The 71,183-nt window shown below is 38.7% G+C and overlaps 1 protein-coding gene across 5 annotated transcripts; it reads left to right on the top strand.

Annotated features, from left to right (window-relative positions):
• The first annotated feature begins 1,919 nt into the window (after positions 1-1,919).
• Positions 1,920-59,647, top strand: LOC103474711 (neprilysin). Of its 5 annotated transcripts, none has more exons than XM_008425860.1 (23): positions 1,920-2,026; positions 12,095-12,271; positions 13,333-13,368; positions 16,251-16,412; positions 39,089-39,169; positions 39,746-39,841; positions 39,949-40,067; positions 40,608-40,676; positions 41,636-41,770; positions 47,628-47,729; positions 47,821-47,957; positions 48,150-48,243; positions 49,373-49,501; positions 52,382-52,480; positions 52,588-52,665; positions 52,892-52,995; positions 53,342-53,400; positions 53,490-53,609; positions 54,261-54,394; positions 54,760-54,825; positions 57,142-57,237; positions 58,363-58,439; positions 58,554-59,647. In XM_008425860.1, exons 1-23 carry the CDS (start codon positions 1,999-2,001, stop codon positions 58,651-58,653), a joined length of 2,298 nt encoding a protein of 765 aa, XP_008424082.1. In that variant the 5' UTR covers positions 1,920-1,998; the 3' UTR covers positions 58,654-59,647. The 5 variants fall into 5 exon arrangements, with proteins under 5 accessions (XP_008424082.1, XP_008424081.1, XP_008424084.1 ...); XM_008425859.2 differs by lacking the exon at positions 1,920-2,026 and adding an exon at positions 5,943-6,572; XM_008425862.2 differs by lacking the exon at positions 1,920-2,026 and adding an exon at positions 9,931-10,141.
• Positions 59,648-71,183: the final 11,536 nt, after the last annotated feature.

Genomic DNA, 71,183 nt, shown 5'->3' on the forward strand with positions numbered 1-71,183 from the left:
TGCGCGCGCATGTTTATTTTCACGGAAACGAGCGCCGCACGGCCTGAAAGATGATGTGAAATCTCGTTTGCGTTTTGAAGCATCTCGCATAAAGCGCCCAAAAAACCTGGAAGATGCAGATAGAAAGAGACTTGACAGATCCGTTTTTACCACTTGGTTTCGAAGCTGACAACACACTATCAGCCCTGCTGTGTGTTGCTGGCTTTAGCTGTCGCAGCGAAGGTAATGAGGAATTTTTCTCACTGTCATTCCTATCAGAAAGTATTATCCCGCCGCTGCCTGTAGGACAGTTTAATCCCCTCCCTTCCTGTAGTAGCGATATTAGTTTTTTTCTTTTTTTTTTTTTTTTTTGTTCAGCAATTTAAATGTGTTGGACCAGATCACGAAAAAAGAACACATCCTGCTTCAGGTCTGCATGTTCTTTGTGTCATTACTTGAAGTAATATTTTTAAAAAGATCAAATAGAAGATAGGTGCTCTCATTTAAAATTAAACAACACACTCTGGGAATAAAGAACATATCCAACTTTTTTTTGTTTTGTTTGTTTTTTGTTTTTGTTTAACAAAGCACCTCTAAGGATAGAGTATTTGACAGAGTGGTTCATATTTAACCTACAAATTAATAAAGAATTTATGTTTTTGTATTAGTGGTAAATAATCAAAGGCATAGTTGCTAAGATAAAAAAAAAAACTAGATATATTTTTGAAAAAATGAATCCGTTGTGCTTCTGTGTGTGTCTGTGTGTTTAGCCCAAAGTACCACAGCAGAAATACAATATTGTTGTTTCATTGCTTGATGATGGCTTTGACATTTGCGGTGTGTGTGCTGGAAATCTGCAAATAAAAAAAGACGACTGTCTCTGTGTGAATTATTGTTTTGGTAACTAACTTGTCGTTTTATATCTGTCAATGAAACAAACCTCTTAAAAACGCCACAAAACTGTTTTGCTTTTCTCGATTTTTATTCTGATTTGAGCCGTTTATGTTTCGTGAACCGTTTTCAAAATGCAATTTTAAAACACGATTGGCCACAAAGTAGCAAACTATTTTATGTTTTTGCCACAACAAAGTTTTATTTTATTTTATGGATCTTGCAGCTTTGAAATTGTGGATTTTAAACCTTGACAGCCACAAGGGCTGCAAAAATAAACCTCCCTTGCAATTTAGAAGGCTCTAAAGTAGAAAGCTATGTTCAGCAAGTCATCATCCTGCGTACTGAAAAATTCACCTTAAAAAAGAAAAAGAAAAAAGCTGAAATTTTCATCCACTTCAAACTACGGGCTGTGTCACCACCACAAACCTTCGAACCTTAAGGTCATGTAGACCTTAAGGGCTTCGTAGAAGTGAATAACACTCCCTAATGTGGAAAAATAAACAGGCTATAAAACGTTAAACCACCACTCATCCAGTGTGACATGAGCCCATTTCACAAAACTGTTCTGTCATCGAGCCAGAAAGATAAACTTCTCTGTTTGCTCATAAAACACAAACAGAGCCAACAACGCGGACGCAAACTCTTATAAATGAACGAATTGCTGAACCAAAGGAGGCAAGACGTGGAGCTTTCATGCATAAAATATTGTCTCACTGAGAGGTGTGGTGTGGAAGGGGAAAAAAGTCAGCAAACTTGGCTGTACAACAATCAAAGCTGGTTTATTAGGCCTCCAGCATCACAGCACAGTTCAAAATGGCAGCTTTCCCATCAGTCAGTCTGTCTGCTACATCCAGCAGTCCACCTAGACCAGTGGTGCCCAAAGTCGGTCCTCGAGGGCCGACATCCTGCCTGTTTTAGTTCTCTCCTTTTCAGCATGTTCTCCTTAGGCCTTCTAACGAGCCATCATTTGATCCAGGTGTGTTAAACCAGGGAGAGAACTAAAACATGCAGGATGCCGGCCCTGCCGCCTTCTCAGTTTACCCCCAGCCAATCAAACTCCAGTCGTCACTACTTCCTCCATAAAACAGCTGGGTTTGAGGTGGGTCTCCTTACCAGGGTTCCAAGATGGCCGCTGAAGCGGCACTCCCAGAAGGTAACAAACATTTCACAGACAAAGGATCATATACACACATTCTAGAATTCAAACATTACAAAAAAACCTTATTGCTTCTTGACAATATGCTTTGGACATCTCCCGTTCTTAAGCCGGAGCACATCGACTGGAGGTGATTCACAGTATAAAAAATGCATCTCTGCAATGTTTTGTACAGCAACATGCGCCGTAGGTGTTTGGCTTTTGACCACTGCTATCTTCTAAAGCAGACGTATTCTTCTCGGCGTAAATAGTCCAATGTTGTAGCAGCGGTGAGAATTAAACGACACCACGCAGTTGTTGCGGTGTGGTTTTTTTTTTTTTGGCCTTTGGCACAGAACTCCAGCTGCCATCTAGGCTCATCACTTCACCAAACTTTGGAAGCCCAAAGCAGGTTGTGTCAGGGCTTGCTTCACTAAACATTTCTCTTATTCTTGCTTCTATTATTTTAAACTTAAATGATTCAAAATTAAAAATGATACACAGTTTTAAAATTGGTAATCTGAGTAAACACTAAAGAGAGATTTTAAATGATTGAGTGGTAAGTGTGAAATCCGATGTCATTTGTTAATGAGAACAAAATGTCAAAGCCAGCGCGGTGCATGTGTCCCTAAGCAGCTCCAGTAATTTAAAAGGGGCTTGCCAAAGTGTGTGTAAACTCTTGACTCGAGCTTTGCAGCGGGTCTCGAGTTTGAGCGTCAGAGCCTGAAAAGCTTAAAACATGATATACTTTGTCTCGGTCTAGATTACGTGTCAAGAAAATGTCCAGAATGAGCTAAAATGCTACGGTTAACTAAAGTAGCATGTTGACCATCACCGTTACTCCGTCTGCAATGCAAACAGCAGCGTGTACACTAAAATTGGTTATAATTCTAAGGCCCTGTTTACAAATTGATTTTTCCCCCCCTTTTCTATTAACACATTTACATGAAGACATTCTAATTACAATCTTTGTTTACACAGTGATGGTACACATCGAAAAGGTGTAATGCCCTCGCCACGCCACTAGTTGGTGGTAGGTTTTATGAAACTAAGTGCGCATGCGTTAAAAAAGTTCTACCTGAAAACATTTGTTAAGTCGAATTGCGTTTCCCCATGAGACACTGTTCACCCTGTATCTGGGGAAACACGCACATTATGTATGTGTGTGTGTGTGTCTGATGAAAGCGCAGTTGCAAAGAAGTGGAAAAAGGGGAACAACCTTGCCGAAACATATTTTTGAGCTTTCACGGTGTCCGTAGTTATCTAAATGAGAGCGCTGAACAAGCACGTGCGGTGAGGAGCAGCGAGGAGTTACTACTAGGGGGACCGTATCTGATGGGGAAACGCCAATCGTTGCAACACCGGCATTGTCGGTAGTTTCTTCTTCTGTGGATTGTTGGAAGCAGTTATGTTTCCCGCCACACTTATGCATGAGCTTGGGATTCCTTGACAGAAAAGATGAATTTATTCTGTTGACAAGACAACCGGGCACCGGTACGTTTTTAGAACCGTTTCTCAAACGGGGTTCCAGTTGTAAGGAAAAACATTCGCTACTTTCGTGTTTATGCACATCAGAAGTTGTTGCTGTGTAAACACAGCCTAGGTTGAGCTAAAATGTAGTCAATGGCACGAGGAATATCACTAGCATGTTGACGAACATGGGCTCAACCCACATGTCCAGTCTGCAGCTTTTCCAGTTAAACTCTCCATTAGCTTCTGAGTTCACGTTAAGATTGTGGTTTTGATTTAGCTTTACACGGACAAGCACCAACTTACTGTACATAAAAATGGACTTTTGCGCACTTATGTAACCAGCAGGTCGTCAAGATCCTACAATGAGAGCCTGATGGATACAGGACTGAAGCCTGAAGGAGACGGAGCTTTAGCCACTAGAAACCCTGTCCTTGAAAAGGATATGTTGATTTGGTGATCCCTTTCAATTTCCCTCGATTTTTATTGCTTTTTACACTTTGAATTATTTACTTCAATAAGAAACACTTCGGGAAATAAACCTTAATTTACTTAGTTGCTAATAAACACAAATTAAGTTCCATGTCATTTTTTATGGAGATGACTTAGGTTCTGCTTCTGTTTCATGACTTACTATGAGACTTGGCTAAATTGCACATAACAGAGAGATCATAAATCGTCTTCTACCGTGTCTACATCCCTCTTGCGGCTGATGTACTCTGATTGTTTTTTTATAAGAGCTAAACAGCATTATAAAAAATGTTCACTGCTTCCAACACATCCACCTATATAAGCAATCTAAGCTCAATACGCATTCATGACAGACGATCATTCACTGATCATGCAGTCTCATCCAAACGCTATCGCTCCAACGGAAATTGGGTCGTTTATTCTCCGCAGTGGCATACCTAGCTTTCTTCTCAATTTGATGTCGACTTTGGCTGTTAAACCAAAAAAAAAACTCTTGTGTGTTTGCAGAGTTCGCTGTTTGCACGAACACGACCCTGTTGGAAACTTTGCTCACCGGCCGGGAGCAAAAGGTCACATGTAAAGAAATAAATTATGATGGAGTGAATTAAAATGTTCTTTCTAGAGCAATTTTTTTTGTAATTTATAAATGTATGCAAAACATGCCAAAAGGAAACGGATGGTTTCAAGCAGCTCTGATCTTTGAGAGTCAGATCTTATTGAGGCTTAATCGTATGCACACAGATGTTGCATGTGGATTTGGTGAGCTGGATCTGGATTAAAAATTCTGTCATTTCCTCTAAAGGAGTTTGAGGCACAATCACATAGCTAAGGAACACATGCTGGTATGTAATCAAACAGAATTTTTTTGATCATTTATTGCTAAAAATAATTAGACAAATAGCTAGGGGTTTTTTTTTATATCAAAGAAAAGCCTGGTTTAAAAAAAATCAAAGCGGCTGAGGTGTACGCACTTTACAACATCCGGATATTTGCAGCTGCCATCGTTTATTATCCATTGTTTCAAATATCAGGGCACAGTGACAACTGTGCTCCCCAGGCTGTTGCACAATGCAACCTCTAATAAGCCCACAATGCAATCCTTATCAAAAGCTGTCAAGTGCTGGCAGTCTGTGCGAGAGGTATCGACTGTGTTTAGTGAGAAACACTTAATTGGGTTGACTGACATTGAAACACAAATGTCTTCAAATACACCAGAGGACTTGTGATATCACCGCTTAAGCATCCATCCATCCATCCATCCATCCATCCATCCATCCATCCATCCATCCATCCATCCATCCATCCATCCATCCATCCATACATAGACCTAAACATCCCTCTATCCAGCAACATGCTTTTATGGGATTCTGTAAGATCCCAGGGTGTTTGCAGGCCAGAAGGAACATGAAACGCATATTCTGCTTTACTTGCTCATCACTCTAGAACAGTAGTTCTTAACCTTTTTTGAGGCACCGAACCCCCCAGTTGCATATGCGCATTCCCCGAACCCTTCTTATTCTATTTTTTTTTTTTGTTTTTGTTTTTTTATTTCTTTTTGCAATTTCTAGCCAATAGTGTCTGGACACAAACCTGAACTCAATTATTCTGTGCTGAACAGAGGTCGTTTGAGGTTTAAAAAGCATCTGTTCCATTATTTCATTATTTATTGACAAGAGAACCTTAATTTGATACAAGCCTGAAAGCTACATACCGGCTGAACATGAGTTGACATATTCTACACTGTTTCAAGTAGAGCTTTGGTGTTTTGTGGAGCACATTTATGCAAGAGGTAAAAAAAAAAATTCAAATAACTTCAGATTCTTGCTTTTCTTTTAAAGATAGTTAAACATCTCTCTTCCTTTCTCATTCTTGTCGAACCAATTTTGTGCACTTGCACATCAGAGACAATGCAGAGAGGCTCGCCCAGGGCAAGGACTGCCACTCTATATGGTACCGTGTTGCTTAACTCGTCTATTAGAGCTCTGTGTGAAAGTAGCTGAGAGTGGAGCACATCTTTTCATCCCGCTGCCGAGCTGAACCTGCGCCCTGAAACCATCAAGGCGCAACTCATCGCCGCGGAGCCGCTTGACAGGGTCGCTCTTTGGCATCGCACCGACACATCGAGGTTCCGACCGCGTACAGAGGGAACTTCAGAGACCTTTTACACTTCTGCGTCTAAGCTGTCCGTCAACGGGCTTTATGAATATGGGACCCCTCTTCCTCTCCACCCGTGTGTGCGTGGATCTCACACTTGAGCGGCTGCGCTGCGCCACGCTGCTGATGGATCATTCTCCTTCAGCGACCATCTCTGGGTAGATAGATGCACGGTGCGGCTCTGGTACTTGTGGAAAGGGGATCCGTGGTCGCGTCCGTCTGAACATGCACTTCTAGAACAAAGAGCTGAAGGTAGAAGAAGAAGGAGGAGGAGGAGGAGGAGGAGAAGAAGAAGAGGGAGGCGTGAACGGGCTCGTGTCTGCCTCAGATCCAGGGTTTTTAAGCTGAGGGCTCATCAGTGGCGGACTATTCAGCATTTTTTGCGCTCCCTTTGAGGATTTGATGGATATCTGATCAGTGGATGTGATGCCCATATATATCATCGACCGAAAATTTCCTGACATATCTGGTAAGTCGCCACAGGCACCCTGAGCCGGACTCGCGACGCGGTGCCATCTGCGTTGATTGGCGCGCTCATGTGTGCGAGTGCGCGCGCATAGATGCAATTTTTTTATTTATTTATTCATTTAGTTATGGGTGACACGGGGGCAGCGTGCACCAGTTGATCATGACACCCTCCCCCCGTCAAACCCCCCTCGGAGTTCACACCGTGCAACAGGAGATGAGACGCTGGCACGCATTTGGTGTGCGCGCTGCGTATGCTGGATATTTTTATCACTGGAGTTTTGACAGTTTAGTAAATTGGCTCCAGTTGGAAAGCGGTGGTCCAGCTGGGCATCCTCTCCGATTACTTTATTTGCACCAGTAGGTGCAATATCCCTTTAAAAGTTATTTTTACTCGCATTCAGGAAAGCAATTTACGAGGTGTACTTCTTATCTAGATCACATCACCTCTGGGCATCAGGTCTCTTCTCTCAGAAGTGATTTTGTTTTTGGAGCCAAAGGCCCTGAGCTGAGAACTCCTTTCTTTTCTTTTTTTTTTCTTTTTTTTATGTTATACCTTCATGCAAAGTAGGCCACGTTTCTACTGACACTCATTTAGCTGCACCATGTGTTCAGGGAGTCGCATGCAGTTTGCAGGAAAAGTGGCTTCGCCCTGCTGATTTGCAGACACGTTTGGTGTTGTCTTGCTGAATCATGGGTTTAAATTCAAAGTAGTTTGTGAGGTCTGCGGCTGTTAATGTTTCAGATGGATCACGTCGGAGAGACCGTATGGAGAGCGTGGTGGAGAACAAGAGTTTTAAGTCTTTTGCCTTTTCGGAAGCAGTCATTCAACGCTAAACCTCGTTTGAAAGAACTGCAGTTAAAAAGGAGATGCAGACGTTACCTGGACACTGAAAGTTCTGAGTTTAAAGTCATAGATACTCCTTTTGCTATCTAGTGGAGTAAAAATCCAGACATCACTGATATGCACTTATATGATAGTAAAACTCAAAGCAGGACTTGGAACAAACTTGGAATCCAGAGAAACTCCTATTGGTTTATAAATTACGGACTACTTATTCTTAAGTTTTTTTTTTCTTTTGCCCTTTCCTTTGGTTTGTTGCGTTTCCTTCTAATTCATGTAAAGCACTTTGAATTTCTGAAAATGTGCTGTATAAATACCTTAAAAGGTTGCACAACAGAAGCTTTACTTTGAGTGGGACAGTTTCTGATCACTAAAAAAGCATCAAGATACAATAGTCGACGATAAGCAGTTTTTGTGCTTAGTTTTGATTCGCCTCTTAACTGGAAAGGTTACAGGTTGCTACGCTTACTTTTCAAAAACTTTGCATTTATAATAAAGACCAAAAATCCAGTCTTAATACACATGTGGAAGCACATACAGGTCAATTCAGCTTATTTTTATGTATATGTACAGTACAAATGTCAACTCAATCCAACTTATTCCACTTTTTCAAAGTCAATTGCATACATCCCAGTTAAACCCTTTTCATCAACGGTGCTCTCAAGTTCAGATTATTTTTTCGAATGGGTAAAAGATTTTCCATTGAAGTAAATTAGATGTCATACCAGTAGAAAGAACTGACTCTAGATGGAAAACAAATTACAGGCAACATACTAGGCTATCCAAGGTGACGCAGTGTTATTTGTGAGGCTGACCACAGACTCCAGCATGGTTTCACCCAGTCTTTTCAGACTTTTTCCCTGATGAATACAGATTTGACAGACGGACGATGTCTACCATGTATATCCGTAGCAGAATGACCGCGAGAAGGTGCTGGTTATAATTTGCTGCCTCCTACTGCTGCAATTTGGGACACTTTATTTAAAGAAAAAAAAAAGTTACTTTTTACCTCGGGTCATTTCGTTCTGCCCGTGCACCAATTCTTACCTGCCTCTGGGACATTTTGTACCTTTCTTTATGACTGGTGATTTGAAGTAATTTTCTATGTGTGCTTCGCCTACTCTAAGGAAATTTGGTTAGATGGCCTCAGTAGAAATGATCCAATCAGCGAGATGTCACCTACAGAGTTGGTTTCATGAAGGCGTCACAATCTGTCATATAAAACTCAACTGGTCCAAAGAAAGGGGGGGGAAAAAAAAAAGATACTGACATGCTGTGATTTAAGTACCTCACCACAAGATGGTTGATTATCAGGTACACGATGGAAGAAAGGAATGAAATCATAATTTCTTCCCTCCTTCAGAAAATCCTGAAGGAGAACGTCTGAGCATTGGTTTAAAGGTCTTAAGCTTAAAGCACTTGAATTATGCAGCAGAATAATGACCAGAAAATCACTAGCAAGTCCACCACCTTAAAGGAAGCAAAGGGTTTGAACTGAACTAGTCAAAATCTGGACTTGGATCCTTTTAAAACGCTGCAGCATCTCATTAAGCAGAAACCATCCAGTGTGGCTATACTTTTTTTGCACCACTGCACCCAGAGCGAAGAAGTCGTAAAAGTATATTTCATCCAATGACAATTGACAATGAGGTCATGAAGCGAAAAAAAGAAAAAAACCTGTCTGTGGTATTGCTTTGCAATGTGTAGCATGAGTTTCACTGACTTGAAAAGCCAGGTCTGCCCAGTGTGTGTAACCTAGCTACTTCTCCCTTTTAATAAACCCCATTGACATTCAGTTGTTTGGCAGTGTCAGAGCTGGAGGGAGTAAAGATCACGAATAGTCTCCAGTGCTGACATGCACGCAGTTTTATTAGAGCTGTGGGATCGCTGTCACAGAAATCTGGGATTGTTTTTTTTTTCCTTTTTTTTTCCTGCCCTTTCCTGCAGACACAGAGGAGCTGACAGGAAGTCAACTTGTGTCCTCCCACTGTCTTATCACTGTGTGTGTGTTTTTTTTATCTCTCCAATATCTCCTACTTCATTTCCTTACCTTCTGTTTGTAAAGTTGCATTCAGTCGTCACTCTCCTGTACTAAATCTCGTGACCTGCGGTGATGTCATCACGGGTGCGTTCAGAGCCCGGGGGGGGCAAGAAAAAAAGTCACCGTGCGCGATAATACGGTTGGATAATGACCATAATCAGGGAAGTTTACTTTACGTCGGTGTATGGTTTTGTCATGCAGAGGAATGATGGGCAATTTGACACTCAGCAGGAAAATATTTTCCAGTAATAAATGTACGTGTGCACCTTAAATGATGGGCCTGTTCCTTTGGAGGGAGCAAAAGAGACTTTGGTCATGCGATGTTCTCATCTTGGGCTGCTCACACCGAGACCCACCCATCTGCGCAGACACCTCATGGCACTGGCTTGTAAAAAAGTGCGGCGGAGCATGGCGCTGTGGATGCGTGTTTGTGTGCATGGGTTCATGAGGCGCTGTTAAGGGATTAAGGATTAATTGCCTTCAGACCTTCACAGATAGACTTAAGTGCTTGTTACATGAACTTTAAGTTCTCTCCTGGCCCCTGAGAGGAAAACAACACTTGACTGTAAGGAGCAGTGGAAGAGTCTGGCTTTTTGTCTGCTGCTTCTTCTTCTTTTATTTTTTTTTATTTTTTTCCCCCCCTTCTCTCTCTCTGCCGTTTCTTGATCTGGAGTGCAGAGCCGCGAGGGTAAGAACTTCAGTTGTTCTCACCTCTTGGTCTATTTTCCTCTTTTTGTCCTTTTTGTGATGACTGCAGCTCGTTCTTCATCTGGGCTTTCCACATTTTTGTCTGTCAAAACAAAGGCGGGCTTTGAAAACTGTTAAATATGTTCTGTATTTGTTTCTCGTTAGGAAAGCAGTTGATCAAATCAAATGTTGATAACAGACTTGGATATTTGCAAGACACGGGCAAAAAAAACAACAACCTAGATTTAGCAGTTTGCATTAGTTATAGATTTTTTTTTTTTTTTTAATCCTATCTAAATCTCAATAATCTCCTATTTAGTTTTTCGGCTTCTGAACTAATTGGCTGACATTGACTTTGCTATAATAACAAAAACCAACCCATTCTCAGTTCACCTCATCATGATTCCTCAAGAGCCCCCAGGTGTCATGTTTTATTGGTTTGAAGAGCCTTTTTTTGTGGAGCCAGACGCTCCATTTTCAGTAGGGAGGGTCTGGATCCTGCAGTCTATGAGGAATCTTATGGTAAATTCAGGATCTCAAGCTGAAACAAAAGCATTTCTTAAAAAAATGTTATGGATAGGTTTAAAATGCATTGTTTTGGAATAGCTCCAGTGTTTCCATTGGGGGGAGACAAGCAAACAAAAAACACGTTACAAAAAAAATCTCCCAAGAAACTTAAGTTCAGCATTGGTTTAGATGGTCACTGTTGAGAACTCTTTGAAAACATTCACCAGAACTTCATTTTTATTCAGGTACCGACTGGTATAAAATTTGCATGGTATACCATTGAGTCCAATAGAACAATTTCACTACGTCGCAGTTTCTACATACTGAGACACAAATGTATATACGATGGTCTATTTGATTTTATTTTAAAACAGAGATGCAATAATTGTTCCAAATTCCTGTGAAATTAATATTCTATGCCAATTGTTGCAATTTGCATAACATTATCCAGGAAGATATTTGTTAGATGCATCACAATACATTCACAGCCGAGATATATTCTTACCCTTAATAGAGTTGGGATTCAAGTAAACTTCTAACTATACCAACATCTTTATTCTGACTGGAGGCGATGATTGGTCCAGTAGAAGTTCAGATTGTAATCTGAGAGAATTTGTGGATGGCAAGTAGACTTTCATCCTCATAGAGCCGGAGCCCATCATCTAAGATAAATTATTACAATGCCAGTAAATGAATGGTAAGCAAGTCTAAGAAATGTCTGATGCTCGTAATGCAAATAGATTCTTTAAAAATGTATTAATGAGAAGTGTCTAAAGAGTTTAGAGTAATAAAACAGATACTCCCTTCACGTAGTGTGATTATATTTTCAGACACCTGTCTCGTTTCCTGTCAGAAATAAACTCCTTGGATTGAGTGCATTTTTAAATCTGGGAATTTAACATTTTCTAGTCATCGTAGTCACACAACCAAGAATAAGTCTGCATTTCCCTTATTTTCTTGGTCAGTGATGCAAACCGCCGAGAAGTTTCTCAACGCGTTCCATTGTCTCATTTTCTCCAAGCGACCAGGAAAGTTGTAAAACTCCATTTCGTCTGTTCTGAGACTATCGATGTTGCAACTGCATTTTAAGGCTTCTGGAGAGATTACAAAATGGAGGTCAGGCCACATATCACCCAGTCTGCAAGTGGAAAATCCACCCTGAAGACCCAATTTGTGCTCGCATGTCTTTACCATCCATATTTTGTGTTACCACAGTGATGGTGACCTCGCCATTTAGTTACGGTCTCATGGTGTCTATTGGGGGCATTGAGGCCCTTCTGTTGAGCTTCTGTTGAAGTCTGTAGGCTGGTCTGGAGTTTTGGAAACTGATGGCAAGTGGTTCTAGAGAAAACTGGTGCAAACAGGACCTTTTCCAGTAAGAGTGACAGGAAGCTGTGACTGGAACAGCTTTGTTAATGAATTGACCAATGGTTTATTCCCCCATTAGGTGAGTTGTTACAGCCGGTTGGTGAAAGAGGAGACCTGAGCATGACGGAGACCAGTACCCCAAAATCGGCAAAGAAGCCCCGTTGGACCTCTCTGGAGATCGGCCTCATTACTGTCGTCTCTCTGCTGTTCATCGTCATTGTCGCCCTCGTCATCCTGTTTGCCACCCAGAAGACTGGTGAGTGTTTTAATTGAGGCTTAGCACTGATACTGATGTTTTTGTGTGCGTGTTTTTTTTCCTCGTCTTTAACAAACTCAAATGACAAGAACTGTGTAAACAAAACAAGTGAATAATCTAGCCGAAAGGATTTGTCAGGGACATTCATTAGGTTTCACTTCATGGTTAATGGTAAGCTCAGAAGAGCTGCCCTTTGCTCAGATACAAGACACTTGTTCTGTGTGCTTTTATCCACTGTGCTTCAATACAGTCTCTGGCACAGAATTAAGAAAAAGAAGAAAAATATGCATGTGTTCAAAGGTCCCCTTTAAAAGGTTTACATGACTCAAAAATGCTGTCAAATTTCTAAATGTAGGCTTGATTCTAAGAACTTCACATTTCCAAGATTTTTTTTTTTTTCAAGGAAAGGATGATGCATTAAGAAAAATGGAACATTGGCTAAAGCCTTTTATTTTTCAGTTCAATGTCAGATCTTAGATGTGTACTCCTTCTTGTTTCTGCTTTAAAATAAGCAGTTGAATGGGGTTTGAGTATCAGTTATCACAAGCAGGTGATCTATAGATTAATTATTGACAAAGTTCAGCAGGTCATGATGGCAGAATCCTGACAGAAAAGGTCATCCAATTAAGTTTGATGGAGTTCGTCTGGCTTTTGTGGGCGTGTTGAGCCATTATTAATTTTTGGAGTCTTGTGCTTTAATAATGTGTAAGCTGCTTTGTCAGGGAAATGAACACTGAGCGGCTTGGCTATGCTTGTAGCCATGTTTACACTCAACTATGTTCATTTTATGTGCGCTCACTCATATAACCCACAGAGCGCTTCGTTAAAGGTCAGATTGTAATCTGCTGGAGTGTCGGTGCATCCACGTTTCACTTGATTAACACATTTCTGACAGAAAGTGACACTTGTGAGGAGATTTGCGTTGCATATGTGCAACAAATTGATTAATAAAAAGAAATGCAGAAGAAGAGAACAGAAGAAAGAACTGATTTATATATAATCACCACTGAATGCTGAAAAACCTACTAAGTAATGGAAATGTGTTTTACGTTGTCTTACAGATGAAATCTGCACCACAGCTGACTGCACGCAGTCAGGTAAGCAGCTTGTGTTTGTTTGTTTTTTTTCTCTCTATTGTTTCATCCTGAAGGCTTTGACTTCTCCCAGAGGGAGCCGGCATGGGAGAAGTGAGGCTGCATTTTAGACGTGCTCACTGAAAACGGCCTCTTTGACTGAGACATGTTCCATTCAGTCAAAATTGCAGTAAAACGGATATAATCAGCCCTACTACATATAGAAATGTTCATTCAGCCAAGAAGTTTGTTTCTTATAGGAAACGGACGCATCTCAAAAAACTATAAATTAATGAGATTAAGTTTAGACAAAAATATTAATCTTTCTGCTATTTACGTTTAGTTAAAAACATGTCATGTTGAAAATGGTTTGTATCCTCGATAACCAAGTTGATGCAGGTCCACGTTTAAAAATGTTACGGTAAATACAAAGAAATTCAATTTAATATGTCAAAGACTAATACCTTAAATGTTGTTAGGGAGCAAAAATATCCAGCGCGTTACGTTAAAATACAGACTCATTTTGCCATTTAATAAACTTGGGAAAATACAACAAACGTAAGCCACATTCCGTTGTTGCTGCTGAAAATGCACAAAATAAATCTAGAGAAACAAATGATCAATCTGAAAAATTTACAAAATTTCTTTTTTTCCATCTGTCAAACTAGCAAGACTTTTTTTTTTTTTTCCTCTGTTTTACAACTACATTGATTTGCTGCTCCCTCGTCAAATGAATCCGATTGCTTTGCTTATTTTATTGGGGAAAAAGAAAGTGTTCATTTAGTCTTTTGTTGGTTAGCATTGTTTATTTAGCAGGTAAAATAAATTTTGAATTTAAAAGAAAACGCGCTAAAAGTTTTGTGTATTTCAACTTGACATTTTTGGCCCCCATGCCAAAACGTTTAGATTTTGTGTCCTGACACAGCAAAGGTGGAACTTGTCTGTCTTGTTCCATCATCTGTAAAAGCAGCACAACATTTTCCAAAGAAAAAGTCAACATCAATTCATCAACATGGTGGTAGTCTATCGGAACTGGATGACTTTGACAGGCAGAAAATCATTAAAGAGAATTTCCTGCTAAATGTTTGATCTGAGGGTCAGTCAGCAGAAAAACCAATGGTTCAAAAATGTCTTGGAAAGGCTTGGTAAAAGTCAGAAATGTTTAAAGATATAGATAAAATATACATAGTGTCTGGCGATGGGGAAGAGCTTATAGCTTTCATTACATAACGGAGCAGAAGGAAACCTTTGTCAAATATATATTTTTCCTCTTATCCACAGTCCAACTGGTGCAAAATGTAACTGATATGAGCCATTATCCCAGCATTTCATTTGATAAAGCGGCACCTCCTATGCTTCCTTCAATCGTATCCACGACAACAGAGTGCTTCATCACCGTGTCTCCTCCTCGGATACACATTGTGCGCGGGAGAACAATGTATTTGGTAGGGAAATGAAAACCACAGCGATAAGTAAGAGATGAACATCTTTGGTGCCAGTTTTCAGCAACAGATGCCAATTTATTTCGGCAGCATTTCTGCAGAGTCTGTGTCCCAATTCAGTCAGATTTGATAGACAGCCTTGTCACAAGGGATCTCCGAGTGAGCAGCCGTCTGTAATTTAATTGCTGCTTGGGAAAAAAAAAAAAAGCGAACATATTTTCACTGCTGGTGCCTGAACAAAACCCAATTACCGCCGCTATGCTGTTTTATCTTCGCAAATCTCTGCTAATGTTAAGATTTTACTTGTCTGGGAACGGCACCTAATGGAAAATGGGGGGAGGAAAAAAATCCATTTAAATTTTGTTCTTTGTGGTTCTGTCAATTATTTCTTGGCAGAAAATATTTTTGACAAACTTGCAAAGCTTTAAGCAGGTGCTCCACAAAAGAAAATATTTCCCAATTTCTCTAGCTAAACATGTGAACAGTTTCGTTTCCACTTACATTAGAAGAGCTACGACTCAGCTTTACTAAAGAGCTCTTGCCTTGCAACAAGCTTTGCAAAAAAAGTAGTTTGACTCACGGTGCTCACTGTGTATTTTATTTAAATCAGTGAAAATAATTTATTGAGGTTGTTTTGATTATTTGAGCAGTTTATCCCTGACTTAAATCATTCCACCTCACTTTTCAGTGAGGAATAAACACATTTAAGTTTTGTGTTAGTATCTGAAGTGAGCGGTTTGGCCCTTTAGCTCTGTAGGAGGATTAGATCACTCTAATCAGAGCTTTTTAGCTGCTTTGCTGTTTGTAGCATTCGGCTAATCAGCTGCAGCCTTCATCCTTCAACAGGTTCATAGCTAATCTTCTCTTTGAACACCTTGGTGTAAGATGATTAAACATATTTCCCAGAATGCCAGAGTATTAATTAGTGACATTGGAGCATCTTTAATCAGGTGGCCGTAGGTTGCTGTTGAAAAAGACCTAATTAGAAGTTGAACTTGTTTCGACCTGTGATGTTGGACTGATTATTTTCTTTTCCATGTGAGGCGTTTTAATTTGGAGTTTTTGATTTTCACTGTCTTAATTGAGGAGACTTCATGTTTTATTCTGAAAGGCCTTTTGTCTGGAACACCTACGTCTTGCCACACACCTGTATTAAATTAAGCATGGCTACTCTTGTCAACACTCAGGTTTCTTATCAGCTAGACCTTCATTATGTTCTTCTGTCTTTGCTGCTGCTTTGTTGCTCACTAATTTATTTCCCTGCCTTCCAGTGCTCGCTCTCTCTCTCTCTCTCTCTCTCTGTAAGTTTTATTACAGTCCTGACAGTCTCCCTAGCAGAACTAAATTGTATTTCATCTGCATAATTTGATAGGGCTTCTTCCAGCTCAACTATTTCATACTTGTTTAGGACGTTCTTTTTCCCCTCCCAATAAACCTAAAGCTTGCCTTCTCAATTTCCTGCAGCGTCTCGCCTCATTGAGAACATGGATGCTACGGTGGATCCTTGTGACAACTTCTATCAATACGCCTGTGGAGGATGGCTGAAAAAGAACATCATCCCAGAGACCAGCTCCAGACACAGCACGTTCGACATATTACGGGACGACTTGGAGGTCATCCTCAAAGGTCTGGAACCTGCATGGATCGATTGAGATAAAAACAACTTGGTGACGGTATTTGAAAAGGTTTTCACTCAGGCTTTTTTTTGTTGTTGTTGACAATTAGGAGTTAGGAAACAACCCATGTAAAACTTGGCTTCATTAAGAGGAATATGTGAAGCATCATTCTCTTCTCTGTGAGTTATTTGACCTACACAATCGTGGGGAAAGTGCTTCTGCATTAACAGTTGTTCATCAGAGACATTGATGTTTTCAACAAAGGGTTGTTTCTAAAGAAGCATGCTGCTTGTAGAGTGATGTACTCGAGCGTAATAAAGTTAGATGGAGGAAACAAACAAAAGGCGCACAAGGACGCTTGCAACGATAGCTTTAAGAAAGTGAGATCAAACTCAACAGCTGGTTTTCACATGGCCCTGGTCCACCACACCTGAATATGCTTGGCAAATAACTTTTTCGCCACAGAAAAAGTTCCTGCTAATAATTAGATTCTTGTGTTTTGAAGCAAAAAGCCGCTGTAAGATACAGAATGACGTCCCCCTGAGGACTGGAGGTTGAGACCCGTTGCTTGATTATGAGGCGGAGCCTGTTTTGGAGTTCGGGGGGATATTCACAAGGTGTGCACTGCAGCTGAGCAGAAGTCACAAATGTTTGGAGGGTGGTGGAGTCAGAATCTTTTGCGCTGTTGTCAAGAAAAAAAAAGCAGAGGCAGCAGATCCAACAATGAAAACAAGCTAAAGGCTACAATTAAAGCGAGCTGGGCTTCCATAACCTCTCACTAGAGGCACACGATGGTCACCTTTATGCCATGTTGCATTGTTGTAACTTTTGCAAAAGGAGCCTCTGACGAAGCACCAAGTGCAAATACTTTACGGTATGGACTGCAGGCTGAAATACCTGCATTTCTCAGAGAGTGCACTTTGAGCTTTAGTTGCTGCAAGCCAAAATTTGCAAAATCAACAAAACAAAAAACCTCTTGAAATATGGTATAGCACTGTGTTTACGAATCTAAATGTTAAAGCAGGGTGTTGTGTGTTTTCCAGTCACATTGTGCCATTTTACAGCACTTTATATGCAAAGGAAGACAAGTTTTCCTTTGCGTCATTACCATATCCGATGCACTGAAATTGGCCTCTGTCTCTTTAAGAACCTCTCACCCTTTCCGACACGTCATCACAACAATGCTTCTCCATGCCGCCCATTGATGCAGTTTACAGCCGTTCTGAGGAGCGTTGAACTCGGTAGATTCATGCAGTCCCACCAGGTGTTTGCTAGTCGCTGCTGCTGCTGGTCTGAAGGAGCTGAGTGTGGGGGAGAGGGGTGGTCTGAGGGGAAATAGGTGGTGCATTTTATGAGCACGCATTTAGGTCTAGGCACCCCTTAGTGGCCGCCAACAGGGATTCAAGGACATTCAAACATGAATGAATCAAAGCAACACTTGATGAGGGGGTAACATGATATGAAGCTCAAAAAGTGGATTTTTACATTTACCTTTTTTTTTCTTTTTTCTTTTGTCAGGCTAGCTTTGTGAAGGTGTTGAACAGCTTTTTTTTTTTTGTTGCTTAGAAATCAGATTTTTAAAGAGAGCTGTCCTTCAGGGACTGCAGCTTTATTGATATCTCAGATGCTACAGGAGTCTGGCTTCACTTCTACCATGTGGGACTTTGCCAGCAGAAAGCTGAGTTGGGGAATAAGTGAGCGTACATATCAACATGGAGTTTAGGCAGTTTTTTTATATATAATATAGGGGGGAGAATTTTATATAATATAGGGGGGAGAATTTTTTATTTTTTTTTGTATGAGGCTCAAATTTTTCTGTTTTCTTCTCTTACTGAGCATTAGAGCCTTGTTGGTTCTTGTGATATACAGAGGGTCACATTACTCTGCGGCTGCGTTTGTGTGCTTTGGGGATTTATGTGTGTATGCGTTTGTGTGAGGTCCGTATTTCACCCAGGACTGTCTGCGAGAAGGCCGCTCGAGTGCTCAGCTGAAGGCACTAAAGCTTTATGGAGGACAAAGCCTCCATGAACAACAGAAACTCCTCATGTGCCATGAATGTTCAAATTAACTGGCAGTACTGTTTTTTGTGTGTGCATTATGAGGACTAAGTGAAGCTTCAGGGCTAAGAAAAGCCATTTAGGGTGTTGACAATAACTGCTTAATGAAATAATTTGTGCCAGCATTGAGTGTTTTTTTTTTTTCTTTTCTTTCCTTTCATGATGGTGCATAAAAGTAAAATCAATGTAAGAGGTTTTTAAATTTGCTCGTTCTCCCGTTAACCTTCTGAGTATTTCTTGGTGCAGAAAATTGGAAGATGGTAGAAATGTGGAGCTGGGATTTAGAGTTTTGGGACTTTATCGACGAGGGCTGCAATATTTCTGGCACTGCACCAGGAATTCAACCTGAGACTCCTCCACAACAGAGTTGTTAAAGCAAGACTTTTGCTCACGGTTCAGAAAAGGATCTGCCACACCTGCAGAATCTTGCAGAAACGTAACCCCTGAACTTTTCCCACATTCTGTCATCTAACTGCGTTTTAATGGGATTTTATACGACAGACCAACATAAAGTAAAGCTTTATTGCACGGTAAAAGAAAAGGGACGCAGCTGTCAAAGTCTGACCTGCATTTTTAATCATTTTCACTTTAGTGAGTGACTTTTGTGGAACCGCCCTTCATTGTGATTACAGTTGCACGGCGTTAGTTTTGGACGTCTGGAGGATCACGTTCTTTTTCTTTGTAAAATAACAGCAGCTTGCCAAGTTTGGATGGAGAACTGCTCATATCGGTTTAACTTGGATTTTTGACTTTGACTCTGTCATTCTAACACGATTAGGCTTTGATCAGAATCGTCCCTTTGAGCTCTGGCTGTGTGTTCAGTCTCATTGTTTGGCTGGAAGGTGAATGTTTGCAAACCTTTTAATGGTTTTCTTCCAGGTTAGCTGAATCTGCCTTCTAGGGCTGTTATCAAATATTTTAGTAATCAGTACTCTACCGGTTATTGTTACGATTCATCGAGTTCTCTGGAAAGAAAATCTCTCTCTCTTTCTCTGAGCCGCAGTGCTCTTCATTCCAGGAGGACATACTCCACGCATCGCAACAATCGGTTTAAGAAAGTTTAGTTGTTCCTTCTATCCTTCCAAAAAAAAGATAAAAAATCCCCCAAAAATTTGACGTTATTCTGCTGGCCCTTTGCAGCAACTCATAGGCGGAAGTGAGAGCACTGCCCAACGCAAATAACGGTCCGTCCGGAACACTGTGCTCTAAATAATAAAGCATAACTTGACAAAGCTTCGAGGCAGATACATTTTCCTCGAGGGAATTTAAAAAATTGAGGTACTCGACTCATTGGAGGAATCGTTACAGCTCTGTCTTCTCATAAACGGCTAACAGTTTCTCAAGTTTTCTGCTAATAAATCAGCTCCGCCCACAGCACGATGTGGCCGTCACTCAATTTCCTTCGGTTGGGTGTTTGGAATGGTGTTCAGTCGCTGCGTTTTGACTTTTTTGAAAACTTTGTTGATATTCCGCTAATGTTGGGAAAAACAGTTGTGCAATTGCAGGTTTAGTCATGTATAAGAAACAGTTAAAATCCCCCTGACGTATGTTCAAGCAACAAGTCATTCAAAAACCATGCTGCATTGTCCTGTCCGTTCTTGTCATCTTCTTTGCCTTTTCCACCATTATAACAGCCGGTTCTTGGTCACATGACTCGTGTGATGTGAAAAAAAGTGTTTCCATCGCAGGTTTGTAAAAAAAAAACAAACAAAAAAACACCAATGTCAATACAGCAAAAACCACCTCATCCTATGCAAAAATTACATATATAAAAAAAACCAGGAGTTGTTGAATTTATTTTTGTAATTCCAGTTTGTGCAGGTATCTCGTCACAGCAACTGTTTTCTGCAACTTAAGTTTATTCATGAACACTAGAAGTTTTATTTTGCCCCCATTTGACCAGTGCACCTTTTCCCCACATTTTTTTGCCTCCTATGTGGCCAGTGGCAAAAAAAAAAAAAGTGAGCCAGTCTGTCGGCACAACTGTGCACATTTAACAGCTTGTCTTGTCGGCAGTTTCCCTCATGAGCTGCAGCACTGCCATCATTCCCTCGGGCCTGTCGGCACCTTTTCTGATCAATGCTCCCTTTGTCTTGGTGGATTTGCAGTTGAAGTAGCGATACGAATACTCTAGTTTGAGATATCCCAAGTTCGGCACAACCAAACCCCGTTTTAAACTTTTCCGCAGCTTTTTCTCTGAAGCTCTTGCGTTAGTATTCGTGAACTTAACTAATGTTCTGCAGCTAACCTGTGTAGAACATTCGCATTCATACTGAAATTAATTTATTTCAACTGCTTGGACTGGATTTTATGTATCAAATAAAGTGGTAGAACATATAATCACACCACCACCCTTGATGCAGTCACTTCCATTTCATGAATGAATGCCTCTTTGTGAGGATCTGTTGCATAAAATCAAAAAGTTGCACAAAAAAAATGCATCAAAGTTTGCTGACATAATGTGACAATACATTAGGTTTCCAGGAGTACAAATACTTTTATAAGCTTCTTTCATGTGACTTTGGAGCCACTGTCCTCTGCCCTCGCTCCTACTTGGCAGGCCACCCTCTCATAAAAGTCAGACGGTGAGTGGAGGGGGAATAAGAAGAATAAACATTTATTTTTAGCAGTCTGATACCATGGACATTTACATACACGACATACCTCTGTGTGAAACTCTTGTCATTTTGCACTCCTTGTATTTTCTACATTTTAGCTGCTTTTATAAAACTTTTTGACAGCAAGATGTGCTGTGAGAGGAAATAACCAGAGAGTAGAAAAACAAAACAGGAAAAAAAGCAGAACTGTGGGCAAAGTGCAAAGGTTGACGCTGTCAAATTTTTAGCTTAATTGCTCTAAATGCTGTTTACCACAGAAAGGCACAGGACTGCCAAGGGACTGTTGCTAATCATTCACCAGCGTGATCCCCTCCGACCGACGGTGTTGTGCTCATTCCTCTGGGCTGTGGAGCTCACCGACCGGAGATGGAATGTCTCACGCAGTACAGTAAACACATGTGCAGGTTTACTCTGTGTGTGTGTGTGTGTGTGTGTTTGTGCGTGTGCATGTGTGTGTGTGTGCGTGTGCCTCCATGTAAAACTCACTTTTAAAGACGAAACAAACCGCATGCCATGTACTTTTGGATAAACTTCAAGACGAGACAATGCTCCTTAAAGGCTAAACACGTCATCAGCTGGTATGGTTAAAAAAAATACTCTCTAACTATAGGGTGACGAGCACGTTAATGACCTCTACTTTTAAGGTCGACATCAAACATGCAGCCTGTGATCCCGGGGCTCGCCACAGCTGCTTGTTTGAACATCGCCCCCCGCTGATTGCTGGATGCTTTTTGCTCTCAACAGCTGCATAAGTCTGAAAACACCTGGACACTGGAGGGCTTTGCCTGGATTACAGCTGTAAAAGAAAATGTCTGCGTGCTTGTATAGTCAAGTAAGTAGGGTGGTGTGCAGTTCCTTGTAAATGCTTTGGATGGTTCTTCACTCCTGTAGAATGCCGTAAATGATTAATGATGTATATATTTTCCATCCCTGATGCCCTCAGCATTCATGCACACAAGCTTTTTCTTTTTCTTTTTTTTTAAGTTTCACTTCCTTCCTCCCTCTCAGGTGTGGCATACTGTGCAATAATTTGCCCAATTGACCATGAGCATTTTAATTACTAATTGGTTTGTTTCCCATAAGAGGAAGGCAGGAACTGTGAGAGGATAAAAGGCTTTGTTTAAAAAATTTAATAAAATCTTGAGTTGAAGTTAAGAAACCAAAGATGAATGACAGCTGGAGATGATGGGTGTTGAAATGTAGCCCACAAAAAGAGGGGCAGCCTGGGCGTGAAGTGCAGCTTGTAACCCGGGGAATCGCGGCGTAAAGGATGGGTCAAAGCACATGAAACGGCATGTGGTATTCCTCTCCTGGCTATAGCCTGTGTATCAGTGACTGCTCTTTGCAAACTGCTGACTTCCTGCTTTTTGCATGACTTCAGAACTTTTTATGTTTTTTTATTTTTTCACTCGTATATTTGAGCCTAAGCTCGTTTCTCATTGAGATTGCAAATTTCTGCACATTTAAGTAGCTTAGGTTATCAGATGTAATGCAACAACAACTTAAATGGAGATTTTTATTTTGTTTATACATCTGAGATCAGTGTGGATGTTCTTAGCCTGCAGTCGTGGTTGTCTTATCACTGTACTGTCTCTCTGTTTGATACACCAGTGCAAAGGAAATGCTAAATGTACTTGAAGAGTTCTTTATTTAGTCCAGTGGAGCACAAAGCTACAATTAGTCATTCACCGATTCACATTCACACAGTAATGGTGGTAAACCACCACCAGCAGCAGGCAAGTGAGGTGTAATGCCCAAGGACACGGCAACCAAGACTAAGCAAGGATTTGAACCGCCGACCCTCTGGAAACGGGACAGACTCCTACCATCTTTGCCACCATCATGCCCCAGAGTAGCATACGATTTTTACGTGAAAGGAAACCGATTCACCGGTTGTCCAATTTGACTGAGATCTGAAAATATTGTCCTGCATTTGTATTCGACGTCTCTGAACTTGCCGGATTACTCTTCTGTTGCAAATGGAGCTAAACGTTTTGCCATGTCCATTTCACACATCTTTCATCCAATTTTCTTTGCAGAAAAGCTCAGACTGGATGGAGAAGTGACTAAAATTTACATTTTAATTTCTTGCCATAGATTCTCATCTGAATTCAGACCTAGTCTTGGCATTGATCATCATTGCTCAATTACTTGGATTTAAACTGCTGCATTGTTGCTTTGACTGCATGTTGAGAGCTGCTCTGTGAACGTGGAAACCTCCACACTGGTCTGAAATGTTGTGAAGAAAACTGTATTGGCTCCATAACACTTCCACCGATGATACAGGTGTGTGTACATGTGTGTATATATATATATATATATATATATATATATGGTGATTACTCCCAATCAGTTAGGTGAAGTTTATGCGTGTCCTGAAGATGTGAAAACTTACTATTGATGATATTCACTTGGAAATGCTGAGCTATTGTAAAGTCTTAGCTTTGGGAAGTCTAAAACAGTGTTTCCCAACCCTGGTCCTCAAGGCACACTGCCCTGCATGTTTTAGAAATGTCCCTGTTTAATGCACCTCATTCAGCAAACGCCTCCTAATTGAAATCACCTGTGCTGAAGCAAGGAAACGCCTAAAACATGCAGGGCAGTGTGCCTCGAGGACCAGGGTTGGGAAACACTGGAAAACATTTATTTGTTTTTTTTTTGTTTGAAAATTAGAGGTCATATTACTACAGTTTCAATTTCTCTGATCATTGGCTTTGTTAATTCCGGAATATAACCTAAAATGTTCCTTTGATAATCCAGTTCCCTCAGACATGATTGTTTCATGCGTTAGCAGACTGTCCTCTGTTCTCTCAGACTATCAGCAGGGTGACTGCTGCTTCCTAGAACGTCTAAAAGTAGAATGGGAGGCAGATCTTAGTTATCAGGCTCATCTCTTCTGGATCCAGCTTCCAGTTTACTGAGTACTGTGTCTATTTTTAAGACTGAGCTTACTTTTTTTTTTTCTTTTGAGAAATCTTACAGTTGGAGGTTACCCCCATCTGTCTTTGTGGTTACAGTACTATAGACTGAGGTTGCAGCAGGACAGATTTTCCTCACTCTGCTGTTTCCTCACTGACTCCTGCTATTTGCTACCCAAAGTTATTCCACTTAATGCTTCTTTATTTTCTTTAACATATAATCTTTATTGAAGCTGCACCTGGCCTGTTTAGCTGAAACGCCTTTTGTGACCCTGTCTGTGTTGAACTAACAGCCTCAGCAGCGTATAAATATGACTTCACCCACAGAGCCAGGTTCTGTCGCAGGTTTCTTCCTGTCAAATGGCGCTTCTCTTTAACAGGAATCAATCTTGTCACCAGATGTTATGGTGTGACATGTTATGGATCACTACTGTATGCTCAGTAGCTCTGCCAGGTTATCTTGGATTGAAAGAGCTTTGCTATGTTTTATAACCTGCATCGACTCTGAATCTCTGTAAAATTTGGTTGAATTGACTTTTTCCATCCATCCCTCCATCAATTTTCTATAAAGTCTTAAAAAATGCTAACATTTTAAAAAGACTTGAATAAATTAGCAATGCTCAGCCTGGTGGGGGCACAAGTAAAGCCTGGTGACCCGCCAGGCTTATAATACACTGGAGGAAACCCTGAATAAAATGATACATTTTATTTTTAATGCCTTTTATATATCAAATTGAAATCTCAAAATTAAAAGGTTTTATTATCCAACTACTTATCTGCATCATATATTGTGTGTGTGTGTGTGTGTGTGTGTATATTTTATTTTTTTAAAGGTTGCACTGGATTTTATTTAGGAGTGTCAAAGTAGAAGCAGCTGTATACACCCCATCTTTTTTTTTTTTTTTTTGCTCATCTGTTAAAATAATTTTGAGAATGTCTTACTTCCAACCTCACCTCTCCTCGTTTGTCCCGCACTATATAGATACTTAAATTAAGAATCAACAAGGGACAATCTAATAAACAGGAGGGACATTAGCAAAATGATGAGTGGCAGAATTTAGTTTGACAGACGGGTGACTTCAAGAACAGATGCACCTCACTAAAAGGTTTCACTCATTCTTTTAATAATGTTTGCATGTAACCCCCTTGTACATAAGCGCAGATTACAGAGTTTCATTAATGGGTCACTGACCCCTCTGTCTGCACCAGGTACGTCAGAAGTGAAAATCCTTCTGCTGAACCGGAACTTGTTCTGTCATTACAATGTGAATAGGATTCTAAGCTATAGTTTAAAGTTACTAAAATATTGACTTGAATTCTAAAGCTTTCTCTTGGGCACGCTGGCTCTTCCCCGCATTCCTTGAATGTGTGTCGTGCATGTTAAGGAACCGCGGCGTGTTTTAAAGCGCCTGCATCCCGGAGATTTATTCTCGACACTCATCCTGAATTGCCTGAAACACCTCATTTGTTGTCCAGGATTGAAACGCATTTGCATAATATGAGACGGAGACTAAAAATTACGCGTTTCACAGAGATAAGAGGTTCTGTGGCGGTGCATGAGACGACGCTGTTTAACATTAACGCACACGAGAATATTCTGGTAGACGTTATAATCAGGGTTTTATGGTGTACGACTGCAGTGGCGGCAACTCCTAAATGAGCATTCAAAATATTTTCTCCTGAGAATTTGCGATGCAGCACAACAGTCTGCTCGATCATGAATGCCAGAAAGGTGATGCTTATTTAAATGACTAAAGTTTGTCTACAAACACTGGATTTTTTTTTTTTTTAATGTCTACCTTTGCTCAAAACTTCACCTCTCCTAGATTTATACATTTTAAAGATTCATTCAGTTTCTCCACCTGCTTAATCCTTTTGTATCCGGGGGGTTATGACCTATCTCAGCTCTTACTGGGCATAAATGCTAAAGGGATCAAGTCAACACACACACACACACACACACACACTTTCTCTCTCTCCCATGGGCAGTTTATTTGAAATAACCTGTATAAGTGGCTGTTTTTAGACTGCAGTAGAAAGACGAGAGTCCCCAGAGAAACGAGCACAGTGAGCACATAAAATGTACGTGCAAGAAGGCCCCTGGTAAGGATTCAAACCGAAGACCACCTTGCTGCAGTGCAATCAGGCTAACGATTGCATCACCATGCAGCTCCAGCATCCCAACAGCGGCTACACAATACCGGGTAGAACTTATAAATGAATAAAAATGGAGTTCAAAAGAGTTTCAGAGAATACGGCGGTAAATAAATCTAAAATGGGATGTGGGGGCGGAGGGTGAAGGTTTGATATCAGCTGATCCATTCATATTAATAGTGTTTTGAGAGGTCGGTTCTTTAATCTTTAAATCAGAGCGTCTGCCTCCCAAACCGGGAACGGCTTTCAAAGAGGGACCTGATTACTGGAGGTTCTGCCTGGCATTTTCCATTTGGAGACTCCAGAATCCAAAATAAGTTCCACTTACTGAGGAGGGATTGGTGTGTGTGCGTGCGTGTGTGTGTGGGGGGGGGGATGTGCGTGCATGCGTGCGTGTGTGTGTGTTTAAAGATATACAGCTCAAGGGACTTGAATATTATTGAGCCCAGTTTTGAAGATTTGACTTTTGGAACTAAAAAATTGAATTTATAGATGTGTATATTTGTGGTTATTTTTCTCTTTCAGTTTTATTTAAAATGAGACATTTACCACAGCTGTTTAACCATAGGATGGCTTCTATTGAAAATGATGAAAATAAACATCCTGCATATCAGCAACAGATTAATGTTCAACAATATAAAAAGTCAATTTTTGTATACAATGTCTGTCTCTTGCATTGTAGGTACCTCTCAGTTAAATAAGACATCAATAAAAAGTTAATCTTTTTCAGCAGTTCAGTCAATTTATTAGCCATGAAGGGTCGTTTTTAAAGAAATTAGCTCTTTAAAGTGTCATGGAAACTTAACGGAAAGGTAAATAGTTTTTCCCCTTTCAACAGTCTGGGGGAGATTCACAAAGTATGAATTGCAGCTGAAGAAGGTTTTTTGTAGCACAGCGATGCGTTGGCATGTTGCAATAACGCAGCAATCAAATTGTTCTCATGCAAGACTGTTGATTTCTAAGAAGACATACTTTTTTTTTTTTTTTTTTACTAGTTAGAGGCCATGAGCATCAACATTAATACACGTAAATAAAATATCTCAATCTGTATGACTCGATTAGTGCAATGTTAGAAAATAGCTTCTGCTTTGTTTCTAAAGCCAAGGAAGGTGTTTACCTTGCGTTTTCCAGCTGTAGCCAGATTTATGTGAAGGTTACTAAAACCTCGGGAGGGTTCAGATAAGAGCGGAAAACTCCTCCAGGTTTCGAAGGCCTTTAACGCCCCTCATGTTGGTTCCCAGACTCCCTGTGAGAAACTTTGATCGCTCTGGTCTGTTCTTACTAGACGGTCACTATACTGGAGTTATCAGACACTGGACATGTCTGTCTGCTGTTCTCATTCTCGCAAGGATGAATAAAGTGGTGTTTGAGTGAAAATGACCAATCTCTGCTTGGTAGCGAATCCTGGCGGTTCAATAGGGAAAACTTTCTTCATTTTAACTTTTTTTTCATTATCACTCAAAAGGACTTGCACTTTAACTGTATTTCTATAATTTACTTGAAAATTCAAATTTAAGACTTTACTATCAATTCAATCATAATAAAACCTTGATCTTGTTTTGGATTGTGGTTAGGAACAGCTCCTCTGTTGGATGTAATCCAGGGGAACGTAATGGTTGTGGAAACCTGAGTAAAGTTGGCGCCCCACCTCCCCCCACCTTCTTCAAATAGACAAAATCGGTGTCGATCAATTCGACCACGTTTGTGCTGGTTTGTGCAGCAACAATTTGCTGCACAAACCTGAGATTCACTTTTTTTTTCTTTGTTCTCTCTCAAGAATTTCAAAAAGTGGCGGACTTTAAACTTTATAACGGAGTACTTTGAGAGAGACATGCTGCACACTGTGTTAAAGGACCTTATGCAATGGATTTGGAACGCAAACATAAATCAGTTGAGCTGGGCTTTCTGTAAGACCAAGATAAATGCAGGAGTCCCACAGCTTATTGCAGCAGCCCCTATATTTCCCTCTCCCTGCAGCACAATTAGTCCTTCCTGTCTTGACTAATTCTGTCTGTGTACACTTCCAGCTCATCCGGGGGAAAAGATTATTATCCTGAGTGGGAACATCTTCACAGCCTTTGCCCTCCTTGTTTAGATGTGTGGCTTGAGAAAATTTTTTTTTTTTTTTTTTACTATTCAGCTATGACATTTCTAAGTAGGATCACTCAACAGTCATCGTAGAATGATGATTCTCCTAATCTGAAGTCAAAAGCCAGAAATCAAGAATTGTAGTGGGGGTTAAAATGTTGGGCAAAAGTTGTGTAAATGAAAACGCAAATGATTATGTAAAATCTTTGACTGCTACTGTGGCTGAATAGTGCTTACACCAGCAAAAGTATCTTCATATACACAAAATCTATAGTATAAAAAAAAAAAAAACTACCTAAAATTATAATTTTCAACTATAAAAACAACATAAAATTAAAGTTATACAACACTAAAGTACAACAATGAAGTAAAGCTTTAAATCTCAAATGTATTTTTGTCCTGTTTTTTTTTTTATTTTTTATTTGAACCTACTTGTTAACCAAGTGAAATTTTGGTTAACGTTCAACCTTCTTGCATTTAAACACAGAAATGTAAGGCAGTATAGGAAAAAAATGGCAAAGCCAATTTTAAATTCCTTATGCTGGACAAAATAACAAATTATGGTGGCACAATATTATCAAGTACTTTCAAACACAACCTTGTGTGTTTGTGTGATGCTTTAGTTTTAGACCTTTGCTGTGGTTAAACATGAGTGTTTTACAGTCTGTAATCCAACCACACACACACACGATCCGCGCCCTTTTGCGGAAGGCACCCTGTGAAGGGTCTCTGGGTTAGGACTTCATTACAATTAAACGAGCGCATGAATAGTGCATGCATGGTAATAAGTTGAAAAGGAGGATTAGGCAAATAACCACACGTATAATCTAAAGCGAGATGCATTCAGGCACGACGGGAAGAAAGAAAGGAAGCAGATTTAAAGGAGACAGATTATGCCCCTTTTTCAAGAAGCTGACACAATTTCCAGAGTTCTTGGGGAAATGTATGAGATGCTTCGGTCAAACTACAACAGGATTAAAGTTTCAAAGCCCTCTTATCTAGCCTGTCTTCTATAGTCTTTTGCATCTTATTCAAAACGGGGCATGGTGAGATGCTTGACTCCAATCCTCTTTTCTATGCATAGAAAAAACAAAAAGAAAAAACGAAGCCTAAAGAAAGTGGTCAGTCTGACCCATTCAAAAGCCAAAGAGAAACTAATTTATTTTCCCAAAAATGCTGACATTCACATCTTCTGCCGTTTGTTCAGAAATGGCTCCGTATCTCACTTCAGGACCAAACGACACAACTGTGTTGTTGAATATCCTTGAAGGGTTTGTTTCGGTGTCATGTTAACAGTGAAACTCAAATAGAATTACAAATAAAAAATTTGAAGCATTTAAAAAAAAAAAAAAAAAAAAAAGCTTTGAAATGAGGCTTTCAGCCAACTGGAGCCCAAAATTCAGTTTTAGATAATTAGACTATTTCTGAAATGATTATTTATAATATGTTCTGCACTATTATGGGGGTGGGAACAGTTGGATTGAGTCTTCTCCTGCAAGCAGTCATGAATATCTCCAACAAGGGTTGACCACAAAAGCTCATTAAGGAATTGGATTTCTGCAAAGTATGAGCTGATGCTTATGCAGATCTCAATCATGCCACTGTGTACATCGTTATTGGTTACTTTGTATTAATAAACATGGTTATTTTATTTGAAAGCTTATATAAACATCCATGTATTTGGATTAAATTAAAAGTTTGTTTACCGTACCCTCCTCTCTTTACCCCTCCGGCTCAGTTCATCTGGAGTCAGGTCTGGTTCAGTTTGCAGTGCCCTTATTTATGGAAAGTTAACTGAAAGAAAAATGTGACGCCTAAAAACACACCCATGGACAAAAACGTGTCGACGCACAAATTCATTCAAAAAGAGCAGCTATGCACTCTATAGTATATGGATGTAGTTTTCAGTAAGCTGGCAGTAATTTAGATTTATTCTTTTAGTCTGCAATAAAAATAATTTTCAGTTTCGTTAGCTGTAAGCCATAATCCTCAAATTAAGAGCCATTTGAAATCAATTTGCAGTGAATGTTCATTTCGGTTCACTCGTCACATTGATTCACTCAGTTTGGTTCTATATGTAGCCAAGCTAATTCTCAACAAATGTTATCTGAATCACTTAACAAGACAAATGATTTTGATTTATATGCAGATATTTGTAATCAGATCAATATAAATCAAATGGATTCCAGTTCAGGTTCATGTTGTAATACAGTACGAGTTCAGTTTAAGCTAATCGGTGGAAATGAAGATAAATGTTGAATTGTGATTTATAGAGGTGAGTCTCTATAATCACACTCTGGGAAAAGTCACTGCTGGTCCATTCAGCTGTTTATCTGAGGCTTCAGAAGCTCTTAAGTTGCTCTGAAAGACGGATCGACTTTGTCATTTTACTAATCTGCTCCGCCTTTTGTTTTTTAGGGCGGGCGTTTTAAAGGACATTGAACAAAAACGGGAACATAAGTCGCGCTTGCTTTGCTTCTTGGGTTTTATTTATCACACCGTGTTGTTGTTTGGTCCCAAACTTACGAAGTGGAAAAAAGGGTTCAGCTTCCCCATCTTTTATTTTTTGATCTCAACTCAAAGTGACGTGAGTGATGTCCTTTTCTGGACTCCAGGGAGAGTTCCTTTTTCAGCTCCCTCTGTAATTTAAGATCCATCCTCTTTCCTGTATTGATCCCGGTGCCGCTTTGAGATGAAGCGAGCGTGTGATGGTGTGTATAGGTTGATGCAACATTTGAGATGACAGAGTGACAAACAGGGCTGATGCCATGTTCAGATGGGTGAAGGCTTGTCAAAGTCAAAGGGTTGTTCTACTTACAACATAACCCATTTCAGTTGGTAAACCTCTTAAAAGGTTTCCATTTTTTCTGCTTTCACTTTAAGGCTTGTACTATATGGTGGACAAGGGGAGTCCTCTGTATATCTCCATTATTTTTGATTTAGAACAGTTCGAATGACCAAAGTATAATTTCAAAAATCTTATGTGCTATTGCTACAATAGTACTTTTTTTTTTTTTTTACACCAAAACAAATTGTAGAAATGCATATTTCATGCCTCACACTGCATATGTTAAAATATTTAACAGAGGTCTTGTTAATGCCATGCTAATGCAGAAAGTCATAAATGCTTAGAAAAGCTGTTTCTATGAAAGCAATGCTGAATGCCTGATTAGTTTCTACACACAGAGCCAAAGACCGTTAGGGTGCATTCACACCAGCCCTGTTTAGTCTGCTTTAATTGAACTGTAGTTTGTTTGCCTAGAAGCTCTGGTATGTTTGGGGAGGTGTGAATGCAAAATCCAACTCTGACATGGAGCAAATGAGCAAACTTTGGTCCGCATAAAAACCGATGTTTTGATTCAGTTGAAGTGACTGGCGCAGTTCAAATACAAATGAACATGTGGACTGGTGCAAAAGCAGGAAGTAGACCAAAGCACTGAGCAATCTGGGTAAGTACAACTAAAACAACTGCTAGTCTAATGCTAGCAGGATAAATGGCTTGTAGTCTTTTTACCAAAGAGAAATGCTGCAAGTGCTCAAATCTGACTCTATTCAATTCCTATTTTAATTTCAAGATGCATTCATGTGGTTTTCAGAGGTTTTTGCGTCATTTCCTTCAACGATGCACAATCTTCTTCAGGAGGTCTTGGTTCTGTACCAACGCAGGTGAGGGATGGAAAAGGTTTTTTTTTTTTTTTTCAAACTGGTTTGTATCGTTTGACACAATGCAGTGTAAAAGTGAACTGCACCAGCTGACAAGATCACAAATGTTAAATTTTTGGTCCGCAACCGAACAGTGTAATGGACCGTCAGGCGCTAAAGCTCCCTTAGCTTCAACTAAACTCAAAGAGCTTGATGACCACTGAATGTGGGGGGAGAAGCTTGCAGTGTGAATGGGGGTTGGAGGACAAATGGTAACCATTTGGTCTCGTCTTTATGGAGCCTTCGATTAGTTTCCACTGAGGGATTCCTAAAGTAACTACAAACGGCAATAGAAGCAGTTTATTCACTGTGACACTAAAGTTTACTCTTTTTATACGTAAACATATTTCTGACACACTCGGCGTGTACGTTAAAACAAATTGTCATATGACTGTGCGTCTTCCTAATAACATTCATTTTTAAAACGCGACACGCAAAAGGTCTTTTCTTTCTTCTGAACCGTCATAAACGATACCTGCTACAGTCGTGAGTCATTAACGTACATTTTGCATGTACTGAAAGTTTATTACAAGGCAGAAAGACTTGAAAGAGATTTACATTATGTATAATTCATGACTGTCTTCATAATGAATTCAAATGGTTAAAGATTAAAATTCACAAAAGGTCCCCACGCAGTAAAAGGTAACAGATTAAAAAAACCTAAAAGTAGAAGATGAATAAAGATTAAAAAAAATGTAATTCTCTATTTAAGGGTCGGGGATAAATTGTCAGCATTATAGATAAAAAAAGAAAGCTTCAAGTGACTTGGTGAGAATTGCATCTTCCTGACTGAGTGGGTTTTATTTTGAAAGGGCTCATTGGGGATTGAGGCGTTTCAGTTTTAACTAGGGCCTTCACTTGCTTTTTTAAATTTTACATCTGCTTCATTTAGGACAGATTAATCAAAAACGCTAAGCAATACCTTGTAATAAAATCCCAGTTAAATTAATGTGTACATGTTTTTTTAAGTAGATTTTTTTGTAATTTTTTTTAATTTAATCCACTGGAAAGAAATGTTTGCAGTTGTTGTTGCCGCCTTGGGCCAGCAGGTGGCAATAATTTAAGCAACTACTTAAAAATTCAAAGAAGTGAAGAAAAATGTCAGATATTTGTACGACGTAAAAGTGGGACTAGACGAAACTCCTTAGGAAATTATAGCTTGTTTTTTTATTATTATTCTATCACTTTAACTACTTTAGCTTATAATTGAAGGTCTTCAAAAAGTTGGACAAAACATATTTCTCTTAGTAAGGGTGTGACAACACACAAAAATTGAGTCTGCCAAGTCCTGGATCGATTTCAGTCTAGCAATAAATGTTGAAAGAGACTTTGCTCACTTAGTTCTTCTGATACAGCCTTCACTTATTTACGCAACAGTATTTGTTTTCTGTGTGCGTACCGAACTCAATAGGCTGTACTAAACACTTTCTGTGTGAATTTATGTACCTTTTTGACATAGAAACATGCTCAAAATTAGCTTCTATATAATCTTTCGTCTCCTGACAAGCACATCCACATTTCAACGCCTTCTGAAATTTTAAGTCTCCACATCTTACAAAACAGTCATTTAACATTAAGCATGTGCTGATAGTACTAGCTCAACACTTCAGTAAAGACAGTAAATGTACTCCCATGTTGTCCTTTGTCGTACACAGTTCAGCTCTAGTCTCTTTTCCCTTCAGTGCTCCATCTAGGATTTCTCCGGTTGACTTTCAACCAGGTCAAATGGCAAACAGAATTTATGGACAATGTCAATTATCTGCACGGTTTTAAAATTGTAGTCTGCAATGTTAATAGTTTGCCCAATGGCAGCGGAGAAAGTGAACAAAGTCATTGAGTCCGTGTTGGCCACTCTTCCAAATATTGAATTGGCTTTAACAACCATCTGGTTCGGCTCGGTACTTCTGTTATCGCGGTGGGAGACGGTGGTTTACTGGCGGCAGTCGCACTTCAATATGGTTATATAGGCTGCAGCGTATGCGTGTAACCAGATAAAAGAGGATAAGAGAGATGGAGGGAAACACAGAATCCACAACACTGGGCTACTGCAATGCATTTGCTTAAACGGTTTTTAACGGTGCACTAAAGTAATTCGCTACATTTGATCAGGTTTTCTCTTGCTACAGCCGCTCCTGGTTTCCTAACGGCAACTGATATTTTGGAGTTTTTAAAAACGAAACGCGATGGGCCTCAAAAATACTGAAAGGGTTGTGAAGATTTCGAACACTTCTGTAATGTCTGTCTTCACTTAGACAAAAAGCAGAACCTTCTCTTGGTTCCAATTATTCTTCATTCCCACTGACTGTCGTACGCTAGGACAGTTCTCTGAAATACTAACGCCAACGCTGCACTGTCTGGCTGTTCTTCTGTTTCAGAGATTTTGTTTTGAGAGTCTTAAAATGTCTCTACACATTTTTACAGCCTTGATTCGTCTATTCTAATTACAGCTTGCAGAGCGAATCATGTTGCACAGTAGTGGTTAATCATTAACCATGCAAAACACATTTGTGAATTTCTTGGGGTGTGATTGGCAAAATTAGACTGCAGATGAAGAGGAATCGGGAGTTTCTTGGGATTAGCAGAGTGTCCTAATTGGAGTACGAGCCGATTTGTCTTACCATTTCTATTTATTTTCAATATGCATCACAATCACGTGTCATGTGATGCATCTACTTTTGAGGGGTTTTTTTTTTAACTGACTTGAGCACTACTTATAAGCTCTGTTAAAAACTGCACCTGTTACCTGCTTCTGTTTGTGGGTCTTGCGACAAACGTTTCACATGACTCTCATTTACAGCTTTGCTCCTAAATGTCAGAGTTCATTCATGCCTCAAACTCAGTTTAATCACTGGTGGTTCTGAGGCATGTTTTTAAATAAAGAAAAGTGGCGGATCTGGTATGATTGGGCATAAGTTAAAGATTTTGTACAAATTCGTTAAGTTATGACTGTCAACCGTGTTCTAGAACGAGAAAAGCTTTAATGAAAACCACAGACTTATCTAGACGGCATAAATAAAGACCCAGACCTTTACAATTACTAGAACATTTGCCATTTTTAAAAATCTCTTGTTTTATCAACGTTTTTCTATTCATTATGTAGCGTTCTGCTTAACGAGTCGCAGCTCCTGTTGCAAATCCAACCATGCAACTCTGCACAGGCGAAGTCCTGCTGTCCTTCCCCCTGAGCTGCGCTGGTTTCCACCACAGCATCCATCATTCCTTTTGGTTGACTGCTGGAAAAACACTCGCCCGAGGCAGATGCAACTGGCATCTTTCTGCCCACAACAGGTCTTCAGGAGGCAATGAACCGAGGCAATAAAATCAACCACTGGTGTTTCCGCTTGTTTCTAAATGGCCTTTTACTGTCACATCTGTGGAGCTGTGGCTCCCCGGAGAAGGTAGCCCCGTCTTTCACTTGGCTAAAATTACAAACACTGAAACGCTGCCCTGTTAAAATGGCTTGTTTAGAAATGGTTTCATTTTTCAATAGATGGCTTTGGAACTGGAATAATGTCTTGTTTTGTTTTAATTAGTGCAGAGTACACTTTGGTGCTCCAGGCTTGTCGGGTTAATACAAGTTTTATTTAAAGGGAAATGCAAAACGATTCACACCTTCAACCCTTTGACCTCTTGCATGTTTTGTCATTTTGCATACACTGGGGTCTTTTACTGGAGTTTTATGTGACCGGCAACGTCCCCTCTAATTTTTTATGCGTCTGGACATGCACACATTGAGGACTGCTGTGGGCAACACACCAGTACTACCAGTACTACACGGTCATAAATCTGGGATCATAGCAATCATAGCAGGCATGGCTTATTAAAAGAATCAGATTACATCAGCAAATTCCATTAGTTTGCTTTTAATATAAGTAATCCCTCCCCCCCCCACTTGAAATGGAAAAAAAACAAACATTGCTGTTTTTGAGATGCGTAGTGTGTATTGTATGTAAGAGTCCTGCTTCAGCCACGGTGAGAAATGACATTACACCTTTCAGACATAACTTTTTGTTTACATTTGTTTACATTACATTCACATTTTGTGCTGCAATGTGTGCTGCAGCTTGTGATGCAGTGTAAATTCTTGTAAAATACTTAGTTTTTTTTCATGTCTCTTTTTCACTTGTCAAATGGTTGTTCGGTTTGTCCAGGTTGACGGCTCCGTCTGCTTCTTGCTTTGACTTTATGTGCATCAGCTGAGTCCAAATGTGCCACTTCAAGACGATTTCTGGATGCCGTTTCGATGCGATTCATTACACTAAATCCCCTTTCACAAGCTGAACTGGAAGTTTGAAATGTAGCGCAAATATCCACGAGCTGCGAGATCTCCTCTGTCCTCACATCTGAGAATGTGCTGATTGACCCCTGTTTAAGTTTCTGCCTCATTATGTGCTTGAATTCAGTATATTGACTGTTGATTGCCTCCCATAGAGTGTTGGTGGGGGAGAATGGCCTCATGCTTCTTTGCCAGTGTAGAAATGTCTGCTGATCCACAGTCAAAATTGCTGTCTGAGCTCAATGCTTCAATGTCAAATGCAGACCACTCCTTTAATTCATCCTCTGGAAAAAGACCATCCACGTGATCGTAGAGCTTACTAATAAAAAAAACTAATCTCACCAGTATTTCTGAGGTCCCCATTGCCTCCTTGACACGGTCACTCCACTGTACTGCTCTTCTTTTTGCTCAAACTCTGACAGCCATTCCATCTTAAAAGAAGCACATTTCTTTTCTACTTGGGCTTCGTGACTTGTTGTCCCACTGCCCCTTCGCTTCTAGATGAGGTGTGTTTAGGAAAAGTCTTTTTTGTTTTGGGAGTGAGCAATACACTGAATCAGAGAAATGCCCATTTGTCTTTAGATGTTTTATTTAGAAAATAAGAGTAAATATCAGCGTCTGAGAAAAAAGCGAGAGAAGAAGGAAGAAGAAATGAAACTTAATGCATACAATTCTCCTTTTATATCTTATCAGTCACGTACACAGTGCCTTCCACCCATATCTCTCCTGTAGGGAGTTTCTCCAAATTTCTCCCATCTCTGGTTAATTGGTACCTGTGTCCCTAAATCAAACCTGGTTCAAAGGAGTTCCAGTTGGAAAGAAAGACATCATCACTGAAATCTTCATCGTGACTTTATTCTTCCCAGTAAATAAGCAAAAGTTTTATTTTCCAAGACGGGCGTTAGCTTTTGAGTCTTTTAGTACACTGCACTATTGTTACGTGGCTAACCTGCACGGTGCCACAGCGCGTATGGCTAAGGCACGTAAACACAACAGCATGCGATGATTGGCTAAGTGAACCGTATCGTATCATTGGCTGGACACCTGTCACTCACTGAGTTGAGATCTCAAAATGGCACAAAATTTTCTTTTCATGACGGTCATATAGGTAAATAAGTTCACTTTGTCTCGAATGAGCAGACATGTTGGCTGTTTAGTCGACATGACTTGAAGCGGGCAACAAGTATGCATTTTTCCAATGTCTTTCTTCCTGAAAAGCCAGATTTGTTTGAGGGACCATCAGTTGTCTCCCATCTGAGTGGTGGATCTTTTCAACTGCTTCAGAGTCGGATTGTTGATTATTGCCCTCCATGACCGGCCAGCAGACACAGACAAACGCATCTTAGTAGTAGGCTCACAGTTGCATCACACTTTAAGATGTTTTCTAACTGAACCCTGCTTTACATTTTTCCCCAACCTTATCCCTGAATTGCCTGCTATATTTCTTGTTCTTCTGTTTGTCCATTAATCTTCTCAACAGACTCCATTAACTAATCCGAAGGTATCGCGTTCCACCTGACTTTAGTGTATTGGCATAAAAAGGGGACATAATTCAGATGCATGCCACCTGCTTCAGATTTTTATTTGTAAAAGTTTCTGGTTGCAACTTAAAATAATTGGAAAAACTTTAAAATATATTGCACTTTCGCAGGAAACTTTAGTTGGAGCTTTTTATTTTAGGTGAATAACATCCAACTCAAAGTAAAGTATATTACCTGGCCAAAAAAAAAGTACAGGTTAGGCCTCTGAAATCAAACTGAAGGCAGGATGATGATGCTGCTCTGGAAGCACTTTGGTAGCTTATTTCACCCTTCTTGGATTCAGAGATAAAGATGGATTGAGAATACTTGGAGGATTAGAAGTACCAGACAAGGTTTTTGAGGAGCGACTGGCTGATGAAAGGAAGCAAAAAAAAAAAAAAAACTGACTGTAGTTACTTGGGTGCAGTCCCAGAAGTCTGACGGGGCTTTTGAAGTGATGGGAACATCTTCAGAATTAGTGTTTTTTCTATTTTTATTTTTTATTTTTTGTCATCCCTCTCATTTCCCTAAACCACCAAAAGCACCTCATCCTTTTTAACCGTCGAGAGTGCGGCAGATGTCACGGCCAGACAGGAGGGAAGTGTGGGGGGGTTGTCCCGTCACACCATCACTTCCCAAAACGACAAAAAAATTAATTAATTAAAAAAAAAAATTGTAAAGGCGCACGCGGGTTCAGTGCGACCCCACCGGGCCATCTGGAGTAAAAATAACCACGTCACTTAAGATTACAGGAGAGTTAATGTCTTTAAATCTTTTCAAAGGCATAAAGTCGACTTGGACTCATGACAGCACTAATGTTTGTTGTTACAGGAAGGTGGAAATTAAAGCATTGTTTTTTGTGGAAACTTGTACTGCTTTATAATGCTTTTTGAATCTTCAAAGCTCCCATCTACAAACACTTGGTATTTCTTTTTAGTTCTGTTGTTGCCAAAAACATAATAAAAAAAAACAAAACACACAACCTGGATTGAGAAGTTGAACTTTGAAGTTGTTTTTCCACTTTTTTCATAAAAAGTGAACCATGTTTTTATTTCTCTTCCACTTATAAATTACATATTGCCTCCTTTGTCAACAACTGTATTCCGTTGCCAGGGTTTTTGCAATGATTGCGTTAGTTTCCAGGGCTCTTGGCGACACTGGGACAAATTGGTAACGTAAGCACCATCATTTCATTTGAACCCTCGCACGTAAAAACGGTTCTGCATCTTCCTGCAGGCGTACGCTGCTCCCACTCCCCCTCTTCTCCCTCTAAATTTCGACAGGTGCTCTGATTTCACCTTCATCTTCGTCCCTTTTTTTTTCATGTGCGCTTTTGTTTGTGCTTATATGCAGGTGTCCTTGAAAAGACCGTGGAGAGGGAGGCTGCTGCTCTCACCAAGGCAAAGACACTTTACAAGTCCTGCATAAACGAGAGTGAGTCAGCAGACATGAGATGTGAATGGACTAATCCATTTTAGATGAACTGTTATGTTTTGTATAGACATCACTCTGTGCAGCTGTTGAAGGTTGTGCGTTTGCTGAAGATAAAAATGTAATATTGGATACGTCAAACATGGTCATCTTTGTATTTTGTACATAAGCTTAACATTACATAACTTTTGTATGCATGAGCTAGGCGTTATAATGATCACCCAAAAAACTTAGAAATACTTTTTACCTAATCTGGAACTTGGAAATCTTGCCCTAGAAAATGTTTTTAAAGTTGTGGTAGTTTATGACCCTATTTGGAGAAATTGAAAACATTTCTATCCAATAGTATTTCAAAAGTGAACAGAAAGGTTCAATATATAAGTTTAAGTAAAAACCAAGAACAAAAATGTGTACATTTGTGTTTGAAATGGAGATGTAAAATTACAACATTTTCAAGGGGGTAAAAATTTGAACTTCAAAGGAATGAGCCTGAAACTGACTAGTAAATGTTGCTTTTTGCAGTTTGTGTAAAATTACTGTATGCAAGCTAATTTCTGTTTCCTCAACACTGCACTGTAGGCTTAATAGAGTTGAGAGGAGGGTCTCCTTTACTTGACATGCTGCCAGACATCTTTGAGTGGCCCATGGCTGTGGACAACTGGGAGGATGACTATGGTATTGCATTTTTTTTACCCTTCTTCCTCTTGCTGCCATCATGCTATAAATCTCTTATTGCAGTTCTTCCCTCGTACATCCTCCTTCCTCCGATCTTATTTCTTCAGGGAAAACCTGGAGGTTAGAGGATGTCATTGCCAGGTTAAATGAGAAATATGGAACTCAACTCCTGGTTAACTTTTTCGTTGGTACCGATGACAGAGACTCCACTTCATACATCATTCATGTACGTATAAAGCTTGCGGCTGTAAAACCCCTTTAGGTGCATCTTAGTGCATTTGACTTCAGTGTGTTAATTTATTTTACTAATTTTGATATGGTGAGTAAACAACGATTGAAGCATTTTTTTTTTGGTCACAAAGATTCCCAAAATTTGGAAAACAATGAAATATTTGTCATTATTCCAGACTGTGCCAATCCTTGCTTCTTGAGTACATTTTCCTGATGCACCTAATTCTTCTATTCATTTTTTTATATGCAGTTGGAAGAGGCATTTAGGAATATTTTTCTTTCGTGCATTAAATTTTTGGTTTTTGTAGTCTGAACACAAACTTCTGAGTTTTCACTAGCTAAAATCTACAGTCTTTAAAACAAATTGAAATTAACTCTTAAAAATCTAAGGGATGGATGGATGTCTTGGTATATGTTTTATCTGTCTACTGAAATACTTTTTGGCTACATTCTGTTCAGCTGTACCTCTATCTCTTTATCCAGCAACTTGAATATTGTCTTGATTTTTTTTTCTTTTTTTTTTTGTCTTTGCCAGTTTGACCAGCAAACAACCCTTGGCCTCTTGTCCAGAGATTACTATGTCTGTGAGGGTCCCTATGCAGAGGTGTGCTGAAATGTTTTAGTCATGTGTAATTAACTCTCAACCAAAGCAGTTGAAAAAGTTCATTTGTGCTTGTGTTGGTTTATTTTGTTGAAAGATTAGTTAACATGGAAAGCTGGTGTTCCATAAAACCTCTGGCTGAAAATTAAACCAATAATGTATATCATGATAGACAGGAGATCAATATCTAAATGTACTACCTACATTTAGAATATCCAATATATAAAATATTCCCTGAACTCTGATTCAGAACTGCACTGCATTCTGGGAGATGTAGGCTGTAGAAAGGCTACAACTTCTCAGCCTCTCTCAACTAGCTGAGAGGCTAACATTAGCCTGTCATTAGGTGGGTGGCATCAACTAACTCTCTCGCTCTTTGGTTACCTAGCAACAACCTGTTGAGTAACTTGCGCAGCAGCCGTTTCAGGTTTTGCACCGTGCCTGATAACTTGCATAAAAATAGTATTTTATTTAAAAATAAAAATGGTGTGGAGTGAAAACTGTGGATAAAACAGAAAAGCTCAGACTAACAGTTTGGCAATATTTCAAATAATTACAGCAAAAAAATTAGTGAATGAAAATATTGATAATTGTCTATCGACTGATATGAACTGGTTTTACAGCCATATCGCCCAGCCCATGTAAAGCATCACCGTCACAGGTTAACTTTTTTTGCACTACTTAAATGCAATAGTAAGAATGTTTGGGTTAAACTGCAGGGAAAATATAATGCCTTTCAGAGGTCTGTTGTGAATAAAAAATGGGAGGGAAAAAGTATTTAAGACGGACCAAGTGTTACTGGAACAGACATCCTCTGTTCTGGTTTTATTTCACAGCTGAATGTGAACAGTTGATTTGATAAAAAAAAAAAAGGCAGCTGTAGCAACAGTTGGTCTGTACATTGGTGTGAGGAGATACTTTTTGTTTTGGTGAAACAACTATTACTAACAAATGTTTTGCAGGCATGTCGAGCTTACGAGCAGTTCATGTTTGACCTGGCTAAGCTGATCCGTTCTGACCGGAGACTCGACATCAACGAAACCCACATGAGGGAAGAGGTGACACGAGTTGTGGATCTGGAGAGAGACATCGCCAATGTGAGCATTCGTCTACAGTTCTTTCAGTTCACTCAAGTAGTACTGTGACGCACATTTTGGTGTTTGCTCTCGTCTTTGTCTAACTAAAGGAATTTCACTGTTTGTTTTTCCACCAGTAAGGAGTGCATGTTAATCTGTTGCTCAAACCTAAAATACGTGAATTGGTTGAACCAAAGCTGAGGAATTTTACATTAAATTAAGGACGGAGAAGCAAAACAAACTCTGGGAATTATTTATTGATGTATTCATCAGATATCTTCATTATTCATCACACTAATTTTCCCTTAATGATTTGAATTAAGTAAAAAGAGAGACAAACACTTATTACTACTATAGGAAAGAAAAAATTCTCAAAATCTTATTTAAAGCCATATTGGCACAGGAAAAGCTTTGTCTCAGGACCCACTCTGTGTAATAAATAAACGAATCCCCAACATCTGCTTTTTATGTGGCACATTCACACCACTTAAGCAAAATCTCAGGCTTCGGATCAACCGAAGCCTGAGATTTACAGACCTCTCCCAGATGGACTGCACAGCAACATTAAAACGGTAAAAGTACCGTTGAGGCCATGGCCACAGCTTGGTGCTGTTACTGCCAGCTGTATGGCAGAAATTACAGACAAAAATGACTGATCCGCATCTGATTTTGCTCCTCCTCTTCAGCCGTTTGTTTTTCTATGCTGTACATTACAGGTCGATGCAGTCTTCATGGCCTGGGACTCATTCTAGACAAAGGCAAATAAAAATGCACCCAGGAAACAAAAAATACCTAATTACATATCAGATCCCGTCCGTTTCTTTCCAAATCACAAAAATGCCTCTTCACTCACATTGGATCAGTGTTATCACAGGAGCTCAGTGGAAATACAGTAGGTCATTTTTACTTTACAAATTACTGACGGGCCAATCCGCACACAGCAGGGTTGAAAACGGAGAGAATTTCTGTAATTACAACAAATATTTTTACCTAAGGACCATATGCTAATTCCATCAGAATAAGGCTTATGCTGATTTAAAGGTTCAGCTTCTATCAACAAATGAACTCTCGGGTGTTTGAGAGTTTGGTTTCCAAACTGTTTAATTCTTCAGCTTCTCTCATCAGGACAACCATGATGAAAACAAAGAGGTTGTGCCTAGTTTCAGGGTCAGATAGTTGTCCTATGTTTTAAGAAATCAAAAATGTCAAAATGTCCCTTACTTTGGATTTAAAGACGGTTACTGACACTGATGATATCCAAGGCATGGGGAAAATAACCAAAATCCTTGGCAGTATTCAATGTAAACAAAGACGTGTGTGTTTGGGGAATCAGGTGGGCTTGATCAGTCGGCGGCAAACTTCAGAAAACATGTGATGTAGGCTTTTAAGCAGTCAAACTGCTCTCAAGTTTCCCAACATGTAACTATTCTACTGAGTAAAAGGCAGGTTAGCATTGTAGCATTACACATTAATTAAACATGGATTATTTCTCAAATATTTCTGAAAGTCTAATGTAGCAAAAACTAAATTGTTCCTGTACAATTTAGTTAGCATAAGTACACATTGCATCCAGGAAAGACTCTGAGCATAATTGTCAAAGGTCCTGAAACCATTTATATTTCAAAGATTCAGACACAATGTTGGTATGATACGGTTGCTGTGACTAAATTGAACCCTACCGTGGTCTTCAGAGATCAGGTCATTTGGACCCCACAAGTTTTGTTTACTGTGTGGGGTCGCACCGACTCTGCATGTCCTTTTGAGTTTTTCTGCTTTTTTTCTGTGTGCGTTTGTCGTTTTGGGAATTGACAGTCTGATGGGATACCTACTTCCTACTAACCCTATATCTGACCGTGTCACTTGCTGCACTCCTCCTGAGCATTGTGCTAAACCTGCAGGAGTGTTAAAAGATCTGAGGACTTGGCTAAGCAGAAGCTCTCAGACTGTAAGAATGCACAAGCCGCTTTGTTTGAGAGATTCACCGTTTTCAGCACAAAAACACGGCTCACTTATCGGTAGCTTGTGTTCCTGCTGTTACTCGCTCCAGGGGAGAAGGGATTTACCATGGCTGTCATGTAATACAAGATGTGCCCGGCTCGTGCTATAGAGCAAGAAATGCAGACGTAGACGCCGTCGAACGTTCTCTTCCTTCGGAAATGTAACCACAGTTAAAGATTTAAGCGACGTAAAATAAAAAGTAACATGCTGTGCAGCAGAAAGCAGGCAAGTCACAGGAATAACTCTGCAATATACCTTGTAATATATATCCTGTGATATACAAGGCTTTTCACAAGACATGTCTTTGCTGTAAAAGAAGTTAAGAGGGTCTATGCCAGAGGTGTCCAAAGTCTGCCCTCCAGAGCCTGTATGCTGCATGTTTTAGTTCTCTCTCTGGTGGTGGTTACTGCCTCCTCAGCATGTCGGTGTTCTGCAGAGGCCTGCTAACGAGCCATCATTTGATTCAGGTGTGTTAAAGCAGAGAGAACTGAAACGTGCAGGATGCCAACTCTTGATGGCTGCTTTTGGAAACCCCTGCTTTATCTGGCGCTCGTTTTACTGCTGCCACATTGGGTGGGGCGGCTGGAGCGGGAGAAACGCTCCGTGTACCTGTTTAAATTCATGCAGGCCCTTTGAATATAAACTTTAACAAATTGCACTTGCTGCAGCTTTGTGGACCATTGACAGCTCAAATGTTTTAAACCATAAAACCGCTGGCATCCAATATTTTTTATTTTTTTTGCTTCTGCACTACACCTCTGTGATTCCTTTGGGAAATTGAGAAATGGACACTTTTTTTTTTTTTTTCTGTGGCAATGCAGAATTTAGTTTTTGGCCTTCGATGCCTCCTCTGTCGAGACTTTGTTCTGGTCCCTCTAGGCTGGACATATTCCTTATCGCCTAATTCTAACTCAAGCTTATCTCTACTCATTAGATTTACAGAAAAAAATCCCATGTATAATTAAGATCTTGTTTAAAAACGGACATTGTCCTGTAAACGGCTTTTTCAGACCATCTTCACACCCAAATGAGTTCTAAGCCATTGTGTAAGCAACTCAATCGTTGTACGACTGTCTAGATTTAAATAATATAGATTTTATTAGTTCACTACACTGAAGCTTTGAATGCAATGCATTCGACTCGTTTTTTTTTTTTTTAAATTTGGGTGTAATTCAGGATTTTGCTGTTTGTGCTTCAAGGAATGTTTGCAGGAAATATTAAGCTAAGGTGTTTCTGTTTCTATTGAGGCACAAGACAAACTACAAACAAGAGGGCACCCATTTTGTTTTCTTTTTTTGTCATTATCGTTTAGCCGTTATCTAAGAACTGCTTTTAACTCATTTTCTGCTTATTGCTACAAGTGCAACATTTCTGTAAAAATGATTCATTACTGCAATCTTCTCAATTTCTTCAGCAGACATATTTCTTGATTTTATTGCTGTGGATGTTTGCAGTTTCAAGGAGCGTAGTCAGGGGACTGAGACTGATAGATGGTGTGACTTTCACGCTTTTAACTCTTTCCATGCTGAGGCATCATGCACAAGCTTGCTATAAAAAGCATCATGTATCCATGGACTTTTCAGACTGAAACATTTATTTTTGTTCTTAAAGGTACCGACATATTATACTACAGCTCTACCTCTAATCAGTGGCATTATATTGTAGTTTCTTTATATCCATAATAAGCATTTTAAATACATGGGCAGTCTTCCTTAAAACAGCTTGTGTTATCACTAATTTATATTTGGCTTGTAGCTCTAAATATCCATATTCACAAATTCTGTCTTTTAGAATGAATTTTATGGATATTTGAAATTGTTTTTACCATTATTTCTACCACATAAAATACTGGCTGTTAGTGAAATCTACATTGGAGTTCTGTCATTTATTTTGGCTGAAACCTATTTTATGTTTTATGGTTGGTTGGTTGGTTGGTTTATGTCACTTACTTGACTTTCTTTTTATCCATATAAGGAATACTGGATATTACTTTTTTTAATAATTAGAGTTCCAAACCCGCGGGAGCGAGCCAATGTAGGGCATGGCCGTTCGCCTGATCCCAGCGGAGCAGGGAACTTTATTGTTTTACTCCATTTTTCCCATTCTTATGTTTCTCTACTGAAACTTGTACTGCAGCATATACCCCCTGAAACTTATTACAACTTTGATTTGGTATCCAGGTTCAGTGTATATGTTCCCAGGCCAACCGATGAACACAGTCCCTCCAGCATGTGTTCCTCTGGGTCTCCTCCCGGTGGGATGTGCCCAGAACACTTCACCAGGGAGGCGTCCTAACCAGATGCCTGAGCCACCTCAACTGGCTACTGAGTCCCTCCTGGATGACTAGGTCCAATTTCCATCCATCCATTTTCTTTACACCTTTGTCCCTCAGTGGGGTCAGGAGGGTTGCTGGTGCCTATCTCCAGCTGGCGTGCCGGGCGAGAGGCGGGGTTCACCCTGGACAGGTCGCCAGTCTGTCGCAGGGCAACACAGAGACACACAGGACACACAACCATGCACACACACTCACTCACACCTAGGGGCAATTTGGAGAGGCCAATTAACTTGACAGTTTTTGGACTGTGGGAGGAAACCGGAGTACCCGGAGAAAACCCACACATGCACAGGGAGAACATGCAAACTCCATGCAGAAAGACCGGGGCCGGGAATCGAACCCAGAACCTTCTTGCTGCAAGGCAACAGCTCTATCAACTGTGCCACTGTGCAGCCCCTAGGTCTAATTTTGTTTTATATTTTTCTTTTGATATTCCTGATTAATCAAAAGGTTTTCACCACATTTAAATGTTCAAATTTAGATTTTAAACACTATTAGCCATAGGATTGCAGACATTGGTCAAGATCAGAATTGTCTTTAGAGATCCACAGTATTTAGTAGAAATGGGATATGTCAAACCAATGGATAAACATGAAAGTTGAAACATTAAATAGGTTTTAAAGGTCATATCTATGATAATTTGGCCTGCCAACTGTTGCCATTAGCAGCACCAGGTAGATTCATTAGCATGAGCTAACACTAGCATTTATGTAAGCAGCAATTGTGTTGCACCCACTTAGAATGAATTTTATGGATATTTGAAAATGTTTTTACCGTTATTTCTACAACATAAAATACAGACTGTTAGTGAAAATCTACATTGGAGTTCTGTCATTTATTTTGGCTGCTATTTTATGTTTTATGGTTGGTTTATGTCACTTGACTTTCAGTGTTGTCTTCCCATGGGGAAGATAACATTAACCTTTTGTAGTTTCTATAAAATCCTACCATTTTTATTTATACATGCTGTTTTTCTTCTTTTTTTTTTACATCTGTTGTACTTGTGCATTTAATAGTGGAACAGGCAAATGTTATAACAAAGTTGTGGCCATTTAGTATTTTAAAGTCCTTGGGCATTATATTTATTAGGCGTTTATGTGACCAACATCATTTTGGGCTCTAGGCTAATCGCTATGTTTGCCCTGGAGTTAATCAGCCTTGGAAATTAAGGTGCACTTAATTCAGCATAATTGTCACAGTATATTAGCATATTCAAGATAAGTTTATGGTAAAAAATATGTCCAATATGAACGTCTTTTTTAAATTTTCCTAGAAATCAATACATTTGTAGCCCTGTTTTGTCAGTCTGCACTGGTCCTGTTGCTTACATGCTTTAATTCCTCTCCACTCTGCTGCTCACTATTACAAGGCAGTTAACCCATTCAAACTCTGACAGCTAGAGCCTGATGCCTCCTGGGCTGCACATGCTTCATGCTTCTGGAGATGTACCAAGAGTGTAAATGTGTTGGGAAAACAGGATTTTTGATGGAGTTTTTAAATTCCAGTCTTATGTTTTGTTGCATTTTATTGTTTTTTTTCTCCCAGGCCACTGACACGCCAGAAGATCGGAACAACCCAGTGTTGCTTTACAACAAGATGGAACTGGGAGAGCTGAACAGAAACTTCACTCTTGAAATTGACTCTCAGGTAATGCTAACATCTTGGCTTGTGAGCATTTCTATTATTTAAACTTGGTGTTAAATATCAAACTTTTTTTTGGTTTTATCTCAACCTGAAGATATTCAACTGGAGTTACTTCACAGCTAAGATAATGGACACAGTGAACATCAGCGTTCCTGAATCGGAGAAAATTATCAACTACTCCCCAAACTATTACAGAAGACTCAACTTTGTATTAGCCAAGTACACCAAGAGGTGTGTAAGATTATACAAATTGCATGGTTATCGTTTTCCAGAGAAACTTCTTACCTTTGCAGTAATTGTATGCGTTTCTGTCAAGGTGAGAATCGCAGGATTCGGTCAGAAAAATCTGGTCACACTCTGCAGTTAGATCACTGCAGGATCATGTCGATCTCCTTGACCTTGCTGCGTTTCCTTTTTTTCCAGAGATCTGCAGAACTACATGGTTTGGCGGTTTGCTATGAACATGGTGGTGGGGATGAGTCGAGCTTACAGAGACACCAGGAAAGCTTTCCGCAAGGTATGCAGCCTGACATTACCCTGACATGTTTACTTGGGAAAACTACTTTCATGAATGTCCTTGCAATGTCTTTATAACAATATCAAGCTGGAAAGTTATTATACAGTGGTTAAAATGTACTTGTAGTTATTAAAAACAAAAACATTGCGAGAGTTTCGTAGCTGTTGAAATTAATAAAACATAGACTGTGAAATCAAAACAAGAAAGACGTCTTTGTAATAAATTAATATGCTGGACTGTTTTTTAAAATTTCATTAATGAAGTTATGTGATATTCTCCAAGTCCTTTATTTGTCCGATGACAGTACAGGTTGAATTGAAGTATTAATGATGGTAGAATCATGTTACCTGTTAATAAAACCTGTCAACAGCTTCTCATTTTGATGCTACACAAACTTTAATGAATAAAAAAAAAAACATGTCGGATGTGTATAAAAAGCATAAACACATTCTGTGTCTCACAACTGTATTACAAAGGCTTTCATAAATTTTCTCATACTGTCACATTAAGAAAATAGATTTTATGTGACTAAAACAAAATAGTGCAGAAGTATAAAAAAAAACAACTTTACATGACTTGTACAATTTGAGTGTGCATTTTGTATTCAGCCCACTTTACTCTGATGCTCTCCCCCAAAATATCCAATACAAGTAATGACCTTCAGAAGCCACATAATAATATGAAATATTAGCCGAGGAAGCAGAAAGTCCATGGTATTTCTGGCGTAGCAGCAAAAGTCCATTGGCTCAAGTGGGAGAATCTGTTGAGACTATTGGCCTTGAGCTCTGTTGAGATGACTGAACAGGAGCTGGTTAAAATCAACTGAGGAAAGTACAGGGCATTCCTAGAATAAATCCTGCAAAAGACTTGAGCTTGAGGAGGAGGTTTACCTCCCAGCAGGACAATGACCTTAAACATCGCACCACCAATGGACTGGTTTGGATTCCAGTCTGTCATGGCCATATTCCCTTCAACTTTTATGTGTATGGCTTATGAACTTTTTCATAACCCATCATTTTCTTTTGCTCCACTTCCTAAAATGGAAATCGGTTTCATTTGAACACAAATAAGGTCATGCCATAAACTTTCTCCTTCCTTCACAAATTTTCTGTCACTACCTTCCAAACAGGCTCTATCTGGGACAACATCAGAGGTGGCTGTGTGGCGACAGTGTGCACTGTATGTCAACAACAACCTGGACAAAGCTGTGGGACGCCTGTATGTGCAGGAGGCTTTCTCTGAGAAGAGCAAAGAGCTGGTAGGTAGAGGCTGAACTGGACCAATTTTTGTCAAATTAAAAAAAGCTTTATTGAACAGCTTTCTTTGGCAATCTGAACTAATGACATAAAAATAGTGAGTGTTTTTATGTATCCATATACAGAACTAGATGGTTTAAGAGACATCTGTGATTTTGTCACCTGTCTCATGTCTGTGCCTCAGTGTTGTCATGTTTGCATCCATTGGAAGCAGCTGAATGAGGCGTCCTTGTTATGCTCACACCACCTACGCTGTAAATCTCAACTGTGTGCCTCTGTTTGTGCACACGCAGGCTTTGCCGCAATACTGTCGTGTATGAGTGACACCGTCGTAACTCTTAAGTATCACAACTTCCATAAAGATGTTTGCCTACTCGGACAAATCCCATTTCCCTGCTGTGTGTGTCTGCGCGCGTTTGTTTTTAATACCTTGTGGGGACCATTTTCCTGACACTACGTTGTGGGGACCCACTGCTCCTTGTGGGGACCGAAGCCTGATCCCCAAAAGGGGAGACACTGTTTTTGGGTCGGGAGTTAGATTTAGGATTAAGGTGTGAATTGAGTTTTGGTTAAGGTAGAAAGTCAATAAAAAGTCCCCTCAAAGATAGCCACGCAAACATGCATGTTTGTGTGTGTATTTGGTTAAGTGAGAAGTGACACATTGCTGCTCTGAACATCCAGCTATGCATCTGCTTCCCCCATTCCTCAAATACATGACCCAGCATAAAGTGTGAGTTGACAAACAGCTGCCACATATTTTAGCACAAACATGTATACTTCATGACAAAATCTCTCAGCAGGGAGTGCTGTTACATTAATAAGCAACCATAATGAACTTATTTGATTCTTGATGCAACCCTGTTTTTTACTCTTCATTTAAATAGAGTATCTGTACGGAGGAGGATTAGGGCCTCATCTGACTTTAATCTAAAAATTCTGACTTTTTTGTCTCAAAAAAAGTCTTTAAACACCAGGAAACTCTTTTGCTCTTCTATTAATGAATGGGCGTCTTTGGAGATTCCTTAGCCATGAAAAAGCTGGTTTAAATCCAACATGTTCCTCCAGAAAGTTTGTTTTCATCATCCACAACTTGCATCTTGGTGATTGAAATGGTTTCCTCCGAGGTGCCCATCTGCGTAAGTCAGAATTGAGAAAAAAATCTGAATTCTGAGATTAAAGTAATTAATCTTTTTCATATAGATGAATACATTATAATTGGAAGGAATTATTTCCAGGAGGAAATGTGTACAGCAATTAGATCATAATTTAAAAAGTATATATTGTCTTGCGGGAAGAAGTTGATCAGTCATCCAGACCATCTGCTTACACAAATACTTTGTCCAATTATTAGTGATCAAGACATTCAGTATACTAGAAAATTAATAAATAAGCACTCCAAGCCTATAAGCAGCATGTTTCTTGTTTAGCTCTAGTTTCAGCTGCTCACCATGCATATCTGATATAAATACAGCTAAGTGGAAGCTTTCACTGTAAAACTAAGATGAAATCAGTAATGGTTTATTGTGAAATTTGTACAAACTGCATATGTCCACACACAACAATCTCCGCTAAAGGCTTGTCGGAAAAATCTCTGTGTGGTCTCTGCCAGTTTGTGGCAAACCGCAACTTTTCTTAAATGGTTGTGCAATGAGTAAGCAAGGGGTCCACTAATGTGACGAGACAAGGGGTTTTTGGGTTTTCTCTTGCTGTGGTCTCAGAGTAGGTCTCAGTTCATTTAATTCTTTATGTGAAGCAATGCATTTAAAAATGTGGAAACTCTTGGGGGTGACATTATAAAAAGGGTAGACTTACAGAAAAGCCTCCAGGAAAGAAAACAGTTTTTTTTGTCAAGCACACATTGCTTGTAATGCTAGTTTTAAAACAAAGTATAATGACATTAGTGTCAATTAACATACGTTTATATTTATCTAAAGTTTTTTCCTTCTCTTGGTTGCAAGATCATACTTTTTGTTTCTAAAATCCCTCCCTATTGTATCTGGAAAAATGTTCATTCAAAGTAAAAAGGCAATTTTTTTTTCTCTCACTGAAGTTAAATTAGACCAAATATCTCTTGTGTTACATCAGTTAGAATAACCAAATTTATTTACATTCATTACATAACAGAAAACTTAGCGGAAACATTTTTTTCAGTTTTGTTTTTTTTTACTTTCTTGAAATCCCAAAGTTTTCATCTCTTTAAAGATATTGTCATTCCTAAGTCTTTCAACACTACGGGAAAGCTCAGATTATTTCCTGACTTTGGAAAACTGACAGATCAACTAACAATGACATTTGTTGTTATAACCTGAAAAAAAATGGAAAAAGTTCAACAAATATTTAAATTTGTTTTAGCCAAGTCTATGGTCAAGTCCTCGGGAATTCTGATCGAAATATTAACATTTTCAGAATAACGTATTAAATAAATTGCTGAACTTTCAGAATTAAAAAAAAATCTGTAAGACATAATGCATTTGACTAGTTTATTTACCGCTTCTCAGTTTCAATTTTATGCATTTTTTTCTAGTTTGTATGTCTATTTAAATTCACACAGTTCTACAGTGTTGGTCTTTTTTTTCTCAATTGAACTCTTTTCTGTACAGGAGGTATTTTTAAAACCATGACAAGGTTTTTGTTCATTAATTACAAATGAATGAACAGACTAATATGCAAGTCCGAATCGTTTTGATATGTGGATATGAAAGGCCTAATTTTAGGAAGTGTGTTAATAGTTTGACAGAAGTTATATTTGTCTTATTTCTGATTCAATTAGAATTGATGAACAGAAACAACCAGCAGACCAGAGAACCTTTTCATGATGCATTTTCCTATTCTACCATTGGCATCTTATGACATTTGCTCTCTTTGGTGTGTTGTGAGATTAGATGGAGGAGATGATTAAAGACATTCGGGAAGTTTTCATTAGTAACCTTAATGACCTCACCTGGATGGATGAAGAGACCAAAAAAGCAGCTGAAGAGAAGGTGTGAATTTCATTTTCAAAAATCAACTTGTTTGTATTTAGGACGACCAGTAAACCAGGTTTATTCTCATTTTGTATTTTTTTTATTTTTTTATTTTTTTTTGCCAGGCCCGAGCTATCCGTGAACGCATTGGTTATTCTGAAGACATCATGGATGACAAATATCTAAACAATGAGTACAAAGATGTGAGTTTTTGTGGGAAAAAAAACAGTTATCCATATTTCACCAAGTTCTTTATAACAGAAATTACTTTAGGAAAGTTGCATTTCTTATCCTAACTAAAACATCCCAGTGAATATTTGACTGTAATAATTTTCCCTCGTACAATACATGACCGAGTGCTGACGGCTTTCATCACTGCTAATCCTCCTGATTTATTTATTTTTTCTTCCCTGGCTGTGATGGTGTTAGCTGAGCTACAGTGCAGAGGAGTACTTTGAAAACATCCTAGAAAACCTGGAGTACGTGCAAAAGAAACGCCTGCGGAGACTTCGAGTCAAAGTCAACAAGGAGGAGTAAGGTTTCTTTTTGTGGAGATTTACCAGCTTTACTCCAGATGTGTTGTAAATGAAAAGTGCATTGTTTGGTATTTAAATCATCTGTCTTATTTATGATCCCAGCAGAGTGGCCTACTACAGTGTTTACCTCATTTATTCTTTGTGAAGTGTGTTCACTTTCTACCACACAAACTCCCACATGCATTCAGAGTTCAGCTTTAACAGCAGGGAGTCCTACATTGACCTTGGGCTTTAAAAGCTGTATGTTAATTTTCCAGGCTTTCCCTCCAGTAGGGTTCTTACTTTGCCTCGGTGCTTTTTCATAGTGTCATCATTTAATACATTTTTTATTTTTTACTTCAAGGTGGGTAACTGGAGCTGCTGTTGTCAACGCCTTCTACTCTGCCAGCAAAAACCAAATAGGTACCAAATAAGCACTGGAAATTTTGTTCAGCCATAAAACATAAAGCCTGACATATTTTGAAATTTAAAACTGCGTTCTCTGTCTGTAGTGTTTCCTGCTGGAATCCTTCAACCCCCGTTCTTTAGCAAAGGCCAACCTAAATCTCTCAACTACGGTGGAATTGGCATGGTAATCGGTCATGAGATTACACATGGCTTTGATGACAACGGTATGAATTTTCCACTTCATTGTTCTCCTTTACAGTTTTGCTGGATTACATTAGTCTGTGAACAGATGAACTTCCCCCTGTAACTGGTACCACTTAAAGAGCTTTGTTTCACCTTATGATGCCTTTGGCTTCAGTATTTTTTTTTGATAGTCTCTTGCTTTTGAATTGTACTGTAAATTATTTTCCACCTCAGGCATGTCACCTGCCTTCTTATTTACACATAACAAATTCTAATATCTAACAATAATTTTTAGCCATAGGAAGCTTACGATTTCAAAACGACAAAATTCCATCATTCAGTTTTACAGTTTAGTAATTTTAGTGTAACAGGGGAAGTGCAGAGGTTTCGTCTGGCTGTTTGGGCCATAGATGAACATGTTGCCCTTTGTTGCACATTACTTCACAGTCCCTGTCAGCTGACTGAAAGAAAACTACATTTTTAACTTGCTTACAGGAACAATGTTGTAAATAAATGGCAAAGCTTATTTAAACAAAAGCTTTTAAACATAAACTCTCAAGTTGATATAAAATGTAACTACATAATGACATTTAAATTGAAAATTGTATCTTACCTGTAGTATTCATTATTTGATTGTTTTTGCAGTTAATATTCCCATGCCTAACTCCCAGAAATCTGTTCGGTGTCTCTAGGTCGCAACTATGACAAGGACGGTGATCTGAAGGACTGGTGGACTCCTGATTCTACTCACAGATTTCTGGAACTCTCAAAGTGCATCATTGACCAGTACAGCAACTTTTCCTGGGACCTGGCTAATGGTTTACATGTATGTTTACTGCTTTTTCTTTTGGAATATTACATGCAAAATTCCAATTAACCTCACTTTCATTGATTTTACAAGATTTTCTGTTGCCTTTGCCAGCTTATCCATCTGTCATTTTTCAATCTTTCCTCCCGTTTTGCAGCTTCATCTTCTCTCTGCTTTAGGTGTCTAGTATTTTATGTTGACATATGAGTGCTTCTCCTTTTATCCTTCCTCCTCTGTACTGCTCCTTTGAACAAAGCTCCTTTTATTCCCTGGGTAATTCGTTCTTATAACCCAGAAACTGATATCTGCAACTTACTGAAAATATGGAGAGAAAACTTTCAAGTCTCTAATTCCCCTTTTGCACTTTGGACTCTTTATTTTAGTTGAATGGCAACAACACCCTCGGTGAGAACATAGCTGACAATGGAGGGATTCGACAGGCATACCAGGTGAAGAACTTAGGAGATGCTGTAAAAATATGTTTTTGTTTACATATGTGACCTGCTTCATATAACTTAAAAACATATTGAAATTTGTCAGGATGTTGATCTGTTTGCTAGGTTGTATGAAGGTGTGATTGCTGGTACTGTGACTCTGGATCAACAGAGGTTCACTAACAATCCTATAAAATGATTTAAAGGTTGTTTAAAAATTTTAAAAAAAATATGCATCTTGTTTTGCATGGAAAATGTGACGGTAGCTAGGAACCTGAGACAACTGATGAGATACAATTTTGCATAAAAATTGCTTCAAGATAATTACTCTGAACTAGAAAAATTGCTGCTCCTAGCAAAACAGCTGTGAGAATGCATTTATGTAGAAATATTGCTGCAGAATATGGAAGAAAGAGCAGAACAAAGCAAGTAGGGGAAAAAGGCAGGAGAAAGCTAGTCATACATGGTAGAAATCTTTTGCTAAATAGTGAAATTTAGCCAAAGATGCAGCATAAACGGAAGCAGAAGTTGGTATGCAACCTGAAATATTTGAAAAAGTTAAAGTAAAACGGCAAAAGAAATGGCAGAAATTAGCAAAAGCAGAATTTTGAATTCAACTTGAAATATTTGAAAAAGCACGATAGTAAAATATAGCAAAAAAATTGCATAAGTTAGCAGAAGTAGAAGTTTGTACGCAACCTGAAAGGGGTGGAAAAAGTTAAATTGTGCAACAATAATATAACAAAGTGGAAGCAGAAGTTTGTATGCAACCTGAAAGAGTTGGAAAAGTTTGATAGTAAAATATAGTAAAAGATATAGCGTAATTCAACAGAAGCAGAAGTTTGTATGCAACCTGAAATATTTTAAAAAGTTGGAAAGTCAAACATAGAAAAAGAAATGGCAGAAATTAGCAAAAGCAGAATTTTGAATTCAACTTGAAATACTTTAAAAAGCACGATAGTAAAAATATGGCAAAAGATGTAGCATAATTCAGCAGAAGCGGAACATTTTGATATGCGAATTGCTAAAATTGATCAAAGTTTGCAGAAGACATTTATAGACAGTAAAAGCAGAAGGCATATACAGAAAAGTAGACGAGCAGAATGCTGACACACACAGAAACAGAGCACAACAGAGAAATACAGTGAAGGAATAGAAGGTGTGACATGTCTGTACTCCAGAAGAGTTTGACAGAAAATGGTAAGACCTGTATGAATGATGGTAATAGTTCTTTAAAGTGTGTGGCTACATTTTGATGAATAAATTATTTCTGTATAGTTAAATATGGATGAGCAGCATAATTTTGTTAGTCAAAAAGCATGAAAAGTTAAAATGTCAGTTGCTAGAGTGCACACTCTAGCAACTGACAACAGTTAGAAAATTTCACCATAGATCAAAAATATGCATAAAACTTAAATCGGAACTCGGAAAAACCGTAAGACTTATCAAAAAGCTGAATATAGTTTGAAGTCTTGTGACCTGATTTAAAGTTGAATGGAGTTTCTAGGTTGAAAGTAGGCAGAAGTAATAGGCTGTGAAAAAGCAGAAGATTTCAGCAGAATTTTGTGGAATTTTGTAGAATTTCATTGTATTTCAATGGGGCTGAAATTTTCACAAAATAACAAATATTAAAAAAAAGTACAATTTAGCAAAAGATATAGCACAAATCTCCAGAAAAAGCGGAACGTTTTGATATATGAATTAGCACAATATGTTAAAGTTAGCAGAAGTAGTTAAAGACCAAAAAATGTAAACAAACTTAAGTGAGAATGCAGTGATGCATTCTCACTGATTAGAGATGCAAAGAGAAATTGTTTTGTCATCTTTGCCTTATAATTTTCTGCTTGATCAGCCCTGACCAGTTTGGCACATCATCAAAAATTCAATTTTCCTCCCGTTCATATAAGCACGACCAGGTTGCAATGTCAACATTGTCTGTTGGGGAGCAAATACTAAAATGTAATGTGTCTACATTAATGAACAGTCAGTTTGTGAGGGTTACCTCTTTTTGGCATTAATTAGCTATTTAACATTTTAGTGATTACGTAACAAGCTTTTTAAAATGAGAGTTGAGCTTAGACCTGTGTTTAAATTGAGACTGAAAACGGTCGAGAGAGCAAGACTACAAGCAGAAGGAAATCCAGCTGAACCAAACCCAGAAATTAGAAATTGGCCACAAAATTCTGATTAGGTTTATACTCTGAAAAAGAGTGCACATATATTTCACTGTAAAACGCAGCTCTGAATTGGCAAGATGTTCACTGCAACAGTTTGCTTTGTAATGTCGGAATTCAATATGTGTAAAATATATACAATGTTGTCTTATTATAGGCATACAGGGACTTTGTGAAGCAGCATGGAGAGGAGCCCACACTGCCTGGGATTGACCTCTCACATGATCAACTCTTCTTTCTTAATTTTGCTCAGGTAATCAGTTGAACAAAAAAAAATCAGAATTAAGGTTTAATAAAGTTTAGAAGTGTTTTTTAATCATTATTGCTGACGTAATTAATTCTGAGTAGCTCAATGGTTACTTGGAGGCTCTTTATTGTAAGTTAATTATGACATTATTTAATTTATAAAACAATTTGCCTTAATTTGAAAAAAATATTTTAATAGCAGGTGTATAATAACACACTGAGCATTTTGGTAAAAATCCAGCCTTTTTCATTTTAGTACATTTAGAGTGCAGAAAAATGCTAAACTAGGATGCTAGTTTTTTTTGTTTTTTTTACAAAATTACTTAAACAGTTTTTTTTTCTTGAGAAAAATGTCATCAGTTAAGAAAAAAAGAAAAAAAAGTAATGCTCTGTATCTAAAATGAGCTTTAACAAAACACAGAGGATAACTATTCTTCTCATAAGTGATACCAACTATAATGGCATGAACAATAATTGGATTCATTTTCAGTCTATTTCAACATTGATCAGCAATTTTAATGCCGTCATTCACAAAATGTCTTCAGTTATCACCGCAAAATCTCTAAAGAATAATTTTACAGCCAGCAGGGTTGTGATGAGTTACTGGAAATATTTCATCCCATTTGAAAATGCTTCAACAATCACCTACATAATTTTTATCTTCACATTTCAATAAAATACATATGTAAATGTTGAAATCCCTTGAAGTTGAGTAAACTATAGGTTAAGTTTAATTACTCCACAACTCTAAGTTTGTTGATATTTTCTGTCATTAAAAACCAATGAATAATTATATTTTGTCTGAAATTAGAAATTATTCTCACAAATCTTATAAATGCTTTATTTCACTACCTTTTTATCATTCGTTATGCTTTTGCACAAAAGTTTAAACAGAAGTGCAATAGATATCTAATATTAAAGGAACACAACATGCCTCTGCAATTAAAGAAAATGTAAGAATTTGTATTTTTTTGCAAAAATGATATGCAATAGTTCAGTAAGTTAGTGGGATACCCATGTATCCCACTACATAAGGTATCCCACTTGGGAAATGTATTCCCAACGTATAAGCGAATACATTTGCTGAGCTCTGTACTTGTCTGATACTTTACATCCTGTATATCTCTTTAAGATTTGGTGTGGATCACATCGACCAGAGCAAGCCGTCAATTCCATTAAAGTAGACGTGCACAGTCCAGGGATGTTCAGGTAATAACACAAAGTGCAGAAATCAGCACTTCATGACTTAAAAGTACAGTTTAAAAAGCAGGAGCCCTCTGATACACAAAGTTCACTAACACCGGTCTCCTTTGAACACTCTAGAGTACTGGGCTCCCTTCAGAACTTCCCAGAGTTTGCCAAAGCATTCAACTGCAACAAAAGCAGCAACATGGTCTCTGACAACATTTGTCGTGTTTGGTGACCTAAAGACCTATGGGATGGGCATTTTTGTTCCCCATTTCTGCCAGTATGATACCTCTCCTGTATAACTGCTGGAGCTCCATGGAGGGCTGCAATGAGATGGAAACTTCCCTTTGTTCTTAACTGGATGGACCACAGCTGGTGAACAGGCAGTGCAGCATGCACTTCATCCAAGATGGCAGCAGACAATAACCCTCATGGGCAGAAGCACTGTCTCTCAAACTTTAATACTGTTGTAATAAATCAACTCTTTCAATCTCCTGCTCACTGAATACAATCACTCCTTCTGTTTTTTTAAAGTTTTATTCTGTTTTTTGCTTTCTCATTTCCTTACCATTTGAGCCTGCCAGTGTTTGTTTTGTGGGTGAATATACGAGTGTGTTTCAGTCAAAACGCTTTACAAGTAGTAGGCAATAGAGTGGCGGACAGAAAAATGTGCTCAACCCACTCACGCATTAATACGCCGCCTACCCACTCACATACATGCAACAGGGCCGAACCACTGTATCGTATGTGGGACTCAGCTGGAACTCTCATAAACCGCGGCTGTTTTCAGCCTCTGGCTTGTTTGCAGATTTTCTCTACAGTTTTCCAATCATGGAGCGTTTGAGTCAATTATCACACAGAATTTATTTTTGTCAAATGGAAAAATATTTAATCATGATATCTGATTACAAAGTTCTGTAATACACAATAAGTTGATGACTGCTGACCAGGGTCTTTTGTTTTATAATGGAATAATTAATCAGAACTGCATTTTTTTTTTCTTTCTATATGACAACTGAGATGACAATCTAATTATTCCTGACCTTTTTTCATGAATTGTACTGAGCCTCCTCTGTTTTTGTGTGAATGTTCTATGCTTTGTACCCATGTCAATTATCACTGCCTGCTGTTGGCCAAACTAATTGGTATGCCTTATGATTGTTACCACAAGTGTGCATTTATGAAAACAAAGAATCTGAATATATATTAAAGAATAGTTTAACTTTGTACATTGCTTGTTGTCTTTTTAAGAAGTAAAAAAAAAAAAAAAAAAAAATCTGCACAATTCTCTAGCCTGGCTGTTGGTGAGATAAAAACAATTTTGGAGGCTCGTCACCAAAAGGTAAAAATAACTACCACTGAAATTCAGCTAACCTATGCTTTCTAAAATGTAAATTTTCATTGCAGTAACAAAGCTTGACGTGAACATATTGCACACAAGATGTCATGTTAGCTACACTAGGCTAGGTTAGCAAGCTACAAAAAATTACAAGACAAAATTTTGTTTTGGCAGGTGTGTTTTTGTTCAAATTTAGGAATTGGCCTCAACATCTAGTTCAGTTCATGCAGCCAACCTCCCTACCTTCAGCTGATTTGAATGGGTTACTTGCTCAAAACTGCAGCATAAACTATGGAGTCCCATGTTAGTACAATGGTCAAACATTGGTCATCTTTTCAAAGTGGATTTACAAATGAAACATTTTCCCACACTTGTGAAAATTAACATGTCAACATTTTATCTGTAGATTGTATGGTGGGTGGATTTCATCTTTCCAGTTTTTCTGGCTTGATCTCCTTGGTTCAAATGTAACTGAATGTGTAATTCTGGGTCCCTAAATGTGGAAAACTCAGCCTTTTTATATATTATGAAAAAATGATCCACCGCGATCAACCACTTCACCAGCGTGTCTGTCATGTCTACTACTCTTTACCATCTTGGTTTCCTTTGTTCAAGCTTTTGGTTTTTCTGCCGCTGTTCTTCAGCTTACCCTCATTTCTCTTTTTGTAGGATGACAGATATACCTCAGTTGCCTGTATTTAGATACTTTATTATAACAAAAATCTTATTGAGCTTTTTTTCTTTTAAAATAAATCTTTAAATAACATGTCAAATCTGTATGTAACTTGTCTTATGTGGTTATTTCTGTTTTGTTTTTTTCAAAACTTAAGAAAAAAAATCTATTGTTTTAAAATGAATCATTTAATCTACCTGTTGCAGAGGATTATCAGCTGATGAGACCGTTTCATACAACCAGCACTCTGCCAAATTAAGTTCAACGTAGCAAGAGAGTAACAAACCAAGGCATCTCTTGTGAATTGTATATAGTTCTCAAAGAGTTATTAAAGCAATTAAATTGGTTTTAAAATAAGTTTTTACCCCTAATCAGTGGTAAAAACGTTCCATATCTTTTTATATCTGCTTGCACCCCAGGCAGATATAGATTTCCAGTATCCTCATGAATACATTTTGACTTAGCTGTTTTATAAAAGATTTATTCACGGAGCCAGACATTTAACACATGGCAAGTGTGTACATGTTCAAAAAGAGATATTTGGGTGAAAGTGCAGATGAAATAAATGATCAAGAAAATTATGATTTCCTGAGGAATGGAAGGCCAGAGCTAAGGAACGATCGTGAATCTTTAAATGGGTGATGTGTATTTTCCAGTCATAGTGCCAATTTGTAGCACAATGAAGTAGCTATGTTACATTCAGCTGTTATAAAGATGCCGTTTAAATCAATTATGACTTAAAGGAAATTTGACTTCGTAATTTAGCGATAGAAAGTCTTTACAAGAAGCTCCCATTCTTTCTGATATTCCGCCCCAGCACAGCATCACTATAATGCTCCTCCCCACACACACACACACACACACGCACACACACACACACAAACACACACACACATGCACACACACCTACATGCGCACACACACACACACACACACACACACCTTAAGATGTAGTATGGGCACAAGTGGTAAAACTGGAAAAGTAACTAAATCACAAAGCTAAGTGTAGAGAATCTCAAGGCAAAAAAATGGCCAATTCAACAGCTTATTTCTCGGATACTCATGTTAAATAATTTCTAACAGCAGTAGAAACCCCGACAGATCACTTGGCAGCAATGTCCTGTGATGAAGACAACTCTCTTGAATTCAAACAAAGCATGAGAATGCAGAAATGGACTTTGAATTTGGTAAATTCACTGTCTTTGTTTTGTTTTTTAAAATTATTTGCTTGCAGCAGATCAGACAGGAAATGGGTAGAGAAGGAAGAGGACAAACGTGCAGCCTCCGTGTGTGAGGCGGCCACTCCATTTCTACACCACGCAGTTTTGTCTTCTATAAAACTGCTGATTCACTGGAATGTTCATGAAAAACTGCCTCGAGTTCATAGATAATTGTCTGAAAAAGGCGAGAAAATTCTGTTGAGCTGCTGCAGCGGAGAAAATACCCCTTTGCTATTAGAGGGGACCTGAAGGAATTCAGATCCTCTGAAACGAACGGATGTGTTGAATGTGACAACGTCTTCACGGTATAGTTAGATTAACACGGCACGTTTGAAACGTGTCGGATGGGAGACCCAAAACATTTCATTTGCAGAATCTCCTGCGTGAATCTCTGAGGAACGTTTCTGACACATCATTGAATCTAGATAAGGTACAATTAAGTCAGGTGAAGGCAAAAGGGAGTCTAATTACTTACAATTAAGGTGTGCCTAACAAGGTGAGTAAAATTTGTCAAAAAAAAAAAGAAGTAGTTAGAGGAAGAAGCTTGTTTTTTTTTTTTAAAGTAGTTTTTGAGATGCTTCACATGATCTAACCTTTAGTCCGCGCATCATGCGTCTAAACAAACGTCCCCCTTTTGCTCCTGCTGGTTGACAGCACTTTGGCAGAAAACTGAAAATTCACACCACCCACCAACCTCGTGCTTTCACCCTCCCTGTCGTTAGTAGCTACGCTAGTTACCCTCGCAGCTAACATTACAACACCTCAGCATGTTCCTGGGAGGCTCGACCGAATGTTTTGCACTTTGAATGTTGCAAACTGCTGAGGTCTCATTCCAGAGCAACGGACCAGAGAGGTCATTTAAACCTAATGGTAACAGGAAACCTGTTTTGAAATTTACTATTTAAAAAAAAAAAAAGGGGGGAGGGAAAAAAAAGTACTTAAAACCTAAAAGCCTGGTGGCAATGCTCTAAGTCCCTCATGCCAGACTTTTTTCTTGTTTTTCCTCACATAACATAGTTTTACTTTCTTTTCTTGCCCCGTAGTCATAAAAACCACTCCGCTGGGATGTCGCCCTTTGGGTGACCCTAACAGTGGGTCCAGTGGTATGTGTGTGTTTGGTTATACGAGTGTGGTGGAAGTAAAGGGTGAACGACACAGAGCCACTGGAATGTCTGTGTGTGTGTGTGTGTGTGCGTGCGTGTGTGTGGTAATACTTGGGGTGGCGTGTTGGGGCCACAGACGGTCATTGGTCGAGACTGAAGTTTGTGGAAAAGGAGCGCAGAATACTATCTGCACGTGTGTTCAGGCTCGCCACACTCCTGAAAAGAACACGCTCTCAGCCACACATGCGAAAATGTCCAACAGCACGAACGAATGATGTGCTGGGATCATGAGTCAACAGAAATTCAAATAGGCAAAAGACAGGTGGGTATTGTGCACCGGTGCAGTTGATTTGAAATGGGCTCTGACTGTGAAGTGCACTCCACTGTGCTCGCACTGATAATCAGCCATTATGATTTAAAAAGAGGCTTTTAAAGCTTTTTTTTTTCCCCCACCAAAAAAGTCTTAATTGACTACTCTTGAAATTACAAAGCCTTCTAGGAACAAGGTCAAACAAACAAACAGAAAAAAATGGATTTTGTGACAAAAGAAAATTGGGCTTTTGAGTTAATTGGTAAAGAATCAGAAAAAAAAGACTCTCTACCAGGGCACATTACTTGGGAGTAATCTAAGTACTCCAGGTGTGTAACTTGGTATTTTGGACTGTAATAACAAACAGATTGTGAAAGTGCAAAAAATAAAAATGATCTTTGAGCTTTCACAAGGTATCATATATCATCACTGTAAAACAGTGACCTCATGTGGTTGTTCAAAGTACCAGGATTTATGGGTTGATGTAATGCGAGGGGGCAGTTTTTGTTCCAATGAGTTTTCGGAAGCACCAAGTTGAATGCAAGATATTTTACCAGATTTTTATAATCACTTTCAGCAAATTAGATTATCATGCAATCTGAGTTTTGTCCAGAACTTGTGGCTAAGATTTTGCTGTGCAAACCTCAGCAAAATCCCTTAGCTCTGGTAGTTCAAGTGGTGTTTTAGTAAACCATCATAAAGGTGAATTATATATGTTTTTATATAATGCAGGCCTGATGTAGATTTGTGTGTATATGGATCAAATAGATGTAGGATTTATCATTATCCTCTGCCTTTTCAACCAAGTCAATGCTGGTATTAATTTATTATTTATCAGTTTATTGTAATTGTTGTCGGGGGGGTTTTAACCTCTGGTGTTTTACTACTTCTTTTTAAACGTTTCTAATTTATAGCTGAACCTCATGAAATCCAGTTTCAGCTAAGGTAAATATGTGCTAGAATGGGACACGTTAAGCTGATGTTTGTTTTCAGTGTTTTCTATTTCAAAAATGTTTAACTTGCATCAAAATACATCCATATCGGCCTTTCATCTCAAGGATTTGAATATGCCACGGCAAACAGAAATGCATTAGACACTCATCGTCCACAGGGGCATAGTTATTTAGCCCAAGGGTCCGCAAAGTCGGTCCTGGAGGGCCAGCATCCTGCATGTTTTAGTTCTCTCCCTGGTGGTAGTAACAACCTTTTCAGCTTGTCAATGTTCCTCGTAGGCGTATCATTTTAACGAGCTATCATTTGATCCAGGTGCATTAAACCAGGGAGAGAACTAAAACATGCAGGATGCCGGCCGTCCAGGACCAACTTTGGACACCCCTGATAGGCCTTTAGAGGCTCCACTCAAGGTACTCTTCCATTTTACACATGCAATTTGTGACAACCATTTCCTAGCCAATGGCATGACTATGAATGGTTATTTGACAGCCATTTTATCAGAATTGGCATAACTCAAAGTAATCGATATCCTGACATTGGTCCAGGGTTTAGGGTAGAACCACTCAACAAGCACAATGTCAGCCAGCGTCAGTCGTTCCAAAACCAGATTTGGAAAATTACTCCTGTTCAAACACCCAACTATGTTAAATTCATGTGAACCAAAAGTGATCATGCTGAACACAGGAACCAACAAGGACCAAGCCTATAATAACTGCAACTCCATCTAGATGGTTAAATCTGAGCATGACGTTTTTTGTTGGTTTTTTTTCAAACTGAACATTGATTTCAAACATGATTCAAAACTGGAGTAGAAATGGATTTAAGTCGACTAACGTTCCGCTCCCCTTACCTAAACTCGATTTAAAATTTTCAGTCCTTGCTTTGAATTAAGGTGTTAGAATTATACAGCGACCTTATTGGTGGTTTCAAAAGATGTGTAGTTTTCTGAAACATGCTAAGAATTTACTTAAGTGTGAGTCAAGGTACGAGTACTATAACCTGTGTATCTATTTTTTACCCCTCGATGTACTTTTCATAGCACTGATAATTCTATATCAGTGCTATGAACTTGCTGGTTGCTCCTCATGTAAGAGTAAGAACTAAGAAGCGTAGAGTCTTTCAGTCTTTGGCTCCAAAGCTGTTAAATCTTTTGCCTCTAGAGTTTCATTTTTGCTGACTCTGTGAACTCTTTTATTTTTTCCGCCCAGTTAAAAGTGTTTTTATTTTCTTTCAGTTTTTCCTCATGTCATTGCTTTACTGTCAGTTTCTTTATGTGGTTTATTAACTTGTGTTGCACAGGGTTTTGTGTGGATACAAATATGATACAAATACAATAAAGTAATGCATAGAATGCGATTCAATTACTGTGGTTGTATTCTTTCTATCATCATTATTATTATTATTATTATTATTATTATTATTATTATTTAAACTACTGTGCAAATGTGGCAGTAATCACACAATCTAAAATAAAAACATGAACAGGACTAATGTAGGGTTGATGCAAATTCCCACCACCAAATACCAAAATGATTCCTTACTTAAGGTGCAGCGATTTCAAAATAACGTTAGTAGCTGGTTTTTAAGGGAATTTATATCTTAATGAGCGTGTGTTAGTGTAATTGTTGAATTGCTGTGAATTAAAGTCAATGCGCAGCACTTCCCATAACCTGCTCAGACAGATGTTAGGATTTCTTTTTTTTTGTTGCTTACATGTTTATGAGTGTGCAGACAGCTGTTGCGTGTGTATTCATTCATTCTGTCCCAGTGCTGTGGTACAGAAAGTTTCCATTTCAACCTCATTAGTCTGTCAGACGGAGTTGTTTATCTTTTTTTTTTTTTTTTATCTTTTGCACATGTTGAACAAAACACCAAAATGCACCAGGTTATTTAGCCGGGGCAGGATTATGTATAATGCTTCTGTCTCTCTTGCATGCTGAGAAATGGATGTGGCACAACCTGCACCACCAACCAGACAATGTAATTTCCTGTTATTAAATACAGGCTTCTCTGTGCGGTTTGGAGCCGACAGTGTTTCCATTACAGGATTAGAGAATTCGCCGCCACGTCGGTTTATGAACCTGATATATCAGAACATAATTGAATAATTACATCAGTTCTAGCTAAAAGTACAAGTTTTAAAAATCCTGTGTATTTCAGCTAACAAAATGATATTTACATTTATACATACATAACTTTGTACCAGTTTTGTGTTCAACATTCAACAGTCAGGAAAAACAAAAGAAAAATACCAATATTGATCATGATCATAAAACGCATTTGTGTTTCTGAAACTAGATTATGGTATATGTAATACTACTACTAATAATACTATCCATTTTATTTCTATAGCACTTTTCTAAGTACTCAAAGACACTTTAGAGGACTACAAAAATATAGAATCAAACAATGCAACATTACACACAAAAAAGGGAAAATTTCAACATTAAAAGCTTTTTTAAAGAGGTGTTTTCTTTCTTGATGGTGGGGAGATATTGGTCCATAGTTTTGCTTCACTAAGGATTTTCATGTCGGATATACTAAACTGAAAGGATTCTGCACATTTTCAACTTAAATTGTGCGTGAAAAAGAAACTGTTTTGATGCAAAAATCACAAACACGGTAAAAACACAAGTAATGACATTTGACTCAAAGAAAACGTAATACATAATTTTGGCCTAAGGCCAAAAAGGAGGTTTCAAAAGAAGATTTCTCCTTTTTCTTTAAAAGAAATTTAAACTGTCCCAAAGAAATCAAAGTACATTACTGCAGATGCTGTTGTGGAGGATTCCCCGTTGACAGAACCAACTAAGGAAATAAATGTATATTTAAATATATATTCTTTTCCAATTTCTCATCGTTCTAATGGAGGAAAGATAGTTCTGAGAGGGAAACGCTGTATCAGGTATAAGGATAATTACCAACGCTTGAGCCTACAGATTGATAGTCATGGCCAGTTCACCTGAAAAAATAAATTACAGTGGTGAGTGAAAGATTTATACCATTAGGAACCTTAAGGCTCCACAACAAATGCAGACAAGTGGTTAAGTGCATTCATATAAACAACATCACAGTAATTTAGGAGGCAGGAAGGTCATTAAAACAGGATGCTTCCTCAAACTGAAAGAACAGCTCCATCTCTAAAGGAAAAAAAAACTGTTTGATCTTCAGCTTCTTACAACATTTCCTGTATGTGACTCAAATAAAAGCTCGTTGTCTCGACATTCTTTATTGGTGCCTGTCGTCGTTTCAATGGGAGGAAGAACTTGTGTAGCTGCTTAGGGGTGTCAAAGATCGTTCATCCTCTTTTCTTGTAACGATTATCCAAAGTTCTTGTGTTAGTGGTAAGTACCGAATGTTTAAACCAGTGGTCCCCAAACTACGGCCCAAACATAGTTTTTCATATATTGTATTTTCCAGTTTATATGTGGATTTTTCTTCAACCACCAGGGGGCTCTTTAGTGTGTCCTGTAAACTGTGGGTGTTTTGTTTTGCATTTAAACAGTACGGTTGTTTGCTAGCGGTAGAGCAGATGAACACAGGTGTTTGTTATGAACGCCGCATTCCAGGTCGAGGTCTTCGAAGCAATGTCTGTAAGTAGCTTATACTTCAAAACAAGCCTTTACGTTAACATATGAGAAATTCATATGTTAAAACTACTTTCCCTCAATGGAATATATACTAGTCAGTCCCAGTGACCCTTTCACTAACGGTTTTTGCCCATGTGCTTTATGGGTAAAAATCAATCGATGAACGCGCACCCCCACCCCTCAACAATTTCCGGCAGCGCAGGTGATAAACGTGTAACACTTTTTCTGTTACAAACTGACTCCGGCCCCCCACCAGAGAATAGAAAAGTTATGAGGCCCTCACAGGAAAAGTTTGGGAACCACTGCTTTAAACAATCAGCTCCCCTCTACTCCTAAACTTAAATGCCTGCTGACTCAAATTTACTCTGCAAACAAGTCCACAGAGAATCATTTTTCTTAATGATAGCTTACCTTTGTAAAGCATCCAAAACTGCTACTTGAAAGCAGAAGGTAGTTTCCTCATAACTTCAACTAGTATATTTTGGAGGGGGGAAAAAATTTAAATCACAATTTTCTTTGAAATGTGTACATCTTTTTGTGCTTCTTCTCTATTTCTGTTCTGGCTACTTGTTCCTGGTTTTGTCATGGTGTGTCACTCACAACTGTGCAGAAGTCTGACTTCAAGGACTGAGTTCATCTTCAATCACTTTCACAAAAGCTAAACGATGCGTATTTTAATTTTTAGGTTTAGTGATTTACTCTGGTAGGACTTTTCATCACCTAACTGCGTGAGGTCCAAACGGTGCGCGGGAGATTTAAGTCCTCATAACACAAGTAATTCATCTGCACACTGACACCAGAGTTTATTCATGTTCTTCTCTGGTCATAAATTATAAACAGGATATACTTGAACTCCAAAGAGCTTTGCAAGCTTAAGTAAAGGACTCTAAATGTACAAGACTGAAATCTCAACAATTTCAATTTTGTTTATTTTTGTACAATATGTATTTAAGTGTTGTTTTTTTCCAGTCAATCATATTTATTCAGTTCACTCTGAAAAAAACAAAACAAAAAAAAAAACACCTGGCTGAATGGAAAAAAAATCATACATATGTTAATTTGGTTAACTTAAAACAGAATTGACAAATATTAACCACAATTTTCTTTGAAATGAAATACCGATATCAATAGACTTTGCCAAGGATGGATTGTGATTTATTGCTTGGCTTCCTACTTGCATTCCAAAATGAATGAAAGCGTGTATGTATAGTACTAAATGGTTTGCAAATCGCAGTGATGATCTTTTCTCTCTTCTGTCCCCCCTGGAGGAAAACTATTCTCATGACAAATTAAATTCACACCATATACTTTTTCCTGCAGAGAGAGAGAAAGAGAAAATCAGAATCCATTAGTGAAACCACTGCACAAAGTCTGAACGCACCATCCAGTTTTAAGTGTTTTTATCTTAGCAGCTCTCTGTAGTGACATGTTGAGTAGGCAGCTAGTAAAAAAAAAAAGTTTTGAATTTAGGTCAAATATGTTAGAAATGCATTTAAAAGAGGTGACAGGAAATGCAAAGTAGGAATAAAATGATTAATAAAAAGATTTATAATATTAATTTGCTCCTGGGGGAATCATGTATTCCATAAAAATTGAAGATTCTCAAAACAACTATATCTGTAGAAAATGTTTAGATCAGATGCACTGAACTGCATTAAGAATGAATATTTGGATATTTTTGCTGTCCTGAATTCGTCTGTTTAGTTTTTACTGAGGAAAACCACAGAGACTTTTCTACTTTTCTAAAACGTAACACGGAAAGAAAACAATTCCTCGTGTCCTTACACTGGAAGCAAACATCTGGCTAAAGGCCTCTGACTGGCAACTAAAATAGCAATTACAGAAACAGCCATGGTGTTGGCAGGTTGCAGAAAATAAGTAGAGTAAGTAGAAAATTTCTGAAGAAATTTAATCGGGGTTTGCCAAAGTGTGCCAAAAATTTCTTCTGCTCTTTTGAAATATTACTTACAATATAACTTACAATAAGTACTACTCAACAAGAATTGTGCAGTTATGTTTTTCTGAAAAGTGAAAGTTCTTCTGTTTTGTCATTGGTGGTAAATATATTATAAAGCAGAAATTCAACACAAAAGCAAAAGTCTGATTTATACTACAAGTTCGTCAGCAGTTAGTCACCAGAAAAAAATCGCTCATCTCAACACCAAATTAATTATTGTTTAGAAAACATAAGCTCTTTTGAAATACTGTTTATCTGCTTAGACACAAGAAATTTAGTTGGTAAATTTTGCAAAAGTAAAAGTCAGATGTTTACTTTGTGGCACTTTGCTACCAGAAAACGTGTTCATCTCTTAGCAACTGATTGACAACAAATATTGTTATTGTTCAAAAATCATAAGATTCCTTTTGCTCTTTTGGCGTGTTTCTTACCATAGCAATGTATAGGAAGCAAGGCAGTGTATTAGCATTGACCTTAGCATTAGCCTTAGCTAAGTGCTAATTAGCAGTTGCTAATTAGTGCTATCATTAGCCTTAGCATTAGCCTTAGCAGTGCACTAGAAGTAACCATTTCCCTGCAATAAGCTTTTAGCTATTTTTCTTATTTACTAGACGTGTTTAGCAATCAATCAATCTATCAATCAAATTTTATTTGTATAGCACATTTCAGCAGCAAGGCATTTCAAAGTGTTTTACATAATAAAAAAACAGCATGTAACATTGAATAAACAGTAAGAAAGAGAGAGATTTTGGGAAAAAAAAATTTAAAAAGATAAAAACATTAAAACCCGCACCCCTTTTAGGACTTCAGTTAAACACCGTTTAACTGGGACTCTAACCCTCTGGGACTTTAGTCAAAAACGCTGTCTGACAAGGACTACTACCTCTAGGACTTTAGTTAAAAGCCGTCAACTGGGACTCTAAACCCCTTAGGACTTCAGTTAAGCGTTGTTTAACTGGGACTCTAACCCACGTTTTACTCAAGGGGACTCTAACCCGAATAGGGCTACGAGTGGGGGACAGTACCTGGCCTCTCCGGCGGGGCTTTACATCATTAAAAACTAAACACAGCATAAACAGTGAGAAAGAGAAATAAATTAATAAATAGATAAAAAGTAAAGATAAAAACATTAAAAACATTGAAGACATCAAAACCCGCACTCATACCCTAATTTAGCCATAAGCAACTCTAAACAGGTGGGTTTTAAGTTTAGATTTAAAAGCACCCAGTGTTTCAGCTGTTTTACAGTTTTCTGGAAGTTTGTTAAAAATTTGTGGTGCATAGAAACTGAATGCTGCTTCTCCTCGTTGGTTCTGGTTCTGGGGATGCAGAGCAGACCAGAACCAGAAGATCTGAGGGGTCTAGACGGTTGGTACAGCAATAACATATCTTTAATGTATTGTGGTGCTAAACCGTTCAGTGATTTCTAAACTAACTACAGTAATTTAAAGTCTATTTTTTGAGCTATAGGGAGCCAGTGTAGGGACTTTAAAACTGGTGTTATGTGCTCTGTCTTCCTGGTTTTAGTGAGAATGCGAGCAGCAGTGTTCTGGATCAGCTGCAGCTGTTTGATTGATTTATTAGTCAGACCTGTGAAGACGCTGTTGCAGTAATCAATG

The sequence above is a fragment of the Poecilia reticulata genome, linkage group LG13 (genome assembly GCF_000633615.1).
Source record: "Poecilia reticulata strain Guanapo linkage group LG13, Guppy_female_1.0+MT, whole genome shotgun sequence".
NCBI classification, from domain to species: domain Eukaryota; kingdom Metazoa; phylum Chordata; class Actinopteri; order Cyprinodontiformes; family Poeciliidae; genus Poecilia; species Poecilia reticulata.

Excerpts from the sequence above, each read along its gene's own strand:
- LOC103474711 (XM_008425859.2), top strand. The coding sequence starts at position 6,530 with ATGCCCATATATATCATCGACCGAAAATTTCCTGACATATCTG. Across the intron at positions 52,666-52,891 it reads TAAACAATGAGTACAAAGAT|CTGAGCTACAGTGCAGAGGA; the intron begins GTGAGTTTTTGT and ends TGATGGTGTTAG. Across the intron at positions 54,826-57,141 it reads GGATTCGACAGGCATACCAG|GCATACAGGGACTTTGTGAA; the intron begins GTGAAGAACTTA and ends GTCTTATTATAG.